The sequence below is a fragment of the Gymnogyps californianus genome, chromosome 6, assembly GCF_018139145.2.
Source record: "Gymnogyps californianus isolate 813 chromosome 6, ASM1813914v2, whole genome shotgun sequence".
In the NCBI taxonomy this organism is placed as follows: Eukaryota; Metazoa; Chordata; class Aves; order Accipitriformes; family Cathartidae; genus Gymnogyps; species Gymnogyps californianus.
This window is the reverse complement of record NC_059476.1, coordinates 15460039-15529286: the sequence shown is the minus strand read 5'-3', so window position 1 is coordinate 15529286 and position 69248 is coordinate 15460039. Positions and strand designations below refer to the sequence as shown.

At 51.0% G+C, this 69248-nt stretch overlaps 3 protein-coding genes across 7 annotated transcripts; 1 reads left to right on the top strand and 2 right to left on the bottom strand.

Moving 5' to 3' along the window:
- Window positions 1-21734: 21734 nt before the first annotated feature.
- Window positions 21735-34591, bottom strand: C6H10orf95 (chromosome 6 C10orf95 homolog). Of its 3 annotated transcripts, none has more exons than XM_050899187.1 (2): window positions 34444-34591; window positions 21735-23351 (listed from the first exon to the last, which is right to left on the bottom strand). In XM_050899187.1, exon 2 carries the CDS (start codon window positions 23286-23288, stop codon window positions 22614-22616), a length of 675 nt encoding a protein of 224 aa, XP_050755144.1. In that variant the 5' UTR covers window positions 23289-23351; window positions 34444-34591; the 3' UTR covers window positions 21735-22613. The 3 variants fall into 3 exon arrangements, with proteins under 3 accessions (XP_050755144.1, XP_050755145.1, XP_050755146.1); XM_050899188.1 differs by lacking the exon at window positions 34444-34591 and adding an exon at window positions 32281-32442; XM_050899189.1 differs by lacking the exon at window positions 34444-34591 and adding an exon at window positions 24050-24070.
- A 1429-nt stretch (window positions 34592-36020) lies between these two features.
- Window positions 36021-50327, top strand: MFSD13A (major facilitator superfamily domain containing 13A). 2 transcript variants are annotated; one of them, XM_050898826.1, is made up of 9 exons: window positions 36021-36078; window positions 42393-42661; window positions 43128-43204; window positions 44020-44469; window positions 45375-45492; window positions 46504-46600; window positions 47348-47519; window positions 48107-48300; window positions 48517-50327. In XM_050898826.1, exons 2-9 carry the CDS (start codon window positions 42497-42499, stop codon window positions 48768-48770), a joined length of 1527 nt encoding a protein of 508 aa, XP_050754783.1. In that variant the 5' UTR covers window positions 36021-36078; window positions 42393-42496; the 3' UTR covers window positions 48771-50327. The 2 variants fall into 2 exon arrangements, with proteins under 2 accessions (XP_050754783.1, XP_050754782.1); XM_050898825.1 differs by having other exon boundaries at window positions 43128-43207.
- A 739-nt stretch (window positions 50328-51066) lies between these two features.
- On the bottom strand, window positions 51067-68518 carry ACTR1A (actin related protein 1A). Of its 2 annotated transcripts, XM_050898743.1 has the most exons (11): window positions 68451-68518; window positions 62555-62619; window positions 61580-61655; window positions 60693-60818; window positions 59771-59895; window positions 59235-59451; window positions 55994-56086; window positions 55095-55269; window positions 54139-54200; window positions 53723-53763; window positions 51067-53331 (listed from the first exon to the last, which is right to left on the bottom strand). In XM_050898743.1, exons 1-11 carry the CDS (start codon window positions 68496-68498, stop codon window positions 53229-53231), a joined length of 1131 nt encoding a protein of 376 aa, XP_050754700.1. In that variant the 5' UTR covers window positions 68499-68518; the 3' UTR covers window positions 51067-53228. The 2 variants fall into 2 exon arrangements, with proteins under 2 accessions (XP_050754700.1, XP_050754701.1); XM_050898744.1 differs by lacking the exons at window positions 61580-61655; window positions 68451-68518 and having other exon boundaries at window positions 62555-62603.
- Between the last annotated feature and the right edge of the window lie 730 nt (window positions 68519-69248).

The following is a 69248-nucleotide window of genomic DNA, read 5'->3' as shown; positions in this document are numbered from 1 at the left end:
CCCAAACTCCACTTCACACAGGCAGTTCTCATAACAAGCTGATAACTAGCCTAACAAGCCAGGACCAGGGCCTTGCACCATCTTCTGTCTGGGTTGAAAACAAACTAATATTAAAGTTTTAGTATGTTTCTCTTATCAGTGCAGCAGGCATCCACTTCAGCTGCAGCAGCAGTTGAGTAGCTGGCTGCAGTTCTGCCTCCTGGCCCTCTGAGACCTAAATTTGGAAGAACTGTCAATGGTCTTGCAGGAAGTCATTTCTCCACAAGGACCTTTAGGTATATTGTCTCAGGAAATTAAAAAAAATCAATTCTTCTTAGATTATTCCTCACCTGCTTCTCTTTACTGTTCAATTCCTACATTCATTATCCCCAGCTTGGCTAAAGAGGAGAGATAATTGGTGTCCTGTCCCGCCCCCCCCCCCCCCATGTTTTCATCACTCTGAGCATTACTAAAACAGGCTCCCTCCACTACAGCATCCTGCTCCCAACCAAACCTGGTTCTATCTAATTTCAGAGTTACACTGGAGAGCCACCCTGGGACACCCATAGGTGTTTTTCTCTGTAGCTTTTCTGCCACTTAATGAACTGTTGGCTCTGGCATCTACATGAACAGTCTGTGCTGATCCACAGGTCAAACCCTGAGCTAAGACAAACTGGTACAGTTTCAAAATAAGCCTTGGGAAATATGAGTGACCTTCTAAAACCCCTGTTGACAATTTAATCCTTAGAAACTCCATTTCTAGGTACACGATTAGTATTTTCAACAGGCTAGCTGAGTTTGATTATCTGAATATCATCTCTGATAATGAAATCGTTTGGAGCTCAGCTATGCCTTTAAATTTATATTGTGTGACAGCCCCATTTTATAATTAACTTGTAATTATTAACATTTTAATTATCTTGTTTATAGAAAAGTCATAGAGGCTTTTTACTCTAAAAATCTTTGTTTTCATGTAATAGCCTTGAAGAAATTGAGGATTTTTTTAATATACAAAGCATGATACAGCATGAACTCATTGAGAAAGCATTTCCTTTGTTAAAACTATGAGATGGTAGAGTTGAGTCTGTCATGGTTTAGGCCCAGCTGGCAACTAAGCACCACGCAGCCGCTCGCTCACTCCTCTCCATCCCCTGGTGGGATAGGGAGGAGAATCGGGAAAAAATGGTAAAAACTTATGGGCTGAGATAAGGACAGTTTAATAGGACAACACAAGGAGAGAAATAATAACAACAATAATACTAATAAAAGAGTATACGAAGAGAGTGATGCACAATGCAATTGGTCACCACCTGGAACCCGATGCCCAACATGTTCCCAAGCCGCGATCCCTCCTACCCTCCCGGCCAGCTCCTCCAGTTTATATCCTGAGCATGACATCATATGGTATCAAATATCCCCTTGGCTAGTTTGGGTCAGCTATCCTGGCTGTGTCCCCTCCCAGCTTCTTGTGAAAACTAACTCTATCCCAGCCAAATCCAGGACAGAGTCATACAAAGCATGAAACATTTACAGCTTCCTTAAATGGGCCACAAAAATGTAAGAAATGGTTATAACTTAGTAGGTATTCTTACATTTCCCTCAGCTGGGCCAAAGGCATTCCCTTTAATTCCTTCTTAGGGAAGAGTTTAACTTGTAAACATAAGACTCTAATCAATTCAATCAGTTTCATCCATGTTCCTTATCAGCCACAGCCACGCAAGACAGTTCATTGCTCTCTGCCCTCTGCTAAAGGCTGCCACTGCCTCAGCTCTCCTGTCCTAGTACTGTAAGTGCACCTTCACCCATTTCCATCAAAGTAGCTTTTCCTGGCTTATTAGACTTTTTGCTAACCCAGATTGTTTTGACTGAAATGAGTGTGTGTGTGTAGAAACAAAGATCTTTATGCATTTTCCCACCAATAGATCCAGCTCATATGTGCTTTAATTTAACCAAGTTTCTGTAAGTTAATTCACCTTTGCGCCTCAGTTGGGTTGATCCTGGCAGAAATATTTATTGCAAACGGTTTGTGTGTGTTCCTTCTACCTATCAGCCAAGCCCTTCGAGAGGAACAGGGTGTACATTTGCAGTATGTGCTTGCTCTTCCCGTATTTGTGCCCTCAGAGTGAGCAGCTGTGGCCCTTCAAAGGCAAGGAAGCAAAACCATTTTCTTGTCAGGCAAGGAAGGCATTTTTCACTCTCATACACTCGAGAAAGCTTGATTGCTTCATTATTATTGATAACTGTTTTGTTGTTGTTTCTTATGTAGCACTGCAAACAAGGCTGGTTGTGTTAGGCACTGGCCAAACACAGCAGCCTTTCGCTTTTCTTTTAATTTGAGGACTGGAAAAGCATCCCTCAGCAAATGGCTTTGGTGGCAGTTTGATCCCTGAAAGGGGGCTCTGCTGCAACAACATCCCACCTGGAACACTTCCAGCCTCCTCCTCACCATGCTGGGCTCAGCACCGTACCACCAGACATCCATACAGCCCTGTGGCAAGCAGCCTGCAAACTGAAAATAACCCAGAGGCAACAAGAAGAAAGTTTATATATTTCAACAGAACCAGTTCCCTGCCCTGCTGCACTACAGGGCTGCATACATGTGGGTGTGAGAGGGAGGGCACAAACCAGCTGTGAGGGAAGGGATGGGATGGGATTTGCTTTTTCCCCAGCAGCAATAGCACTAAACCCCAGCCTTCTGCAAAACCAAGACAAATTGAAAAGATTTAATTACCATACCCCACATTCTGAAAAGAAAGCAGGTACTATTCTAGAAGGCATTTTTATTTACTCTTGATATCTATAACAGGAGCTAATGTTTAGGATCAGAAACCAGGCAGACTGAAATGAGAAATAAGAAACAGGAAAAGAGTGCCAGTGGTTAACAAGTAGAACAAATTATCAGGGGAAGTTTTGGTTTTCTCATTTCCTGATGTCTTCAGATCTGTCTTTTTGGAAAAAAATATGTACTTTAGCATAAATCAGTGGGCTAATGTCAAGAGAAACATGAAGAAATTGTACGGCCTGTGAAAGATGGGAGGTCAGTCTATGGGGTCTAATGGTCTCTGCCTGTTCTGCAGAGCTGAACTCCAGGATAAGAAATAAAGGGTTTCTTTTGCATCCACATGCAAATGCGTCCTGCACCCGCAGAGCAGAGTACCCACAGGCAGCTGGTATTCAGTCCCACATGGGGTGTTCCACTGCTGACCACCGCATCCACACACAGCACTTCACTGCATGTTCAAAGCCACATGCCAGCTCGTTTCACATCCAATTCCCAGCCCTTCTGCTTTTCTCATTCCAGGACATGAAACAAATTCAGGTTCTTCTCCCTCCTGCTCCACACGAGCAATCATCCCAGACAAAACAGATCCCGAGTGTCCTACATACCCCATTATCCCTTTTACTACAATACAACTTTTCTGTAGTTTCTTCTGTAGTTTGACGGTCAGATTAGACAAGGAACCCACAAGCACTTGTCACTTTTTAGGGTCCCACTTAGACCACCACACAAAGCCAAGAATGTTTCCTTTGGCAGAAAAATACTAACTTTGCCTCTTATTTCTTACTAATATCAGTAAGAAGCTCTTACAGAGCAAAACCTGACTAGCAATTTTCCCCCACTATTCTCTGATCGCTCAGCTGGTGGGACAAGGTAACCAACAGGCAGCAGGTACAGGCAGCTTGGGAAAGGTCTGAACAGCCTTTCGACAAATGTTTTTTCTGAATTCCAGCATGCCTAACATACATATTCCTTTACAGCCCCACATAGCAATCTTTCCAGCAGTACCTTTGGGTACCCTGTTCCAGCGGTTAAGCCTGAGTTACACACTGAAATTATTACTGTTAACAGCCTCTTTTGGATCACAGTGATCTTTCAAGATGTCTTAGCAAAATACTCTCATCACAAACATTGTTAGAACTCCATCCACTTCAAATACTGCACACAAACTTAGGCAATAAATCCAAGTTTTTACCTAGCAAAATCAAATGCCTTCTGTATGAAAAAGGATAATCACATCTCATACTGCTCCCATTACTATTATATCAGCTAGCCCATCTCACAGGCAGTTTAGCTTTGGGGGGTGTGCACAGATTCCCTTCTGCCCACCAACACCAGCATTGCCAAGTAAATATGGTCACCATGTCACAGGAAAACAGAGGTCAAGTACTTCTATAAAGCCGCATCACAATTCATCTACCAAGCAGTAAAAAAAATACCAGTCTTAAACATCTGCTCCCACCTGACACAGCTACGCTCTCCCTGGACTCTCCCAGCACGAGCAACTCAAGCAGTCACACCTGCAGTGACCCACCAACACTTGGTTGCATGGGGTTCAGGGTGCTTCCTCTTACACTTCCTCCATCACTCCACTTTCATGAGGGCTCTGTAACAATCAAAAAGGATGGGTTTATTCTCATCAGAAGATTGATACGAATTAAACACTGCTAAGAGAAAGCAATTAAGCTCAGAAGAGTCTTTGCAAACATAGCAACACTCAAGATCTATTTTCATGTGAGAGGAAAATTATGCTAACCCTAAGGATTCAATGTACAACAAATGGTTTCTGAAGTGACTGGCCTGCTTTTCCCAGGTACCATTTACTGAAGTGTAGATCAGAGATTACAAGTCCTTAATCTGGACTGAAACTGAAAGCTTCAAGTTTTCAAAGAGGCAATAAATATGATAATCCAGTCTGATATAGCATCAAGCAAATCTGATTTAGGATTCCTTGTGTACTCATCAGTGAGCTTGTGCTGACAGTACAATGAAATTGAAAATATTCTTTTATTGGAGGAACACAAACACTTGCTAGTGCTGTGAAAACTGTAGGGTTTAACTCACAAAAGTATTAATGAATCCTCCCAAAGACATCATGAGCCTAGCACAGGCAGGTTGATTTTTACCTAATCTCCCAAGCAAGTGCTTTTTCTTCCCTTACCTTAATGCTCTATCAGTGCCCTGAGCAGTATCTGCAGACATTCCCTCATCCCCAGCTATTCGTGCAGTTCTTTCCCCCCACTCCATTTATATCAGGCTTCTGGGGACAAAACCATTGATTTTCCTTTTTTCCCCCCCTGGCCAACCAGGTTATTACAAGGTAGGACGAGGCAGGATTCAAAGCCTGATGAGCTCATATGGAGACCATCTCTGACAAATACCTTCCTCCCATGTCACTGACACCTTTGAGGACAGAGGTTTTAACTTCATCCTCCCCCTCCAGGGTACAAACGTGCAGAGTACATCAGTTCACGCTGTTGCTGCTGTATACTTGAGGACAACCCAAGTCTCTCATGAGGCACCTGAAGACTTATCCATGTGCTACGTGAAAGAAGCCAGCCATACTCCCCAAACAGTGTTCGTTAGTTCGCAGAGGGGGATCTGGTCAGAAAGGCAGTGCTGTTCTCCCTGGGTTTGGTGCCTCCAGCAGGTCTCAGAAGTGTTTTACAGCGCAGACCTCAGCTTCAAAATGAGCTGGTTTATTACAGCAAGGCAAACTGAGGAAAGGAAAGCAGGCTAAATTTGCTGCTGTTCTTACCATATGATACAGTACCCTGGCCAGGACACTTGACAGGAGACAAGAAGCAAGACCTTGAACAGCCCTGCTTAAAGGAGGGAAGGCTGTGAGATGCTTTCAGTACTTACCACGCAGCTGAGGGCAAGAGCAGGCACCAAGGGGAGCATTTTCATCCTCTGCTCTCAGCAGCGCAGAGCGGGGAGACGACCCAGAGACAGTGTTCAGTCAGCTAAAAGCAAACATCTCACATACCTTGAGGTGCATTAACAAAACCACCAGGATTTCTATGGTCTGCTCCTGGCCAGGGACAGCACTTGATGGGGGCACAGGGCTCCCCTGAAGATGGGGTGAGGCTGCATGGTCTCAAGCTTGCTAATGCAGGCTTTCATGCAGGATCTGGAGATGACTTCTCATAGGGTGCTCAAACTGCAGCCAGACTTTCATCTTGCATAGAAGACACCCAGAATGCCAGGGCAGGTCCATCTACAAGAGTGTGGGCACACTGAAAGGTTATTGAGAGCAAAATGCAGAACTGCACCAAAGTGGGAGCTCCTGGAAGGTCTCAGTACAGCAAATTAACATGAAGGCTTGCAAATGAGGTGGAGGGGGCCACAGCTGGCCCCAAAGCAGCAGGGACTTCCTGCAGGGGAACAGAAAGACCAGAAACAGGTAAAAAAAAAAAAATACAGCAGTGGACATAAGTGGTCATGTGAACATTGCTCCAAAATTACTTGAGATAGATGACTCTGAGTAAGCACACCTTAATTTTCCACCTTTTCAGTGCTGCCAGGTTCCCTAGAAATCCATGTTAGGAGGGAACCCAGTGGATCACCCAGACCTGAGGCAGGATCAGCCATGCCTGCACCATCCCCAGCCACTGCTTACCTACAATAAACAAGCCAAGGAGCCCACTGCTTCTGGCAAGGACGCAGCTTTCCTGGGAGCAAGGGCTCTGCTGGAGCAGCTTCCAAGGGCTAAGGGAACTGGGCAAGCTCAGCACACACCCCTCAGCAACAAGCCCAAGCACAACTTGCTTCTTTTCACCTTGTAAGTTTGCCTAGGCAGCAGCAGAGCTTGGGAAAAGTGCAATTAAAATGAAGAGACATCACCACCCTAGCCATGTAGTGGGTAATTGCTAGCTCTTCAAAGAGAGTCACTTCCCTCTATCAGGTCACTAAGTCTAGCAGAAATTAATCAGCATTTCCAGGCCAGGCTGTGCAGTTTGAGGCACTTCTGACAGCAATAATGTGAGTGTGCAGCCCTCTAGTGCCCGCTCCCAGCCACGTTTCGGCATGGCCACGTTACTAACCCCAGTGGCCATGTCCCTGCAGAGCCGCCACAGCTTTCTGCCTCTCTGCCACGAGGAGGACCTGTCACTCCTGAAACCACACCTGATGGGCAGCAGGTCACTGGATTTGCACCCTGAGGCCCACGGCATCTTTTTTTATTTTTAAATTCTAACTTTGTGTCTTTCAGCTGCACCCTTCACATGCAGGGTCTGCCCAGGAGCTCTCTTCTGCACCTTCTGCTGTTCCAGCTCCATCCAGCCACAAACCTTCCCTCAGCATGCAGGGCTGATACACCTGTGTTTGTATTGAAGGGTAACATCTCCATCAGCCCACAATTTTTTCTGATTCCTCTAACTTAGCCATGAATGCTGAACATTTCCCCTTCGCCTGGGGCATCAGCTCTGGCTTGGGATGCGAAGAAGCCCAGGCTTCTTTAAGGTCTCTGCTCCAGCTTCGCTGCTGCTGCACTTCAACACCCTGTGCGTGATCCAGCTGCTCCTGTCCTCTCTGGCAGGTGTAACCTCACTAACCCCAAAGGGGCCCAAAGCTGGGTTGGCAGCCAGGGTGGCATCACAGCTGTAGCCCCTGTGCCAGGTCAGCCCTTTGCCACCCACTCAGCACATGCAGCAGCTGCTGCCACCTCTGCCTAGGGTCCCAGCTGGTTTTTAGGAGTCTTTTCCCCTTATGTCCCCACTTACCTCCACCTTCTGCTCCTGGCAACTTTCTGAAGACCCCAGAGCACACCTCCGGGAGGGACTCAGCTTTCCCCAGAGCCACACCAGGGATCCAGCAGCAAGCTGCTAGGTTTGCCTGCCATGACCTTTATTTGCTGACTACAGGTGCCTGCAGTCTGCCCTTCCCATCTCCCACTGGCAGATCCTAACGAGGCCCAGACTCCATCCCAAATGCTCTCCAGGTGCTAAATGAATCCAGCGTTACCTTCCCCTTCTGCTGCAGCCCTGGGGGCACAGCACACAGGTCTCAGCACTGGGCAGCTTGGTTTAAGGCCACATCCGTGGGGAGAGTGGTTGCCCCGGCTGCCGCAGCTGGAAGGTAACACAGCTCTTTGCGGACGCAAAAACCTCTCCTCACATGTCATTTATCGCAGATGGAAGTAACCTTTCCTTGTGTGTGATGCTGAGGGCTCAGTTTTGCTGCCTGAGCACCTACCTAGCACCAGAGGGCACCTGAGACAGCCCGGGGGGCTGGCAGAGACATCAGAGCACCTGAGCAGACCTGTGTCCAGGCCAGGTGGAGCACCCCAGGTCGTCTCCAAGGGCTCTGCACCCCTGTGCTCAGGCAGCTGTAGCAGCCTGGTCCTTGCTATAGCAAACCCATATCCAGACCAATCCTTTCCTACTCGCATGTCTAGAGAAGAGCATTTGTTTCCAAGTGTCACCTCTTTCCCGCCAGCCAGGACATCTGCCTGGCAAACCGCACTTTGGGAGCCCCACTGGGCTGGCCTGTGGGGACCAGAGCACTGCTGCTGCTGGCTGCGATGGGTTTAGCCACCCATATTTGTTGGGCTGAGGTAGAAATGGGTGCCCTGTCCCAGGACACAGACCCATCCATGCAGAGCCAGCCCTTGCACCCATCCCGAGGGCATCCGGGCTGCTGAGCCGGGTCTGCTCCCAATCAGGTGCTCTCCTGGCAGCGTTCACTTGCCCGGAAAGCTTAAAAAGGCCCAAGTTTGGTGTGTTTTCCTTCCCCACACAGATGATTCACTGCACTTTCCTCTGTAAACAGTGGGTGGATCCCAACTGGATTTCCGGGAGCGACAGGCACCAATTCCTGGCTTGAGGAGCCGCAGCTCTGCACCTCCTTCTCCACGTCCTCCCAACTTGTCCTGCAGCAAACCACAAGTGCAGGAGCAAACCTGTGGTCCACACACCTGCACAATGCTTATGGGGTGTGGAGGGGAAAGAAAGCCCCAGCGTGCCCCAAGCTGGGTCGCTGGATGCAGGCGAGCTGCCGTGCATTGTGCATCCTTTGCTGCCGTGCACCCCTCGCTGCCGTGCACCCCTCGCTGCCGTGCACCCCTCGCTGCCCACTCTGCAGGCTCCTTTCCCCACCCCAGCAGGAGAGCAGCCCACCCGGGGAGGAGCCCGGCATCACAGCAGGCTCATCACATCTGCCTCGCGCTGTCTGCGAAAAGCTTGATGCTAGCTAAGAGCTAACTGGCTCTCGCCTCCCACTGTGCCCTAGTTACAAGATGAGGGCATCGTTTGCAAAGAGCAGTGCTGGCTAAGCCCAAAATCTTTATTTTTTTTCCAAGGGATTAATTGCAAGGCCAGCTGAGAGGAATTACTTAGAGATGAGCTGACATTTCCCTTGCTGTTCCTCATCAGGCATTTGTGGGCATGGAGCAGTGTGGGAACCAGCATGATGCCTGCCCCGCACCAGGCAAAAGCTTCCCATCACATGTAACGTGGTCCCTAATCCAAAATCCTTCTGCAAAGCTCCATCTCTCAGATGAGACCTGGGGCAAGCAGGAGCATCCCTGTCAGGAGGGCTGGCAGGGACTGGGATCACCCCCCCAATGTCCCAGCATGGGGACAATCGGGGGGGAAGGGTGCCCCTGCACCCCTGTGCCCCAGCCCCGGGCGATGCCAGGATTTTAGCCGCTAGAGGGAGGAGCGGGAGGTCGGATGCCACCGAGATGGTGCACAGAGCTCCGGCACTGTGTGATGCATCCCAGATCTGGACACGGGCACTGATCTCACCTTGAGATGCCTGAGCCCAGCCCTGGACTGGGACCCATCCTGGGACCCATCCTGCTCTAGCCACGCACAGCACCTGACCCTGGCAAGGCTCTTTTCAGGCAGGAACATGGTTTTGCCCATCAGGGGGATTTAAACCTTGGGGAAATGTCAGCCCTGGGTGCAGAGCGTAGGGAGAAGCCCCCCAAGACGTTTCTGAGGGGGAATAAATGCCAAGCCTTTAGATGCCCTTTTGCGGCGCTTTCATTCCTGGAGAAGCCGTTTCCACCCTGTGACCTTCGGGGTGGCTCCTCTGCCCCTGCCAGCCACCACTGTTGGTGGCACACTCCAGCTCTACTGCCTTTCCTCCAACCCCTCCACCACCCCTGCCAAAAACACGGGCTTCTGCGGGTGCTGGGGCGGCGTTCGGGGTACTCCCAGCCCTGCATCCTCCTTGCAAGCCGCTCCTCCGCTAGCCTAAATCCCTGGAGCAGCATCCGCTGGGCTGGGGCCAGCACCTGCAGACTGTCACCCCAAATCCTGCCCTGTTTGCTAATGCAAAGCTCGGAGGGGGACCACCTCCAGCCTGCCCACTTTTGGGAGATGCTGAAAGGCAGCACCCCACTTTCCCGTTTCTGGTAAAAGGCTCGGCTTCCCCGCAGGCCCGCTCGCCTTTGCTCTCGCTTCTGCTTCACCAGTGCAGCTTTCCCTGCTGGGAAGCCTTCCTGCCTTCCAATGGAAATCCGCCGGAGCCGGATTTCCACCCAGCCGCTGGCCGAGCGTGACTGGCCAGGGAGGCTCTGTCCTAGGGGGAAAGGATGCGGCCATTCCTGTAAGCCACCCATGACGCCCTGCACAGAGGTAGCAGGAGGGGGACTCGACTGGAACTTACCCAGATGCAAATGCCTTTGGAGGAGTGACTCAGCCCTGCGGTTTTCCTCCCTTCCCCGCCAGCAGATTTGGCTCCCAAAGAGCTTCAGGGCTGCTGGCAGGCAGGGCTGTGCCGGCAGCAGAACGAGGGGGCACCCCTGCCTCCCTGTGCCCCCCTCTCCTCAGCCCTGCTCCATCTCCCGGGCTCCTTCAGCCCCACCCATCCATTTTGCTCCCTCTGCAAAGCTATGGAGAGGGCTGCCAGCAGCCATGGACCAGGGCTGGAGGGGAAACAGGAACCTTGAGGGGAAAAACAACCTGAGAGACTCCCTTCCCCCCTGGCCACGCTTCCTCCAGGGCCACCAGCACGGAGGGGACTGGTTTGTGCTGCTGGAGCACGCTTAGTGGAGAGCTGCGTGGGGTACGTGCTGCCTTCAGCATCTCTTCAGGAGCAGAAGGAGTTGCTCCAGAGGGGTAAATGCCACCTCTGGTGGTCACACCGGCCGAACTCCCATGCATGTCCCCCATTCATTTCCATTTCTCCCCTGTCCTGGTAACTTATGAAATCTCACCCAATTTCTATCCACGTGGCCAGAGGGCAGAAGGTCTCAAAGGATGTGAAAATCTGACATGGGATAAAAATAGCCAGGCAGGTGGAAGGGGAGCCCGAGCTCAGAGACACAGTCTGAGCGAAACCCTGGCTGCGTACAGAAAGCTCTGCAGGGGAGAGAGGCAGAGCAAGTCCCTGCGGCGGGAAAATACCTACTGCTGGCCATGCCTTTGCAGGGGGAGGTTTCTTGCAAGACATCACTGATGGTTATAACCACGGCTGAGCTCCTCTGCAGCCGTGCAAATGCTCGGTGCAGGGCTTGGTGGGCAGGAGTCCTTTGCACCGGCATCCCCAGGGCTGCAGGGTCTGAATGCATCTGTCAACGCTGCAGAAACAGCCCATCCTGCAGGACGCTTCGGTGTGATGCGGCTGCGCGCGGGTCCCTCCAGGCTCTCCGTGCACAAGCGGGGCTGGCATCCCGAACGGAGGGGCCGAGAGCAGGCTGAGCACCAGCCAAGCCGCCTGTCCTGCTACCCCAGCTCTGAGGCCACTGGTGCAGCCTCTTGAACCCAGTTTCAAGGGATCAGGCTCCATGGACAAGCCAAGGCTGCTCGGCTCTTTCAGCGAGGGCATCTCTGGCCTTGTGCTGTCATGGTTTCACAGCGGAAAAAGCACCTGCTGAGCCCAAACTGCCCCAAACACCACATCTTTCATCCCAAGGGCAAGGCTGAAAGATGTGGTTTCCCCCATGTATTACATTTCTCGGCAGAGGAACAGGGGCTTGCAGGCAGTTTGCTGGCTCAGAGGAGAGAGAAAAGGAAAGAAGCACAAGAGCCAGACACTGAATCACACAAAGCCTGATGTTTCTAGGTTTAGGTCTGGAGATGGACTGAGCCTCAGCTAAAGATGAAGCATGGGATTAGCTCTGTATTAGACACCTGCGAGTCTACGTCGGAGAGAAACTTTGCCTGGGGAGGGGCCGCTGGTGCTGGCTGGGCACAACCCTGGATCTGGGCTCTCCTTTGGGCTTCTCTAGTGTCTACTAAAGGGCTGAGCAGCCACTGTTGCCTCGCAGTACCTCCAGCCGCAGCCCCCCTGCTGTGCACAGCCTGGGGCTGCATCCCAGAACAGCCTCCCGGGAAGGGACTGCATCTCCAGGGAAGAGAGTGCATCTCACCCGGGGTGGAGCTAAGGAAGCCTTTGTCCCCCTCCGGCCCCAGAGGCTGTGGCCGGCCACTGGGACAGTCCCACAGGCTGCAGCCATTTCACTGGTCCCCTTTCCAGGTGTCCTCCCTGGGGCACTGGGCAGCTGCATCAGCTTTTGCCCAAAACCCTGTAGTACTGTGGGGCTCAGGCACTCGGAAACTGCACATCAGCCCTTCCCTTAAGGCCACTTGCTGCTTCAAGCTGTACCACTGTGAGGTCTTTTAACTGCCGGCTAACTTCTGAGCCCTAAAATGCACCTTGGTCCTGCCGGCTAGCTTTCTCTGCAGTTGCGGGAGCTGGAAGGTGTTGGTTTTTTTAACTGGCTTTCTTTGGATGGGCAGGAAAATCCAGCTTCTCTTCCTCTGCCCCCTCCCCAGAGCTGGAAGGTGGGGATTTTCTTCCCCCAGGGTGAAGCCCCAGACTTGTGGCGGGCTGTCCCCCCTGTTTCCCCTCCCACGGGACCCCCTGAGGGCGAACCCCCCGCGCCCACCCGCGTTCCCGGCCCAGCGAGGCTGCAGGAAGCTCCCGCTTCCCCCCCAATAAACACTGAGCTGCCACGCTTCCGCAGGGAGCCGGGCCAGGCAGCTCCTCGCTCGCGCCCGCTGCCCTCAGCCGAGCGGAAAACCAGGGGGAATCTGGAGAAACGCAGCCCAAGGACAGTGTCGAGTCTTGGCTGCTCTAATGTCACAGGGAAGGGACGGGTCCCAGGTGCTGCAGGGTGAGCCCCAGGGTCTGCTCCCGCTTGCCCACCTCTGCCCAGGAGACCCACAAAAACTGGGAGCCGGGTGGTCACCCCAATTCCAAGCACATTCCTCCTCCTCTTCCTCTCCCTCTTCCTCCCCCTCCTCTTTCGTGCAGGGTCAGAGCTGCCCTGCTACCTTGCTCACAGCCCATCCCCCTGGCATCAGGCCTGCAGTGGCTTCCCTGTTTGCCCCACTTGTGCCTCTCTCCTGCCTGCTTCTCCCCCCATTCTTTGGTGGCTTTCCGACTCAGGAGCGCACCGGACCCTTCCCAGCAGGCAGAGGCGTGTGGAGCCACGCTGGCCAGGGCATGCTGGTGGGTGGGGGACCCGTGTGCCAAGGGGGACGGTGCGAGGCAGTGGCCGGGGTCAGCCATGGTACCGGGAAGGGGGAAAACCCTTCTGGGGGCAAGCCTTGTCCCGGGGAAGGTATCAGGAGCAGCGGTCAGAGGGATGTCTGATGCCATTACCTTAACGTGCTTCTAACCCTAGCAAGGAGGAGTAACGCAGCCAGCGCTGGGGAGGGCAGGGATGTGGCCAGACCCTGTCCCCGATGGCCGTGATGCTGCAGCGCTGCTCTGGGAAGGGCTGAGCAGCCAGCTGGGGCAGCAGCTAGCGAGGAAGGAGTGAGGAGACACCCAGCCCTCCGGTGTGGGACCGGGAGCTGCTGGGGCAATGGCTGTGGGGAGGGAGCGGTGGCTGCTAGTAAGCCATGTCACACCCAGGTGGGACCCGGTGCGGGCGGGAGGGCAGCTCAGCCTTGAGAAATAGAAGATATTTCAGCTCACTGATTCACATGCCAAAGTTCCCATCCGGCCCCGCCGTGATGGAGATGCGGGGCAGAGAGCGGCAGCCATGCCAGGCTGGGGCATGCAGCCAAGCCCACGCCTGGCCACCCGAAAATACACCCTGAGGCCCTGACATGGTGATGCCAGCTGTTTTTAGGGGCTTGCGCGGATAAATCTGTGGCTCCAGCTTGGTCACCTCTGCGGCGCAGCCTTCCAGGTGCTTCCCACCCCAGAAACGCACGGCAGCCCCCAAAAGACAAAACCACTCTGTAAATGTTATCTAAACCTGCGGGGCGGCTCTCGAGCCCAGGCAGGTGCGGTGCAGGCAGACAGGCGTGCCGAGGCATCTCGCCATCCCCCTATCAATTTATTTGCCAGTTTATTTATCGATTTGTTCACCGTGGCGCAGGAGGAGCAGCGGCGCTCACCCCACCATCAGCTCAGCACCGCAGCCTGCGCCGGGGCCCCAGACTCTCGTTTCCAAACCGCCGACAGAGGGGAACCCCAGGGGACCTGACGTCATTTCTGAGCAAAAACAATGGTCAGGCGTTCGGCAGCACCGGGGGGAAAGGATGGGAAGAGGACGCTGGCCAATGGGACCTTACGGAAAGGAGTCCCACCGGGCACATGCGCTCACCCCACCAGAGCCGGCAGGAACTGGCGGGGGGTACCTGCCCGGCCATAATGTCCCAGGGGACATCAGCTATCAATGTCCCAGGGGAGGGCAACCAGCCCCCCGTGGTGCCGATGGGCATGCTGCTGGATTGAACACTGGATTGCCGGGCCCATGGCAGCACCTTCCGCTGGCAGGGCTCTGTGGGCTGAGGACAGACATCGCTCGCCACAGGTGTCAGCGATGTGGAGGTGACCCCAACCCCGGTGCTGGCACCACTTGCAGAGGCACTACATTAAAGGAGGAGGTGGATGGGCTTTGGCAGGGTGAGGCCAGGATGTGTCTGGGTGCCAGGGAGGGATTTTCACTCCCAAAGGGGAAAGCTGAGCCGGTCGGGCAGCTACCCTTGAGCTTGTGCCAGGGAGCTTGCGCTTAGGCACCCCCTCCGCTCAGCCAGGGAGGAAAATCCCGCCAACCTAGGAGGGTCATGGGGTGCCGGGCAGCTGAGCACGAGCACAGGGTGCTTCTGGCCATGCCGCAGCTTCCCAGGAAAGCAGCCCCCTCTCCCGCATCCACCCCTTCCCGGGAAGCAGAGGCTGCTGGGGGCCGCAGCCCTGGCACGGGGATGCCGGTCGCTCCCTCCCACAGCTTCCCCTTTTCTCAGAAAGCCTGGAAACCAAAGGTGAAAGAAGTGGGTGGAAACTCTGCACGCTGCCGTCCAGGAAGAGAAGTGAGTAAGTCGGCTGCAATATTTAACAGTGCCGCCGGCTCCGCCGCTCACAGACCTGCCTCGACGGGAGCCGGAGCTGCCGGGTGAGTGCCAGGATCACGCCGCTGCCGCGGGAGGGTCTGCGCCGGAGCCGGGGGGGGGACCAGTGTGGCTAGGTGCGGGGTGATTTCTTTGCTGCTGCTCTCCCCAAGGAGCCACAGCCTGGGTGCTGCGGAGGGCGGCTCTCCCCACGCCGAGCAGCGGGGGCACGGTGACGTCTTGCGGCCGATGGCAAGGCACTCACTCCCGGCTGCGGGAAGCTGGAGAGGAGGTGCCGGACCCCGCATGTGGGGCACGAGCATCTTTACTTCTATCCCTGGCTTTTTTTGTAATCTACAAAACTGGACCCGTTCTGCTAATATTTTAAAGGGCAGGGGGTGGGAAGCATGTAACTGTTCCTGCAGACTTCCCAGGAAGACAAAGTGAAACCCCCTGGATTAATGCCCCAGCCACCATGTCAGCGTGGCACCGGTGGCTGTGCGGCACCCACACGACTGCGCTGCTTGGCCACGGGCACGTCCTGGCTAATCAGTAACTCCTGGGTAATTAGCTGGCAACACCAAAAGGAGGGCGCTGCTGCTTTTTTTAACACGTAAAGCAATAAATCGTTAACCGCCGAGCAGTGGCGGTACCTGGGGGGTCCTGGCAAGGCAGCCACGTCCCCTCCCGGAGCAGCCGCTTGTGCTTCATCACCCTGGGAGCGAGGGAGAGGGGAGCCCTCCAGCCTGCCCCGTGTCCCCCACAGGAGAGAGGGAGGGCGAAAACCAGAAAGGGCTAAATGCGACCGGCAGCTCAGGGCTGAACTGGTCCGGCACTGCTCTCCGGGTGGCGGGGTTGGCCGTGCGTGAGCGTCTGGTTCCCCACGTCCTCCCATCACCTCCAACACAGCTTGCCATGGGGAAGTGTGCCCGTGTGGCTGTCTCTGCTGTGCTCCGAGGGCCGGGCCAGGCTGCTCAGCTGGGGTATTTCGTCTTTGCTGATAGTATTTCCCCTACTCATTGCAGAGAAAGGAAACAGGAGGTTTGCAGGGAAGGCAAAGTGTACCTCACACAGCCCCACGGAGAGGTGGGTGCTGGACATACGGGGCTGGGGGGCTGCCTCTCTGGGGTGGCTCTCGTAGCACCTTGATGCACCCATGGGTGCTGCTGTGGGTTCCCTCCAGGGCCTGGCTGCCCCTGGCTCCCAGCTGCCATTTCTAATCACTGCTGCCCTGGGGCCTCAGAGCCTCCTGCCCCAGGAGCAGGGGCTGCAGGTTAACTCAGTGCAACACAGAAAACTCCACAGCAGCAGCAGCAGGATCCCGCTGGGCACCCGCCTGCCTGGGGTGTCTCTCAATTCACCAGCATTTTCGGGCTGAGGTCAGGAGCCTTGAGGAGCTCTCGACATTTTGGCTCCTGCGCTGGAGCCCATCTTCTCCCCGGTACCCGCTCCTGGGCATGTCTGTCAGCTCCAAGAAGCTGTCACCCAGCTGCTAAGATCAATGTCAGGGTCTCAAATCCAGACCTCTCCCAGCGGCAGGACAAGCTTGGGACAGCCAGCACCAGAAGGGGACGTGTACCACAACTGGCATGGGGACCCTGCATGCCCCAAGCCAGGCAGAGAGGAGGATTTAAGCAGTGCAGGGTGCCAAGGGCCCTGGAGTCAGGGGAGGCAGGTTGCAGCGGGGCCATGAAACCCCCACCTGCACAGCAGGCAGCTGGGCTGATGCAATCCTCCCCAGGGCTGAGCTGGGGTAATGGGCTCCCAGCACGTGCTGCTCACCCCATAGCTCAGTGCTGCATCCTGATATGTCCTCAAGAAAATGTGGGGTCGAGTCAGGGCAGGGCACCTCCACGCCAACAAAATACCCGGCACCCAGATGGCTCCCGCATCTCCATTCATCCCTGCCCTCCCTGGCATTACCCAGCACCCTGCTCCAGTGCAGACCAGGGGCCAGGGATACCCCCAAAGACACAGGGCCAAATCCAGCCCTGGCCCTGCCTGGGTGCAGGAATGTGGGGCAAAGCTGGAGATGGGGACGCCAAGGAGCAAAGGCAGAGCCCAGAGGAGATGCTCTAGGCACACGCAGCACACAGGAACCTGCACGAGCATCCTGAAAACACCACAGAAGCACGCGCTCTCACAAGAAGGGATGGGTCTGGAAGCAGGAGGTTGAGTAGAGCTGTCCCTTTGCCCACTGTGCAGGAGCAGGAGCCCAGCACCGCTGCAGGGAGGTCACAGCCTCCTACACCCTGCAGCTGCCTGCGGTGCTGTGCCCCAAGGAGAGCCCACATCACTCTCCGCTCCTGGGGCCCCTTGGTCCCAGGGGTGCTGTGGATGCCATGTCATGCAGACATTGCTTCCAGGAACAGCCAGGAGTGAAAGAAAAGAGTTGGAGCTTGTCTGAGTTTGCATTTCAACCCCTCCTTTCCCAGCTTGGCCCCCATGGGCTTCCCATCGCACCCAGGTCAAACTGTCTCTGGTGCCTTTTGGAGATGGGGTGCCCCAGCCCCAGCATCCACAGGCAGGACGCTGAAAGTAGCTTGCTGGAGCTGTCCCTGTCCCTTCCCGGGGAGGGCAGGGGCACAGGGCATGGCACGACGCATGCCAGGCAGCTGATGAGCTGTCCCACGCAGCCTCAGCACCCATGTCACCTCCCTGGGGCCACGGAGCAAGGGAAGGGGACAGCTCCCGGAGCACCATGAGGGAGGGCTTGTTGGGGTTGACCCCATCCTGCTTGCCTGCCTGCCTGCTTGAAACCCTTCCCCTTTCTTTGCAAACCAGCCCACGGAGGAAGATGGGGAGGAAGGCTTTTCCCTCGCCTCCACCTTTCGGTTCCTGAAAGCGGTGGTTGCTCAGAGCGGCCAAGGGCTGATGGCGGGTGGCAGGCACTTTGAACAGCAGCAATCCTTCAACCCTTTTGGGGTAAATGCCTCAGAGAGGAGTTTTACAGCTTCAAAAATGAAGCACAAAGGCTTTCCATGTGTTTAAATAGACAGGGACTGCAGGGCAACCACCCCATGGTGTGAGCTGGCCCAGGAGCCGCCCCAAAGCACCCCATCCCTACCAGGCATCACAGGCTGGCAGGTCTGCTCCCACCTGGCTGTAGCATCTCCGGCAGGCTGCCCTCCTGCCCCGCTGCCTTGCACAGGCGCCTGCCTGCAGAGTGGGAGGAGGAGGAAGAGGGGGGACATCACCCCACTTTTCTGAGCTCGGGGGGCTCAGAGCTATTGAAACCTCTCTGCCACGCCATGGTGGTCTGAAAAACAGCACAGTGCACAGCCGGGTCCCTGAGCCGCCTCTTTGACCCTGACCACCCGTGGCAGGGTGGGGGGACCCTAGTGTAAGGCTCTGCTTTACCCCGTCTCCCTCCACTGCTGCCCCTCCAGGTAGCCCCTGCAGTACTGCTGCGTGTGGTCCCCGGGATGTGCCAGGGCTGGGACCCACAGCCTGGCACCCCACGGCTTTTGCAACGGGGCTTGGCTCCTTTGGGACACTCGTCACGACAGTGAGTTCACGCTGCCCCAGCTGAACTCAGATTCCCCACAGATGGATTAAAATAGAGCCCCGGGCCAGCTGTTGAGCAATCTTGGAGTTAGCTCCTCGCGCCAACAGTTGCTCGGTGCTTCCCCCATCGAAATCTTTGCCCGTGCTCCAAAGCAGTGTGTGTCATTTCCCGTCTCTTCTGCTGATCCATCAGACCCGAGGGCTCCCCTTCTGCACTGCCAGCATACAGGCAAAGGGCTGTAACCCTCTCCCAGTGGTTACTCCTGCCCGAGCCACCCTGAGCCACTGTCGTCACAACTGTGTCAAACTAACGCCAAGCCAAAAAAAACCCTCTCCCTGCCTTTCAGCTATCAGTTCAGTCCCTCGGTTTGAAAATTAACATCTCCTGCTGAGGGCTGAGGCTGCCCAAATCTGCCAGCGGTGTCAGCACCTTCATGGCTGCTCACGGGGGTCCCCACGTGTCCCCCGAGTCTGCCCCTCCATGAACGTGAGCTTTGTAGCCCAAACTGGAGGGTGGGGGCAGCGGGCAGCAAAGGGCATGTGCATAGTTGTGGGATGCACCAGCATGTCCCAGCCTGGCCCAGACCAAGACCAATCCCTCCCTGGATCCGCTCTCTGAGCTGCCTGGAAAAGGCCTTTCAGTGCTTCATTTTAAGCTGCAGAATTACCTTCTGTCCCTTCCCAGTCCCAAACGGGGAGGCTCCCGTGCCTCGTGGTCCACCTGCGGTACCACCTGCTGCACAAACCATTTCCATCCATCAGCTGGCATGTCCCAGTTCCAGGGGTTCCCGCAAGCACTGGTTTCAGTATGAGCGGAGCAGAGGGCCGGTGCCCGGGAGTGCTGGGCTGCTCCTGCAGCGCTGAGCGTCCCCCCACTGCCCCCGGCATGGCTGCGCCCCGTTTTCAGATGCACACGCAGAGGAACAGTTTAGACTGAGGGATGTGTTACCACCCACGCACAGGGCAAACACACAGGTGGGATTCCCAATGCACCTGCGAATACCAGCCCCATCTGGAAGAAACGGTATTTCTCTTACAGCTCCAGCAGGTTTACAGAACCCAGGGCTGACCTGAAGTTTTGCAGCCGCTCCGAACAACAGGACGACACATGGAAGCAGTGGAAAAAAATAGCAGCCAACTTGAGCAAAGTTTCCAAAGAAAGCCACAGCTGCGTGTGCCGCTTCTGGGGGAGGGCGTGAGGTGCCAGAGTCCTCTCCTTGCAGCAGCTCCCAGTTGCAAAATCTGTGTCAGCGACATGATGAGCTCTCTGCTATTTTTTCCCCCCTTGCAGATGGAGACGCAGCCGGCTCAGGCCAGGGGAAGCTGACTCGCACTGGCTGCTTGGCTCTGAGAACTGAATTCCATAGGCGTTAAAGCCTCCAAAAATGCCCTATGGATTCAGTTCTGCAGCTGGGCAGCAAATGAGCCTCAAACCTTCAGGAAGAGAATGCAACTGTGCATTCCTGCCAGGAATGTGCAAATCTTTGCTCCTGCACAGAGACCAGAGTAGAGATGGAGGTGAGTTATGGCCACCATGGGAAACCCTGCGTTCAGAGAGCCGCTCAAGGCAGTGGCCGTTTGTAGCAGGCTTTCCCTCAAGGGAAAAAAAAGCCCAACTACAAAATGCCTTCTTCCGTCTGGAAGTGAAATGGCACTTGAGAAAATAAATACGTTGCTGCCTCCTGATGTACTGCATGCGATTGTAAGCCTCCGCTAAAAATACACGTTGTCAGAACAACAGCCTGGGTGTGCCCAGCAATCTCCTGTTCAGAGTCCAGGCAGCGAAACCAAACAAAACTTTGGAGAAGATAAACAGGACAGGAAAAGTTGAGGGTTGTGTCCGCGCTCTCCCCGCAGGCCCCGGGGATGTCCCCAGCAGGGACAGGTATTTGGAGAAAGTTTTTGTGGACGCAACAGGCTCTCTTTCCACCCATCCATCATATACCTCTGGGAGACCTTAGCCTTCTGCCTTGAGTTTTGGGGACATTTTCCACTACAACACAGTGCAAAGCAGCCACTGGGAATTTATTGGCTGGAGGAGTGACATTTAGGATAAATTATTATGTAAGTCCTGGTAATTTACATAGCATCTGATCATCACCATAGAGCAAACCCCATGCTCCCCCTCACCTTGCCTAGAAGAGCTGGTTTTCACCTGCTCCAGGATCTCACTTAAAGCAGCCCCTTCCCAACACCCTTCCCACAGCAGGCAGCACCCAGCTCTGGCAGCCCAGCTCTGCACCAGCTATAGGGGATGGGGAGGAAGCTCCTTCCAGCACCTCATCAGGGTGCTGCGCTGCCCACATAAGGATCCAATGTGTGAACTCTGGGTTCACTGCTTAAGCCACTACCCGTAGGAGCAGCTGCTGCTGGAAGGACAGGGAGCGCAACGCCAGCGCTGCAGCAAGGCTGCTGCAAACTGGGACAGCGCACATCTAACTGCACATCTCTACCTGGGCAGGATGCCCTGCTTAGCCAAGAAAGAGTAAAAAAAAAAAAAAAGATAGGAATTGCTGCATTTCTTCTATACCAGGTAACCAAAGGCACATCTGATTAGCCACCAGTCATTAGTGGAGACCTTTTCTGGCCCATTCAGTAAGTCCCACAGCCACCACTTGCAACACAGCCAAGGAGCATCAGCTTGGTCTGAGGTTTCTGCAGCAGTTTTTCTGGTTCAGCCCTCTTGCAGCTTTATATGGCAACAGACTTAACCCATTTCCAAGAAGCTGACTGGGGAAGGGGAAATCAGATAGTTGCTGAGACATTCTGGCAATTGCTTAAACAAACAAAAATTGTTGCATTAATTAAAAAAAATCCACTTGCCTTGACTTCATAGCGATTCAGAGCCACCAAGGGCCTCCAAGTTCACCCTCACAGGCTCTCTCCTTTGCTATGCAGATGGGGAGCGCTCAGTTCCCTCCTGCATTAGAAGGCCTTTCTCCCATGTGGCATGTCAGGGGGAGGCTACAGGGGAACAGAGCAGGTCCCCTATTTCTCCTGTACACTCAGAAAGTCCCTGCTGGCCCCCAGAGAGGAAGCTGTCAGGCAACAAACTGGGGCAAGGCAGGGTACTGCCAAGCAGAGCAGGCAGAATAACCCACCACAGCTGGGCAAGAGCCATGTCAGAAGTCACCCCTAACTTTGCAAAGAAGGTGTCAGATCAGGTTGCAAGTTGTTCACAGAAGAGACTCCTGTCAGGTAGCTAAAAACCAGAAATAAGCATTTGCATTTGGGGTTTTTTATTGTTTATTTATAATAATTTAAAAGGTACAGAAGTTTGCAAGCAAGTTAGACCCAGCCCCTCACAACCCTCCAGGTTTCCAGCACAACTCTGAAGGCCACCCTTCCAAGAGACCAAGCTGTGGAAGTGCTGTGGTTCACACAACTCCAGTAACCTCGCTGGAGAGCCAGCACCTCCAACCAGAGCCAAATCAGACCCAGAGCAGGGCCTCAAGCAGCCATTTCAACAAGGACACGTGGCCAGGAGAACTGAGCACCAGGTTACCAAGTGTAAGAGGATGGGGACACCAGGATCTTCCGCCAGCGTGTAGGGAAGTGCTGCGTACAGGCATCACATGGTGATTAAGCACAATGGTATGGTCATAAACAGCAGTGACAAGATATGCAGACAATTGCTCTTTACAGTGTTCAAGAACCCCTCTCTCCCCTGGGACCTGCACTGCCCCCAGCCTGGAGGAAATCCCACTTTGATCTCCTTAACTGAGTGCCAGGAAGGGAGCCAGCTTCCAGGACCTTCCCTTGGACAGGGTAGGAAGAGGCTCATCTTCTAATCAAGGGCTGCTGTCTGGAAATCCCCCCACCAGACCGTGACCACTCAACCAAACCAGTGGACATCAAACGTTCCTTTCAAAACCAGGATCAAAGAGCTGATCCGACAGATAGTCACGTGCCACGTTTCTTCACAGGATGGGCATTGTGCATCAAACAGGGTAAAGCTGCCATAAGCTTGTGGAGGATGGGGAGCAATTAAAAGCCAACAGGAGTGGTGGAATCCATTGCTTGTGCTACTTGCCAGCTGCACCAAGAACAGCTGCCAAGCAGCTCCCATGAGGGCTCTGGAGCATCTGTCCATCAAGTGACTGACTACATCAATGTCTCAGTTTCTTTTTCTTCTTACGGTTCCGGTCCTCACTGCTGTCATCTGCTTCGCTGGCACTGGGGGTCACAGCCCGCTGGATGACTTTTTTTTCCACTGCATATTCCTGCTCTCCTGCCTTGGGGTCTCCCTTGACCAAGAACTCCCCTTTCCGGTAGGTTATGGAGACACTGGTCCGTGGGTAGGTGCCATAAACCCTCCGGAGATCATCCTTCACAAATTCTGGGAGGTCTTTCCTTGGTCCAAACACCTTTCCAAGCCTCCCCCATTGAAGCTCCCCTCTCATCGTGAAGCCTTCTGGCCATGTGTCTCGATACTGATCTGACCTCTGGTAGGCAGCGTAGGGATTGTAGTTTGCATAGGGATTGTAGAGAGGGATGGGGACCACAGGAGGGTAGTGCCAGGTGTAGTATGGACGGAAGTAGGGATTGGAGGCACTGTAGAGATGATGATACTCCACCTGACCTCCCACGTAGTCAGGGTAGCTGTTCCGGTCCACCACAAAGGTGATGGGTCGGCTGTAGAAGTTGTGCATGTGGATAGGAGGGAACATCACAGAGCTGGTCATGTCTTGTGCTCTCCCAGTCTGCAGCGGTGGGTAGGTATAGGCAGAAGGTGGAATCACAGTTGGGTAATACTCCCGCGGCACAAAGCCAGACTGGTACATGGTACAGGAGCTGGGGTTTTACACAGGGGACATTTCTCCAGAGCGGTTGCTGAGTCTCAAAAGCTATGAGGACAGGAAGGGAAGAGAAACAATTTACATTGATTATATACACTCCAGAACCAGGCTGAATAAGGAGATACGCCTAGCACTGTAAGCATACCAACTAATTAATAAAAGGAGGTCCCTGCATCTGCAGCTTGCAGGGACAGTAACATGCCAAGGACAAGCAGAGCCACATTGCCAGCAACTGCCTGTAAGCTGCTCAGCAAAACTCATCATTTAACCCACCCAGATCTTGGGGTTACAAGGATGGGAACAAGCTGGCATAAAAAAAAAAACCACTGAGGGCAGATAGATGTTCTCACATCCTCGTGACATGGCTCTGCACTGCTGGGAGGCAGCAAGACAGACCTGCAAGAAGCTAGAGACCCTTGAGCAGGCATAAAAATGAGGAAGGCAAGGACAAGTGAAAGAAGCCCAAACATAAAGAAAGCAGGCAAAGAGAGGAAAGAGGACACAGCCCAGCCCTGCTGCCATCCTGCCCAGACAAGGAGATCTTAAACAAATAAAAAAAAAAATCTTCAACTGTCCCCATCCTCCCAAAGCCCTGCTTCTACTCTGATAAGCAAACAAGAGCTGTGCCTACTGTTTGTTTCTAGAGCAAAATCCAAGCGCATCTACATTTCCTCTGACAAGTTCTCATGTAAAGGCATCTCATTTTGGTCTCACTAGTTATCATTCACATTTAAGTGTGCACTTACCTTGAGCAACTCTGACCCACGACTGAATTTGTTCCTAGCCTGCCCTCAGACAATCCAAGCACCCTCCAGAGCATTAAGCAATGTCCTCCCATGACTCATTATCCTCTCCCCAAGAGCAGGAAGGGAAGCTGTACATAGCATGGGGTTTTTAAAAAAAAAGTTTGCTACCAGAAACAGGAAAGACCATGCACAGAACTAAAGGCAGCAAGTTGTTGTTTTTTTCCACAGAGTTCAGATCCTGTAGGCTTTTTGCTTCAGCCTTAAGTACAGAGTTGCCTCTCACACAGGCGTTGACCAAGAAGGTAAGATGAAACTCATCCCTCAGTTCAGTGCTTTCCTCCAGCCTAACAGGAAATCTGGCAGTCCCCTAAGAACCTGCCTGCCACAAGCAATGCTGGGTACTACACAATGGAAGTTTTTCTTTTTTCAACCAGCACAAGTTGTTCCTGTCCCTTGAGGTTCGTAATCTGCACTAGCTCAAGCCTGCTTTTGCCATGGGTGCAGAGCTAGACGTCTACCCCCTGCACAGGGGAACAGCACTTGAGTATTGACAAGACCAGGCAGTACCCTTAAACAAGACTTGCAGCCTGGGAGCCAAAGCCCATCATAACCATCACCTCCTCAGATAGGAGGAAAGAAAAAAATTCACAACCAACTTCATTTAAAGCCATTACAAAAAAGGCTCAAATGGCTTCAAGCAAAATAAAGAAAGCAAGCTTGAATAGGTTTGACTGAGGTCTCCCCAACTCACTAGCAAGCGTTGGGGAGGAGGAGAGCAAGCACTGATGTTTCCTGCATTTAGCCCAGCTTACAACAGAGCATAGCTCAGGCACTCACCAGGCAAGGACAGGGCTGGGTGCCTCTCCATGCCTGAGGGCTCCTGAACGTCTCTTCCCGAGTTTGCCTGACCAGACTGAAGAACTTTAGAGCTGAGCTTCCTGCAGCAAGGAGCTCCACTGCACCCTGTTCGAGCACACTTCATTAGACCTTTATTGAAGGACACTCTTAGCTAGTTCCCAAACACCCTGCCTGCCTAACTTGCTCAGAACCACCACAAAAATCCAGAGGGGTATTGTATGTCAATGGCAGCATGAGGTGGGTAAACGGAATAAATGGTCTCTTCTTAAAAACCAGTCTCAGTGCCTTTTTTAATCCAGTTCAGCCCTCCATCCTTATTGAGATTCAGGATCATTTCCATGGATCCTTTGTTTCAGAGCAAGTGGTCTGCACAGAGAGCACGCAGCTATTGCATCCGTTGAGTGAAACAAAGCAAGCCCAGCTTACCCCTCCTGCTGGATCAGTGTGCTGCTTCATGCCAGTTTAGGACAGCCCTGGAGAAGCTGTTATCTCATCTAGTTGATGACCAGCTCTTGCTCAAAAGTTACAGATGGCCCACCTACCATCCGCTGTAGCGCCCTGCATTTTGGCTGGCAGCATCAGTGCTCCCAGGTCTTCCCTGCAGCCGCAGGAGAAGGGCTGACAGGCTGTCTAAATCACTTAGGTTTTAGCACCAGGGCAGCCAGAGCACAGCTATTAATGCTTTAATTTTGCACTAGAAAAAGATAAGGGGAACAAGCTGGTGGCTCAGCCAGGCAGGATGGCCCACAAGAGGAAGCAAACTGAAGAGATAAGAGGGGGAATGAGATGAGGATTAAGCAGGGCTGGGAGCACTCCAGGGCAGCGTTGTCACAAGCCCAACCACAAAAGTGAAGACACTTCCCTGGAAGCAGATCACCCAGGAGGAGGGTGTTGACACAGTCTAGACAATACTTCACAGCCCCAGAGGAAGTTTGCAAACCCATCAGGGCAGGCCTTGGCTCGGTGGCTGGGGCTTTGGCTGGCTTTGCCTTCCCTGGGCTCCACGGCACAGCTGCCTGGCACTGCCCTGTCCCTGCCTGCTCCCCAGTGCAGAGCTCTCCCCCTGTGCCTGAGCAGCAGAGCTCTCGGGATTGCCCCGACACAGGCTTACCTTTGCAAGCACAGGGGGCCAAATTCCAGCTCCTGCCTTGCAGGGCATGGCACTGCTCTGAATCGTGAATCATTAGGTGTGTTGCAACAAGGTTTTGGTATGCAGGAGGCACAAGGCTCCTGCTCTGCCCCTCCAGAGCTGCAGCCTTTGCTCCCAGGGGCTGACAACATGGTTTGCCCCACCATTGCACCAGTATCTGTTGTTCATATTGACCTTCAGGCTGCTTCAGCTTCCAGAGGCACTTTTTGGGAGACCACAGCTGGAGCAAAGGATTCTGCAGGACTGAGCTAGGGTGTGACAAATCCACGTGTATGGGAGGAGAAAAGGCTTTGAGAGAGCCAGTACCAGCTTGCCTGACCCTGTCCCACACTTACGGGGAAGTGAGAGCTGGTAGTGCTTCAGGGAAAACAGGGTTTGCCAGGAAGGTGATCTTTTGTTAGACCATCTGATGGCTGGAAGGCATCAAAAGTCAGATGCTTAGGGAAAAAAACAAAACCAAACCAAAACCACAACTCCCAAACACCAACATTACCTGGTGGTACCCCTTAAGAAAAGGGTGCAACCCCCAGTCTCTTCTCCCCTTCTTCACCTGCTCCTACTTCCCTCATTTCTCCAGTGCCAGCAGCCAGAGGCTGTCCTGGCTTTGGAAGTAAATATCCAACAGCCTCCAGCTCCTGAAAAGCAGGGGAGAGAGCTGGAGGCTGTCGGATATAGGACGAGAAGGGGAGAAGGGATCCTGGCTGACCTGTTTCTTCAGGCTACCATCCACTTTCTTCCCTTGCTCCAATTTCAAGCTCTACTATGCCTTGAGAAAAAAATCACCACATCCATTGCTGGCACCTGGATGTCCTGAGCAGGAAAGTGCAGAACAGTCCTTAAAGCTCAAGCTGAGCTCTGCTCAATGCCTCCTTGCTCGTGAGAGCCACTAACAGCCATAAATACACACCAGCTCCTTGGTGGTACAGACTGAAAGGGTGGATGGGGAGGCACCATGCTGTGCCTGGGAGCCAAGCCTCCCCAGGCAGGGCACTGGCAGCTGTGGTTGCCAGCAGGGAGCAACAAGGGACCAACCCAGTAAGAAAGGCCATAGCAAGCAACAAGGCAGCCTCTCCCTTCAAGCCTTTCCAGCAGTTTTGACTTTGCTGCAAAAGGGTTCAACCCCACTTGGCTGGAGCTGAATGAGAAGCTAGGCACAAAAAAAAGACGAGAGAAAACTCCCCAGAAGGTCACAGCCAGCTGAAAGGAGATCGTCATCTCTGCTTGGTGAGAACATGATACTTCAGACTCTTCCCAGGCTTGCCAGAGCTGACTCCAGCAATTCCCTCACCCACCACCCAGCCATCTGGCAGGGCCTCTCCCTCCTCACACATCTTGGTGCAGGTTGAGGAGACCGACACCACAGCTCCCAAAATGCTTGATCTGCCAAGCAAAGCGTACTTCAGTGCCAGCCAACCCAGGCAGAGTTGCTATGGCACTATCAAGCAATGTTTGCAATACAAAGCCAGAGAGTACACTTGATAGTTCAAGTACAGAGAAGGTTTTGTTTCACCACTCTTACGCAGTTACTACAGGTGATGAATCCACCACTAGTTAATACAGAAATGCCTAAGGCTGGTAGGGCTCTTCTAGTATCTAAAGCAGCAGAAATTACTTCCTAGCATTACAGAAGAGCATGGTTTTGCTTGACACATCTCAGGGCGTTAGAGCTTTACCGTCACCCAAGCTAGCTTTGAATTTGGGGAGCTTTCTGTTTAGGTAGTCCTGGAGCACAAAAACCACTGTGAGCTGCAGAAAACGGGAAAGTGTAAACATTCAAGTCCATGCCAGACAGCACATTCTCTAAGAGAGAGATTAAACTGAGCCTGACTGTAACATGGGCACAGACCAACATACAAGGTGTGCCACAGTATCCAATGTGTAAAACTTCATACAAGTATCTCATATATCTGGGGAGACTGGTTTCACCAAGACCAACAGTTCAAAGATTGTCACCAAGTCTTCTGTCCACCTGAAGCAGCAACCAAAGTTAGCTGGGTCCTCAGGTCAGGCTGGCAGTTTGAACAGGTTTAGATGCTTCTTTGGGGAGCATACTGAAAGCCAACACAACCGTAGAGACAGTCAGACCACAGGAGGGGACATGGCCATCTATTTTACTCTAAGTCTCAACCAAGACTATTCTTGCCTCATGCCATTGCCCTGTGATCAGCTCCCAAAAAAAGAGAATGGGGAGATCCCATTAAGTTACCTTTTCCTCTCCACTGTTCCAGCACCCAAACTTTCAGACTGTTCTTTCTGGCTTTCTTCCTGCCCTGTTCTTCTCCCTACCCCACAGAAGCCACAGATCTGTTGCCATTGCTCTGTAGCAACTCCCGAGGGTACAGGGATGAATACTGCAAAAGCAACATTTTCCCCTAACCAAGGGGATGAAGAAGTCATGAGTTATTTCCAGTTAGTCTCCCCATTTTGAGCAGACTCTGCAAAATTGTTGCCATCTGACAAAGCTTTGGCAAATGCTTCCCTTGGAGGAAAAAAAAACCAAAACAAAACCAAAACAAAACTTCAAGGACTGTTCTGGAAGTGAGAGGTTAAAACCAAACCTACTTAAACCTAAGGTTAGTCCTCCACAGCTCTGAAGTCAGAGTCCCACACACTTATCTAGCATCCTAGTAGCTGGAGACAGCGCATGGGAAAGCATTACAACAAAGAAGTTTCTTATTTTTCTTTGTCACTTCCACCCCCCCTATTGCCAACATAAGATCATGCTCTGAGTTCTTTGAAGAAAGACTCACCCAGGAGAAGATTCCCAAGTACTTCTTGGGGAAGTGGGAGAGCAGCACAGAAAGCCATGCAGCACAACACTATAGCTTTGCTCTTCCATCACCAGTACTGATCCGTAGGACAGAGGCACTTGGCTGCCTTCCTAAAAGGGATACTCTCGCTCAGCCAGAGGCGCCTGGCAGCAACACAGGAATTCAAGGAAAGTGCAATAGCTCGTTACAAGCTGGATCCTTTCAGCCCTTAATTTTCACCTAGGGGAGCAGATTTCCACACTAATGCTGCTTAATCATGGAAGCACTTTTGGGTTTTACACCACCCCCCCACAAGGTAAAACAGCACCACAGGTTTTTGCTGTGCTCTCCAAGAGAAAAGCAAGCCCACGCTGTCCCAGCAAAGCACTCCAAGGAGTGTTAAATGCTTCCACAAGAGGTTACTACATCATGCCTAGTACAACAAGGTGCCACAAGGCAGTAGCCGATTAACAGCAGTACAAACCAGGGCTGCAGGGAAAAGGTCTTGCCTCCCATTTGTCAGGCAAAGCCCACCACAACCTGCGGTGAGGGTTGATTTCTTGGAAGAAATAAGCTCTTGCAGCATCTGGAAAGGGAGAAAGATGCTGTGTGATGGGCCGAGATGAAGCAGGGCCATCTCTGTCCCTCGCCTGCTCACACACTGCACCCCTGTGGCCTCTCCGGCAGCACAGAGTACAGCCTGGATGAGGGCAGCAGCCTGCCAGCTCCCACTCGGGCAGCACAGCGGGCCAGCTCAGGAGGAGCTCTCTGCTTTAGACTTGCACCCCGAGTGCCACCGTGGTCACAGGTTTCTGCATGCAATTCATTTTCCGTAAAGCCACGGTGCACATAGCAATAACCTGCTTCCTGCAGGCAGAGCTGGCACTGCGTACCGGGAGCTGGGCAGCTATTACACACCAGTGTCTCCTTACACTGATCCTCTCAAATATTTCTAGACGGAAAGTTTGGTGAGGCAGGAGAACACACAGCCTCTGCTTCTCAGAAAAGGGGTGAGGCTATTTGCCATGCTCCCTTATGCTGTCTAGTGGTAACATGTAAAGGAAAGTAACTGATACTGAAATCAGCCGAAAACAGCCCATGAGAAAGAAAAGGGCTTTGCAGAGAAGAGCAGGTACTTTGAATGAAAGCTTAATGACTCCTCAAAGAGCAGTAATGCTACAAGGTGGAAGGGGTTTGAGAGAGATTAGAAGAAACAGGAGAAACCAACCAATCCAGACAGTTTTGTATGTTTTTACTAAAAGGTAAATACAAAAGCTATTTTGGTGGGATCAAAGAAAGCAGCATGGGGCAGCAGACCAGTGGAGGTGGCTGTGGGCCCCCCTGCTTGCACCCGGGGTGCAGAACTGGAGAGGAGCAGCAGCTGAGGGGTGACACCCTCACCTTGGCAGCAGGACAGGGTTCCAGACTGGACCAATTCCTTCACCCACTCATCTCTGAAGCTAACAAAAATTTAGCTTTGCTAGCACAGCTGAGGCGCTTGGAGCAACCCTGAGCAGCAGGGCACTGTTAATGTAGGCTTTGTAGAGTGCAAAAAATGCTAGTCTACAAGGCTCTTCAGCCAGGAAGAAGCATATTTGCTCCTCTGGCACACTGAGTGGTACAACTGGCGCCGGAGGAAGGCCTGCAAGCAGCCTCATCCCCTTCCCCTCCCCACACCACTCACCCAGTCCAAGGAACTCCCCCAGCAATGCTGGGGATCTGACCCTGCTTTCCCCCACACCACAGGAGGGACCTTTCCCTCAGGAACTACTTCACTGTCCAAGTTCTTACAGCTGCCAGAGCCAGCTGAAAAGATACCATGAGCACAGCTGATACCAGAGCTCCTTTTGGGATGGACAGCCTAGAGGACCTCAGACACACCACCTCCCTCTCCAAGGGGGAGCAAGCTGCCACCCTGCTGAGAGGGCATTCATGCAAAACATACTTGCTCTTGGGGAGCATTGCTCAAGGCAATTCGTGCACTTGATGCTCCCCTCCAAAAGCTGGGCTCAGAACCACTCCCAGCTCTTGCACCATGAACGATCCCTTCAGCTCAGCCAAGAGGGAGGATTTAACTTCTGAAGCTAGAAGACCCCAGTCCTCACTCTGCTCCCTCTGAACTCTGCTGTTACTAGTGCACCATGAAGAAAAGAGCTCCAACTGGCACTGGTAACTGCGGAAATAGCAGTCAGTCACACCTTATATAGGCCCTTTGAAGAGGGAGTAGATCTGTTTCAGCTATTCAAAGCAGCATTCCCAGAAAGCACTGAAATCTAGTATGGGTCTGGCATTTACTTCTGAGGTCTGGGCAAAGCCCAGACTCTGTATGAGGTTAAAACACCAGGAAAAGCCCTAGTCATTGCAGAGCAAGTCTTTACTTGACTCCGATGATCTAAAAACCACCCCCTTGCATAACTCTGCTCAAATAGCAGTCAAAATGCAACTCGTTGCTGACAGAGAGGTTTGGAGGAGCCACTCCTCCTACTCTCACTGCAGCTGCTGGATAACACAGCAAGTCTGAAACAGCTGCGCTGCCAAGAATAAAACATGGTGAGTGTTACCACAGGGTCACTGCATCAGCAGGCAACTCTGGAAACCACCCCTGCCTGCTGCCAAGGCAATCCTGACACCGTCAACCCCTTCAGCCTCTCCCCGGGTAGAGATGTCTGCTGCACCAAGGTCTAGATTTTGGACACACTCCAAGATTTCTCCTTTCGGCATAGTGTAACTTCTGTGTTATTAAAGCTCCCACCACCACCAGTTTCATCTTCCTAGTAACCACTGCAGGCACCCTTTGCATCACAGGTCTTCCTCACCTGAGGTTCAAATCTCTGTGCCCCATGTCTCAGGATCCCAGTCAGCCCTACCAAAAGCCACCACCTTTTTCCTCACCTAAACCCTCTCCCAGACACAGCTCTGTATCTAGACACTACTTTTTTCTTTAATCGAGCATATTTTAATCTGCACTTCATAGTGTTCAGTCCCAATGACCCCCTCCATTTTCAAACACAGCCTGCACAAACAGACCCCCTCCTCCTTTCACTCAAGAGTTCATCTGATATCCATCATCTCCATCCACACACTCTCTTCTAAGAGAAGATCTCCATATCAGTTAGCTCAGGCTTCCAAATTAGGAGATCCTGGACAAGCCCTCAGCTGTCAACTCTTCCCAGCTGTTCCCCTTCAGATTGCAGTCTTGAGACAACCAACACAGGAGACTAACTTCTATCAATAAATCACACCAATAGGTCAACTGAATGATCAATAACCTCATTAACACACCACCAGTATCTCATGGTTATTTATATCATTTTGCTCACAACTACAGAGCTACTAATCAAGTCTTATGAACCACACACAACTGCTATTGAGTTACAGGTGCATCACCCTTCCCTCCCACACCACTCAGTACTAGGGTGCAAGTCCACCCCTCTTTGCTCTGCTCTCCCACACCAAGTCTTTCCAACATAGACCTGATGGAGAATCCCGCAGGTTGTCCAAAGAGCATCACTCCAGCATCCCAGTGGGTTTGGGTCCTCAGGCTTCACTACCATCCGTAGATGTCTGCACTCCTGCAGTCAGCTGCTCCCACCTTCATTCTTTTGTCTCATTTTATACCTTACTCTCTCATTTCAGGATCCACTCTTTTGCCACGCTCGTGCCTCCCTTCCTCCAGTCTCCTCCTAAACAGACAATCCACCCCTAATTACTTCTTCCCCATTGGTCTCAGTTTTGCTACATCCAGTCTGGCATTTCCACTATCGTTACCTAGGCAATCTCAGCCTTACATGGTATTATTGATACGGTGCGGGTGGCCTTGCAAGGTTCTATCCTGCAAGAGTTGCTTCAGACACCCCTATCATTATCTGGTTCCATATATCCAAATATATATTGTTTACTTTACACACTCCAAGACAAATCATTCTACTTTAGCCTTGATTCCTCTGCCTAGCTCCAGTTACCTACAGGCATTTTCTTATCTTGCACACAGCCAGTTTGCATAGCAGAGCAACATGTTTTGCACACTGTTTTTGTGTTTTCACAGCATCCCGCTCACTCAGCTGCTCTATTACAAGTCTTTGCCCTTGAAGTGTTCTTGGGAGAGTCTCCTGGTGTCCTGCAAAGGCCTTAGCTGGTTACACAGCCTGGTTCTCCAGAGGGACTTCATGCCCACAGTGGGTTTCCTCTGTTGACACACACTAGCATCCAATGTCACAGCAAACCATTTGCATTTTAACTCCTTGTGTTTTAAATACACTTGGATCCCATTCCTGTGCATCCTGCATTGAGGATGTATGTTCAGAAGTGAGAAAGGCATAACTTCTTATGCACTTGTACTAAATCTTCCCATGGGATCAACACCCCAGATGGTGGGACAGGGCAGGAAACATTATCCAGACTTCAGGGTTGTATTACATATCATCCCTTTAGTGTATAGAAATGCCTTCTGTTACAACAGCAACACACACTGTATGTCTAGCTTAAGTTCAAACATCTGAGCTAGAATTACCCATGGGAATACTGCTCTTATTGCATCCCCCAAGGCAAACAGCTCAGCATCTGCTGATGTACGACTCCGTAATAAGTTTTAAAAAAAAAAAAATCCAACTACCTTCTGTTGTGGTCTTTAGACAATACAGAACATAGCTCACAAGTAACATTATTGATTTTTTAATGGGAATCAAAAGGCAATCTTGTGTTTCCAAGAACACAATCACACAGAGAAGCCCTTCTACGTCATTTTTTCCAAACTAAAGTGTTTAAAGCCTATCATCACACAACAATAACAATTTACATTAGTATCTTTCACAAGCAGGAGATGCTAGGTAAGTTACAGGCTACAGTACTGGCATGAATCAATACCCCACCGAGTTATGCTACTATATGTGGACTTGCATCTACTAGATAAAACAGCAGATATGCCAGGGTGAGAGAGGCATTGCCTCCAGATGGATTTAAGCATTTGTGTGTTCAAAAAGCCAAGCAAAGTGCAGAACACCTCAGTTATATGCTACTACTACAAACATTTAAGCTAGCACTAGTACTGTTTTGCCATTGTAACTGGTAAAACATTGCAACATAGACCAGTCTTTAGTCATAAGTGCAGAAAACAGACAGACATTTGGTTGGTATGCGGGTACTCACATCTGAGATAAATCAGCCAAGATGATGCCTTCACTTAACTGAGGAGCAAGAAACAGTAGGATACACAACCTGATCTTAAGAAAGCAGCTTGCTTTCTACAGTCTCTTTTCACTGACATACCTTAATGACACAGAGCCAGGAGATGCACTAAGATACCACATGCACACCTTGCAGAAGCTTTCCTGTAGTAACCAGGGCTGCAATACCTGTCTGAACATGCCCTCGTAGCTAAGGAAAGCAACAGGAAACTCATTCCTTCAGCAATTACATTACATGCTCAGACAGGGAGCTTTAAGCCTAGCTACCTATAGACAAGAGTACTAAAGCTAATGCAATGTTCATGTCTCAGCTAGTGAGATGCCTTACAGAAAAAAAAAAAAACCCAGAACTCAGACATAAAAACTCTGGCATAGCAAGGACAGAGGACACATGTAAAGGAACAGCTAAAGTCAGCATATGAAGCCAGCATGGAAAACTTCAAAAGCACTCACCAAAACTGCAGGATCTCTCTTAAAGCAGCAAAACAGTACTACCAACACTCAAAGAAGAACTGCAAATTTTAAAGTAACAGCCTGAATAGCATAGAAAAGAGTTCACCACTGAGTACTTTAGTAACAAACCCTACTTCTTCTTTGTTTTATACCCCCCAAGCTTTTCACTCACACTCAGCTACATACAACTCAGCTGGTATTTGTACTCACTGCTCATTCAGTAGGTTGTAATTAAGTAAGAAACCATACAAATGGCTCCCATCAGCACTACCTTATTGTAAGCACCTGCACTGTCGTGGACCTTTACAGATGCAAATCCCAACACAGGTTTAAAAAGGGGTGACTCGTTCTGCAAGGTCAGCTCATCATTGCTCAGCACAACTGCTGCAGCAGAGCACACTCCTTAAGGATGCCTAGTGCCTTGCTGTGCTGCAGGTGATCTCAATAGCTGAAGCTAAATACCTACAAATCACTCTAATTACAAGACCTGTTGGCTGTAATTAATTGCCTGGCTTCTATGAATTTACAAAAATAACCTGTTTAGGAAGCTGCTAGTAAGCCTAATACAGAAAAACATTGGGAAGGAATAGGATGCAATGATCCTTTTCTGAACATAGCAATTTGCTTTCGCCTCAGTTTTCCCTGGTGAAATTTGTGAAGTTGGATGGGAGCAACTGTTGCAGTGAGAGGTGGAAGGTGATGTGTATGCCGAAAACAGGAGTTGCTTCTGTGAGAGAAAGCTCCAAAGAGAGATCTTAAATAGTGAAAGACAATGTCAGTCTCTACTTCCTGAAATATATGGGACATAATGTAAATGAATCTTGGGAGAGAAGTGTAAGTAGCTGATGACTACGACCAGAGACAAGTAGGGCATTTGATAGATTACGGGGAAGGCCACCTGCCCCTGAGCAGCCATGTTCATTGTTTTGTTTCCACTTTGTCATTTTGTACCTTGGCACAACGCTCTTTTGAGGCTCCCTTGGAGCAGTTCGAGGTGTTTAAGGTGAAAAAGTACCACGAGTCCAGCTGTCTTCACCAGGAGGCATCTTGTGCTTCCCAGCCCCGTTTCTCCTCCAGCCCCACGATGCCGGGGAGAAGGGTGGAAGGCCCCAGGGCAGCCTGCCCAGTGGAGGGCACTCCAGGGGACGAGGCCTGGGCCCACCGCGCCTTCACTGCCCCCCTTGGCACCGGTGGCAGGGCCCCTGCCCGTCCCTGCCTGCCCGGCCCTGCCTGCCCGAGGAGCCGCACGCAGTGTTCCCGCCGCCGGGTCCCCCCGGCCCGGCAACGTTGCCATGGCGACGGGCGCCCCGCGAGCTGGATGGATCATAGAGGAGCCCGCCTGCTCCGGCTAGAAAGGCCCCAGGGAGCCCTTCCCGGCTGCGGCTCCTCTTCGCTGGGGGCGGAGCTAATGCAAATAAAGGCGGCCGAGGAAGCCGGCGTGGCTTTCTGCCGCTTCCCAGCGAGGTGACCTCACACGAGATGGCGGCCGGGAGGGGGCGGCTTCGCTTGCCAGGACGCAAGATGGTCTCGGGCCGGAGCCGGCCGCGGGGCGGGGTCGGGAGGCCGCTAGGCGCGCATGCGCGGGCGTGAGGTTCGGCGGCGGAACGGCGGGGGCAGCGCCGGTAACGGACGCAGGTAGGAGGCGCTGAGGGAATGGCTGTAGGCAGGGGTGCGGCGCGGTGCCTCCCTCGCCCCAGTGCTGGCCTGGGTTTGTCTCCCCGCCTGCAGCGGAGCCGCCTGGGTGGGGAAGACCCCCCCCTTAATGCAGTGGCGTAGTCCGGGTGGGGTGGGGGGGTTCCCCCTCCTCCCTGCATTGGTAGAGCCCTGGGGTGTGCCTCCCCCCATTACTCTGGACGGTCCCACGTGGGCCTGGGGGGTGCCCTCTCTCTTTTTGCTGTCGGTGCCCGTGGGCAGGGGCCTCAGTCCGTCTGTCCCCCGCTCTAGAGCCGGTCGGGGTCTCGCTCCCGCCCCCTCGCAGGGTCCCGGCAAGGAGAGGTGGCCCTGGCATTGCCCCACCCTGCCTGGAGGTGTGGAGCGAGGCTCTGGCCATCATATCCCTGTCACACCTTCCCCTCACCTGACAGTACAACCCCAAACGGGCCCTCCCCCGCCATGGCGCCTGAGTGGGAGCCCACCACGAAACGATGGCTATGCCCCTGCACGGCCGCCACTTCCTCTCGCAGGGCTGTTAGGCCTCCCCTCAGCACAGGGGGACCGTGCAGGTGGTGGGGCTGGATGGCTCTGGGGCGCTGGCAGCAGCACTGCTGCTCGGGCTCGTCCTCTCAGCGGACAAAGAAACGGCGTCCCTGTCTCTGGCCCCGCTTTGCAGGTATTGCCTGGCTCCCTGTGTTCCTTTCCCTCACGCGGGACATCAGGTACTTTAGTTGGTGAGCTAGTGCCGTGTTTTTCAGGCCTAAATGCCACAGAGGTCGCTGGTGGCCTTGGAGGCTGGGCTTCCATCAGCCCTTCAGTTAGGGGCGTGTGGCTGGTGGCCAAAGTCGGGGTGTTAGGGGGGTGACTGCAGCTTTGAAAGGTTTGCACAGGTGAAAAGTCTCCCTGACAAGAAGATGGAGATAGTGTAGCAGAAACTCCCAGTCACTGCTTCTTGGGCAGAGTGTTAAAAAGTGCTTCTCACCTTGTGCTTCCTATTGAGTCTCAACAAGAACAGGCTCTATCTGTGTAGTAATCGCCTCTTCTGGCTTCTGTGATTCCACTCTTGGGAGCTGTTTTCAGTAAGGGTTTCATATTTATTTCCAAATCTGTAATTTGAGGCCAGAGTTACCTGGCAGTGGTCCCCATACCAGTGCTGTCAAGTCCACTACAGGATTAGAGCTTATATTGACAGTAACATCATGGGGAACCAGTTTCTATACATCTAACACACTTTCCTTACACTGTAAAACAATGAATTGTTCAGTGAAGGGGTGCCAGGTGCTGCTAAGTTAAATGCCTTACTAGGTTCCAAGACTATGAGATCTACCCGGTTACCTCTATTAACGAACCTTGTAATCTCATTAGGGAATGAGATCTGATTTAATGAGATTGCTCTGCTGGAACACAGTTCCACAGAAACTACCAGCTGGTTCAAGATGCTAATTGTCATCTGTGTGGCAATTCTGTTTATGTGTATGCACTCTGCAGGAGTGACGGCAGCACCTGATGGAAGCACATGATTGCTGTAATAAGAAGGGTGTTACCAAACCTCTCATGATATGGAGGCATCTGTGATTGTTGAAGTGGTAAACAGTACTGGGAAACGCCCGCATAGCGTCTTCGAAGTGGCACGTTTCCTTGCCTGACGTAGGTGGTATCAGGTTTTCAAAGGCTTTATTGCTTTACTGTTCAGATACCAGGGTGCTGGGAGTCTGCTGTTGGGGAGTTTGTTAATGTTTCACATAGGACTGTATTTAGTGTTCCCTCGAGACTCTCTATTAGCAAGTGAATTATCTGAGGAAACGTGGCGTTAGGATTTCAGTAGTAGTATGGTGGAGCAATTGAGTCTTGGAGATTTATCCATCTCTAAGAGGGTGCACGGGATCAAAGTTTGGTCAGAGGAGCCTAAATTTTGTGGAGTGTGTGTCTAGGTAGGAGCTTTCCTGGGATAGGAATAGGATTTTGAGACTTTTTTTGGTTTAAGTGGAGGCTCTTTCAGTATAGTTAAGTTAGTGAAATAGCTCCATGGAGGGATTTTCCTTCTTACTGAACAGAGTCCTGCCAGAATCTAAGTAGCTCCATGGGGCGAGGACCCACTGAGGTGTCTGTGCTTTGGAGGCCTCCTGGGGTACCATGCGCAGGGTGGGAAGGAGTGTGCAGAACCTGATCTGTGCTCACAAAACAGACTTGTCATCAATGGATAAGCCTGACCAGATTAAGACATCCATGTCTGTTTCCTCTGGCTGAGAGTGTCACTTACAGAGTCCGGGAGGAATTGGCATGCCCAGCACCAGGCGCTTAGCTGGGATGGGTCACAGGGCAGCAGCTCTTTCACGGGCACAGCTCCAGCCTGGCTTCCCTGTGGATGGGGCTGGACTGCCAGCAGCCCAGTCCTGTCTGGCCGTGACGAATGTCTAGAAATAGGGTCCCCTTTTGGGTGGCTTATCCAGCTGGTGGATTTATTGTGTAGTGGATGCAGAGACACCGAGCTGTTACATTTGTCTGGCCCTCTGCTTTAGCTAGTAAGCCACCCAAAATCCAGAATATGCAACAGAGGCAATGTAGTGACGGCTGGAGCAAGCACAGACACATCCTGAAGAATTATTTGGGATATTCCAGCCTGCATTACCCACATAGTGGAGAATGAATGGGAGAGTCATCCTGTTACTGCGGTCAGGTCTGCAGATGACTATTTCAGGTTCCTGAGTGGCAACTTCAGCATATAGGAATCATCTGGCCCTGCTTAAAAGACTGGCTTGGGCCAAGATTCACATATATGACTCTGCTGCCAACTCAGTACAACTGACTTCAGCTGTGGAAGACTGGAGCTCAGTCTTGTTGTAAGGCCAAAGGGTTGCTGAATCGCCATGGGATACAATGACTCGTGAATCCAGCTGTGAGCTGGCTAGGAAGTTAGAGCAGATGTGTGAGCCCCAAACTGTGGTGTGTTTCCAGCTGACATACGCCAGCACTCTCAAACAAAAGCAATGCTTTCCTGGTAGCCAGTATTCAAACATCCTTCTCAAAGAGATAAGATCTGCAAACATCACTGGCAGGAGTGATGCCAGATGTCAGATGCAGAGGTGGAAGTTTCTGAAATAAAGGCTAGTTGTTTTCTAATTTATGAGCTTGTTGCTTTATGACTGTGCGTTAGAAGTTCAGCATGAATGAATGATAGCTATTCCCTCCTGCAGCTCCTTTTCCCATTACTACTTAAAGCCTAATGTTGAAAAGTTCTGACATACTCCATGAGTAATTCTCCATCCCAAGGAAAAGGTTATGAAAATACCAGCGTGGCAAGCTTAAATAACACAGTGCTTTGGATGTAGAAGCAAAATCTACTTTTTACGGACAACTATGATTTTTTTTTTCTTTTCATCTGCACATTTGCAGATGAGGGGGGGAAAAAAATATATAAAATGACCTAACAACTATTCCAGCAAAGCGAAATCACTTACAAATGTCAGCTGGCTGGAGGGGTTGCACATCTGTGAGGGAGTGATGAGGGAGAAGAAGGAGAGGAAGTGGAACTTCACCTTCTTTAAACAGTGCCGTAGCATATAAATGACAAAATGAGCTGTCTCTGAAAACTTCAGCAGCTGTGGTTTGTGCAACATGTGCTTAGCGAAGCGTCGTTTGGATGGGTATGCATGTAAAGTGCAGTGCTAAGGACCAAGCCTAGAGCGGGCTTTGCTTTCAAACAGGCTTTGGGTAGCAAAGTCAAGTCCAGGTTAAGAACTGCCCTAGCGGGTCAGACCATTGGTCTGTCTTACCCCATATTCTGCCCCACGGCGGCAGCAGGAGATGCTATTTAGGGGGAGAGCACATGAGCCTGGCTACTGTCTGTGGCCTTTCCACTTGTCCACGCCCAGCTTGCGCAGCCCTCGGATTAGGGGTGCTAGAGGAGATTTCCCTGCCTGTTCCCTTTAGTAGCTCTTTGTGTACAGTTGTTTTCCATGAATTTGTCTAATCCTTTGAACCTGCTGTCCACCTCTGCAACCTCCTTTGGCAGCAAATGTCAGATGTTTGCTACCTGCCAGGTAAAGAAGTATTTTTCTGTGCTTTAAACTGATTTCCTGCCAGTTACAGCAAGTGCTCCCAGTTCTTGTGTCCTGGCACACAACAGTTCCACCTTCACCTTATCCACTGTGCACAGGACTGTAAACCTCGATCATGTCCCCCTTCAGCCTTTCCTCTCTGCCTGAAGAGTCCCAGCTGTTTAGTCTTCCCTTAGCAGGCAGCTGCCTCGATCCCTCGATTGCTTTAGTTGCCCTTCTTTGATCTCCCTCGTCTTTATGTCTCGGGAAGTTTGTAGTGAGGTTAGATGTGCATGCAGTGGTCAAGGTCTGGATACACTGATGTTCCATACAGTGCAAAATGATGCTGTCCACTTGTTCTCCATCCTGTTCATGAGGGTGCCCAGCACTCTGGTGGCTTCATAGGCCCTTGAGCCAGTCCTCCGCAGAAGGCTCTTGGTGAGGAGAGACAGAGGACTCATCGGTGGGTCAGTTGGCTTAGTTCTCCCTTCTTCTTAACCTTTATCTTTACACATCACAAATTCTTGATTCCTTTTCAATTCATGACCATACAAAATGCAATTTCCCCTTGAGGCTTGTCTGTCTTTAATTACACCTATAAAAGTTCATTGTCTGGCTGAATTCCCCTCCAAGCAGTGTCTTCCTTTTATCTGGCAGTGGGTTTTGGCGTGGTGGGGATGCAGAATGGTGGCTCAGCTCCACAAGGGCTCTGCAGTTGGATCCAGCTGAGGTCTAGCGCTTTGGCTGGGAGTGGAGCCGATGTGCAGTTTCAATCTAGTGACGTAATTGATTGGAACAAATGCTGTTCCTGCTCCTTCTGAGCTAGTTATGAGGAATTCCTTGGGCTACGCAGAGCGGATGGTTATTTTTGCTTTTCTAATCTTGCCTAGAAGTGGTCAGACTCATGGCTTCTGGGAAATGCTGAATGGGACTGGCATTTCGTCAGATTTCATACCCAGCCGTTTATTCTTCCTCTTGATCTTCTGCTTGGACTTGCTGCAGCTGATGTTGCAAGCCCAAGAAGGCTGGCTTGGTGCGTAGTTTCCCGTTTCTGATGTGCTTATTCTTATCCTGCATTGTGAAGTCCCCACGACGTGTCTGAGTTGGGTAAGTGCAGACCCTGGAGGGCTGAAACAGAAGTGACTTCCAGACCTTTATCTTGCTTTTCACAGTGTTAAGATAGCGACCTTGTTGTCACCCATCATGCATATGCTGTGAACAGGGCTTCTTATGATGGCATGGGCTGGAGAAGCTGACTTACACTGATTTAAGAACCCTTCACATCTCACCAGATACACGAGTGCCTCTGAAGGCGTGCCTTGTGTTTTGCCTTTGGTCTGTAGCGACTTGAGTGTGAGAGGAGGCTCAGTCTGAAAAGCATGAGAGTACATCATGGGAGGACAATGGTCGCACCTCCTGGCTGTGAGCTCCAGTCAATGCCTGTGTGAGGTGTCCTCCCCTCACACCTCAGCCCGTTGTGAACATACAGCAACTTGTTCTGGTATAAGGCTGCTGTTTCCACTTATTTTATTTCTGTATATACTGCTGTCCAGCCAAAGCGTCTTTATTTCAGACACTGATCTTAAAATTCAGGCCACTCCAAGATGAGTTGGACAGCTGCTAAGCGACTTCTGGTTGCCTTTATCGCATGATGGCAGCATGTCTGCTGCATGCTGTCATGTTCTGGTCGTGTCTCTTCGTGCCACAAAGCAGCAACACTGCTTGCCATAAATAACTCCTGTCTAAGCCAGCCCAGGTGCAGTCAGCTGTGACTGCCTGGGGCAAGCAGTGTGCACGTGTGAGATTACATCACAGCTGTTGTCATTTTTATTTGGCTAAAAATTTACACCAGGACCTAAAAATGTCAGTGACTAGGTCTGTTTTCTGAAGGCCGCTTTGTTGTTTGCAGCTATCTAGCTTGATTCCTCCTGTGACCTTGCCTTTAAAGAGCTGGAAAGAGCTAATCGGCTACTTGCTGGATAACAAAGAACATTACAGGGTAAAGGATGGGGCAGCCTGCTCAGGAGGAGACAGTTGTACCCTCAGGAGCCTGCAGCCTGGCCTCAGCTTAATGAAACAGCTTTAGTGCAGCAGACAGCTTTTAGTCTTTTAAATCCCCTCCAATCCACTTTTGAACAGCTCCTCAGAGCAATATGAATTCTGATCTCTGCAGACAAAGATTTACCAATTAATGTGATTCAACTTTTAGTTCATTTAAGAAATTGAACCTGGTTTCATTTTTTTTTCTCTCTCCTGCAGGAGCAACAATGGATTGGCCCCAACAAAGATGTAGCAGGTGTTGGGAGAAGACATCCCATCTGAAATGGAGGTGATCGAGGGAGCTGAATGCTGACTGCACCAACATGGGGTTGCGACTGTTGGCTTGTCTTTTTCATTTGCCCACTGCAGTGATCTACGGATCCCTGTCGCTGTTTATTTCCATTTTGCACAACGTATTCCTCCTGTACTACGTGGACACCTTTGTATCTGTTTACAAGATTGATAAACTGTCCTTTTGGATAGGAGAGGTTAGTCTTTTCCATATGCTTCTGCCCTCTTAAGTAAGAAATTCTGAAACTAAGACCGCTCCTTGCTAGAAGTGTGAAGAGCGTTAGTTGTAATAGCAGTGTTCCCCTTTGGAGAGGGAGCAAGGGAGCCTTCTGAGTGCTAATTTGGGCTTTTCAGTTTTTCCCACTTATAAAGACAGAACAAGCTGGGATAGAAAACCCAGACACTTTGTTCTTAAGACTGCCTTTCCTCTGGGGATGTCAGGGTGTTTCACAAGCAGGGAAAACCACTGGCCTTGCTGTGTTAATCTGGCAGTTGCCCCAGACAGGGGAATCGTACAGCAGTGATGGGGCAGGGAAGGTGCGCTGGGATGGTTCCTGCTGGTTGTTCACCATGCCAGCTCAGCACTGCTTGCTTCAGTAACAGAACTGAGTCTTTGTGGGAGCTGTCCTGTGGTTTGTTTCACCGTCCTGTTTTCTTTCCTAGACAGTTTTTCTGATCTGGAACAGCCTCAATGACCCTCTGTTTGGCTGGCTGAGCGACCGAGTGTTCCTTAGCACACAGCAGTAAGTTAAGTTCCACTTCTAGCAGAGGCTGGGAAGTTGTTTAGTCTCTGAGGGAGATGATGTGAAAATGGCAGCTTTAAAATGATGGTGTGGGAATGGTTTCTGGGGCATGGAACTCTTAAATACCTCCTTTTCCTGGCATCTTTGAAGTTCAATGCTCCTTGCATGTTATTTCAGTACCTGGCTGTATAGAGGAAGCCACACACCTATTGGGTAGCTGTGACCCTAACCCTTAACAATCATGTGAGCGGTACAGAAGGTAAACTAATGGGCATCTAAAATCTCAAGCCCCTGCTATATGAGCAAGCCTCTTAGTGGGGTTTTGGAGAGTGTCTGTACATGGTTTGGGACACACAAGGGGGGAAAGGACAGTTATTTCCACCTGGAATGCCTCAGACCAGTTGTTCCCAAACTCCCTGGATCATGGATCACTGTTGGCCATTAGCATTTCTCATGTATTTATGTCAAGCTTTTAATGAAAATCATGGTGTGGCTTCCTGCAACTAGTAAAAACTTCAAGTGCTCATTGAAATAATTTACATTGTGCGAAGTGCAGACAGTGCAGCACTATTGGGGAGAATCTTGCTCTGGAGAAAGAAAAAATCCCTTTCTTTCATGCTTTTTGGCCTTATTAAACCCATCTTTTCAGTGTATTCACATATTAGCTGAGAAGGTATGTGATGTGGGTGCTTGTTACATGAGCAAAAGCTGTATTTGTGTCTATGCCACTTACATGACTTCCTTGGAGAGGGAGAATACATGGTCATGCAGGGTTTCGTCCAGTTGTCTAAAGTTTTTGTCTTCTGTTGCAGGCCAGGAGCAGAGATTTCCTCCCCAGAAGTAGTTCTGAAGAGGCTCAGAGCGCTAAGCCACAATGGCCCCCTCTTTGCAATCTCTTTCCTGGCTTTCTGGGTTGCCTGGGCTCATCCTGGTTTGCAGTTCCTTCTTTGCCTTTGCATGTACGACAGCTTTCTCACCATGGTCGACCTCCATCACAACGCCTTGCTCGCAGACCTGGCTGTTTCAGCAAAAGACAGGACTAGCCTGAACTTCTACTGCTCCCTCTTCAGTGCCATAGGCTCCCTCTCTGTCTTCATGTCCTATGCAGTGTGGAACAAAGAGGACTTCTTTTCCTTTCGCATATTTTGCGTCGTGCTGGCCCTCTGCTCCATCGTTGGTTTTACCCTGTCCACACAGCTGCTCCGCCAGCGGTTTGAGGCTGATGGGAAAGTGAAATGGGACCAGGAATCAACCCTAAAAGAGTAAGTCTCACCAATTCTGCAGCAGGGACAAAGGCCTGGCATAGATCTGTAGAGTTCTGTTATGCACTGCAGCAAACTAAATGTCTGGGAAGATCCAGGATGAGGCAAACTTTTGTTAATCTGTGGTTCTTGTCTGTTGATACAGTTTTCAGAATCACCTCTGTCACGCTGGCTCCTAAGGCCCTCTGAAAATAGGACAAAACTATCTCGTGACACCCCTGGCCCAAACTGGAGGCAGAGCACTGACCTGCTGTATGGTCATCCAGTGTTTGGAACATGAAATGAGTTAATATCTAGAGCACCCAGTGAGGCCTGTGAGTGGCAAAATGTCAGAAGCAGCTTACCATGAAAGCATTCCTGCTTGAGCATGAGACCACCTTGCTGCCCATTTCCTATGGAGTTGGACAAGCGAATGTCTCTTACCCTTTCGCTTGCTTTAGCTACCTGATAGTGGCTGGGCTGTTGGTAGGCCATGATGCAGCTGATTTTCCCCGTTCAGCTCCCTTGCTTTTCCTTGGGCTGCCTCACTTGTTGTCTCTTGTTATCAGCTGCCAGCATTATGCTGTAGTAACACAGCAGATCCGGATGAGATCTGCCAGGTGAGCTAACCGCAGGGATCTGGAAGAGGAGCATATGCATAGTGGAATGGCTAATAAGAGGAGAATGCTTTTATGGACAGAAATCTGAAACAAATGTTCTTTGGGAGACCTGTTGCCTGTGGTTCTTGCTAGCAATAAGCAAACGTTGTTGTAGACTCTACTGTTCTGATTTGGTCCAGGGAGAGGGAAGGTTGGGATGGGAGCTGAGGAGAGACAGCTCTGCATCTACACAGGGAGAGCTGGGGACTCTCCCCTGCTTATTGTGAGGGATTTACAGTTGCTCTTTTTTTCCTCCTCTCGCTTTAGGCTGTACATTGAGAAACTCTCCGTCCCCCAGGAAAAGAGGATCACCCTGGCAGAGTATCTCCAGCAGCTCTCCCGGCATCACAACTTCCTCTGGTTTGTCTGCATGAACCTCGTTCAGGTAGGCGCAGCAGTGACATGTTGCGATTCAGAGGATGAATGCTGGCTCTGGCTGTTTGAGATGGTGATTCAGCAGTATGTGAGTTCCGCAGGAAGGACAGAGGTGTTTCCAGTGCCCACTTGCTCTTGGAGCCTCCTGCACATGCTGGCTGATTCAGCAGCTGGTAGCCACTCTCCCTGCTTGTGACCCGAGGATACTTCCTGAGCAAGCTGTGGGGTGCTCCTTCCTCTCTCCACAGCATGGGCTGGGTTACGGGGGCTGGCTGAGCTCTGTGCAGCCCATCTGGGGTGCAGAAGCACAAGGCCTGGCTCATGGGGGGGATGAGTTCAGGAGTGCAGTTTGCTGGCGTGGCTGTCAGCACAGTCTCCTCCTCCTTTCTGCTTTCCTGAGGCTCACATCACTGTTCTCGCTGTCCAGCTGGATCCACCTCCCAGCTGGCTTTTCCCATTTCTGTTCTTCATGCTCTTCAGTGATTACTACCAAATGCCGGCAGCCTGCCCAGCTTTGTGTGCTGCAGTCACAGCTCCCATCTCCCTGGGGATCCCTCAGTTCCCCTCAGGCAGGCTCTTGATGCTAGTCTGCATCTTTGTGTTCAGGCCTCACTGCCGCCTTATCCTTGTCCTCCTGACAGCTGCCTCCTCCCTCCTGCTGTGCCACTGTCTCCCCCAAACCCTTGTGGTCACTGCTGTCACCTCCTTGCCCTGCCTGCCCCAGCAGCGCTGTGTGCTGAGCAGGCGCCCTGCGAGCAGTGCCCCAGCAGCTGGGAAGCAGTACTGACCCCAGGCACGCAGCGGGCATGGCTGGTGGCACTGCAGCTTTGCAGTCTCAAAGCCTACAGTGCCATAAACTCCACAGCCAAGCTCTTGTTCTGCTGAAGTACTCCAGGCCCATCCTGCATGGTCCCTTGGCACAGGGCTCCTAGGATAACAGAGCCCGGAGGGCTGTTAGCTTTTTCTGTTCTCTCTTACTGCTGTTCCTTCTGACCAGCTCGTCTGAATGCTGCCTTCACAGGTTTTTCACTGCCACTTTAACAGCAACTTCTTCCCTCTGTTCCTGGAGCACCTGCTGTCAGACCAGATCTCTGTCTCTACTGGATCCTTCCTGCTCGGTGAGTCTCAGGTGGGACTGGAGGGAGCAGCTGGGTTAGGATCTGGCCCGAGTCTGGATTTGCTCTTCCCAAACCCCATCTGGGGAGAGGTGTGCTCACACGCCGGTCTTTGGGCTGTGAGATTCACACATACATACATCCCACATGTATTTTGCAACCTCTGCGTCTTCCTTCCTGGGCACAGAAATAACTTGGAGCCTTTTCTAGTGGTGATGAGCCAAATGTGCTGGACTCTGGCCTAGACACCACAGAGGTATTGCTCTGAGCATTAGTGGCTGCAGATAGTGTCCCCAGGATGCAGCAGGGAACACAGCCCTGACTTTAATCCCTTTCTCTCTGTGGCATATGGACAGTTTCCAGGCTGCCACAGATATGTGGGCAGTGGTCCTAGAGTTACCCTGGGAGGGTTCTGTGTGGGCCAGGTCTGGTCATGCTGTCCTGTCCCTCTCATTTCTGTTCAGGGCTGAGTCCCAGCCCTTGCGTGACACTGGGCAAGTTTTTTCTTCCTTCCTGCCCACGAGGTGGATGGAAGAAGGCCTCCCTCTGTAGGAAGAGTGTGTGCTGTGCCACAAAGCCACTGAGTAAATCTGCTGCAGCCTTCTGTATGTGCATGGGGGCTATTCTGTACTGCGTGTCCTACAGCCCTGCTGGCAATAGCCAGCCTTGTTCTCTCTCTCGGTATCGGTCCTGGGGGCATGGTGGATACTGAAACTCCCTCAAGCTGTTTGTGCCTCTGTCTCTGCTCAGGTGTTTCCTACATTGCCCCCCATCTCAACAACCTCTACTTCCTGTCCCTCTGCCGCCGCTGTGGGGTTTACGCTGTGGTGCGAGGACTCTTCTTCCTGAAGCTGGCTCTCGGTGTTGTCATGCTCCTGGCAGGACCTGATCAGGTGTATCTGCTTTGCATCTTCATTGCCAGGTAGGCTGGCAGCACATGCTTCCTCTGCCACCTGGGAAGGGAAATGACTTGTCTCAGTGTTAGAGGGAGGAGTGGGAGGCAGGGAACAGTAGCCAGGGTCACACAGAAGCCATGTGGCTCCCAGCTCTGACAGCATCCAAGCGTGGGACAGGTCACTGCAGAATCCATTGGCTGTGTCTGCAGCGGAGTGAGGGTGGCAGCGATGTTCAGGAGGACAGAGACCCGGCAGGGCTGGTGGCAGTGTGCAGCAGCCTCTCCTGGCTGCTGAGCTGAGCTCCTCTTCTCCTCTGCAGCCTGCCTGGGGTGATAGCCCTCAGTGTGTGCTGCAGCTGCCTGTTAGCCACTGGCCCAGCGTGTCCTGTCCCCAGGCCTGTCTGTGTGGCAGGTCAGGACTGATCCAAGGCATCGCTGCAGGGTACACAAGGCTTATCGCTAGCAGTGTTCCCCTCCTGTAACCAGGGCTTCTGAAATTCTTACTTTAAGTGTAGGGGAACCTTTCTCACTCTCTCTCCATTTTCTCTGATCTCCCACCTACTCCCATCATTTCTTGATGCCCCTATTCAGTGCTTTTGCCTGTTGTTCTGCAGCAACCGGGTGTTCACAGAAGGGACCTGTAAGTTGCTCAACCTGGTGGTGACTGACTTGGTGGATGAGGATCTAGTCCTGAACCGTAGGAAGCAGGCAGCCTCAGCGCTGCTCTTTGGGATGGTGGCTCTGGTCACCAAGCCGGGCCAGACCTTCGCCCCTCTGATTGGCACCTGGCTGCTCTGCGCGTACACAGGTAAGGATGCTCCTGGGGAAAGCAGCGGGGCAGGAGAGGGCAGACCTGTCAGTTCCGTGTCCTCTGCCATGTCCTGTGCCCTGGGTGAGTGCAGAGGGCTCTTCCACTTGCTAAGCTGTGCCTGGTCTCTGCATCTCTGAGGCCAGTCACTCAGAGAGAATGGACAAGGGCCCATCCCCACTGTCCCCAGTCTCACAAACTCTTCTCTGACACCAGGCTACGACATCTTCCAGCGCAACCCCTTGAGCAACGTGGTGAGTGCCCAGCCGAAGCTGGAGTCTGCCGCAGCCTTGGAGCCAACTCTTCGCCAGGGCTGCTTTTACCTCCTCGTCTTTGTACCCATCACATGCGCGCTGCTGCAGCTCCTCAGCTGGTCGCAGTTCAGCTTGCACGGGAAGCGTCTGCAGATGGTGAAGGCTCAGCGCCAAAGCCTGATGCAAGGCCGAGCACCAGAGGTCAAAACGATCTAGGGGTGCCTGAGCCCCCGGGGTGTTGCTGGTTCTAGGCTGGTGCAGGACTGCAGGCTGAGCGCAGGGTTGGCGGGCTGAGAAACCCTGAAGTTTACGGTTCAACTGTGAAATGCTGTAACGCCGATGTTTACTCATTCCAGGAGGAGGTCACTGGGGAAGGCAGAGAAGTTCAGCGTGTGGGCCTGGGATAGATGGCTTGGCCACAGGAGCAAGACCACTTTATCCTAGCCTGTCCCAGGGAGCAGAGGGCTGCTCATCCCAGGGGGAAGGTGCTGGGTTACAGTGTATGCTAGACAGACACATCCCTGGTACAGTCCTCTGCCCTGGGCATGGCCCTGGGGAACCACAGCCTCTCTGGCTGAGCAGGAGGAGACTGCACAGGGACTCCCTCCTTGCTAGAGCCCTGCAGCTTTGGGGAGTGGAGTGGGAGGCTCCTAAGTGACCAAGGTGGTGATTGCAGGACAGCAGGAGCAGGGATGAGAGGACCCTGAAGGCCTTTCCCAGTAGCTGGTACAACCCCTCCCACATACAGTGCTGCAGCTCTTGGACCAAATCCGCTCTTAGGCATTTCTTGTTCCCAGGACAATATCCTGCACAGCTGGGGTCTGCCGGCTGTGCTTGTTCTGTACTGAGGCTCTGTCCTCCGCAGCCTTGCAGAGGGAGTTGTTGCTGGGCTGGGAAAGGTGCTGGGCTTGAACTGGGCTCAGAGCCTTGAGCTGGAACATCTCATCTGGCATCCTGTTGCCTGTGTTTAGCCCTCCTCTCCCCTCCACAGCCCCTTCCAGTCAGCGCTGTCACACAGCTGTGCTGTGAGCCCCCTCCCATGCTGGCTGGGGCTGTGGGGCCGAGGTCAGGGAACCAACCCCTAACCGAGCAGCTGGAAGTGCCTCCCTGCCCAGGGCTGTCCCAGGTGACCCAGTGAGGCAGCCTGGTGCCTTCCCCTCTTGCAGGAGGAGAGCACAGCCTGGAGGAGTCACCAGGTCTTGCTTTTGTGCCTTCGATTCCTCTTCGGAGCCTGTCTGATAATGCTGGGCAGTCACAGGGTTGAGATTTTACCTCTGTGGGGAGAGGCGGATGCCTCAGCTCCTCTCCACTTGAAATGGTGCCCCAGAGTTGGATCATCTCATCTGGCTGCTGAGCCATGGACCCAAGGAGAAGAGCGGGTGGTTTGGACTCCCTGGTTCTGGCTGGGAGCAGATGGGGCAGGTAGTCACCAAAGGGATCCCTGAGGTGAGGGAGTGTCTCCCCAATGCCCGCAGTGTGTTTGGGGGGCAGGCAGAGCTCTGCCCTGTGCATGCCTGCAGGAGGAGGGGGTGCGCAGGCAGCATCTGAAGGCTGCTACGTGCTGTTTGTTTAGTGCCAGGCTCCCTCTGGGGTCTCAGCCCACAAACCTGCCATCTTGCCTCAGGACACAGCTGCCTTCTGTCTTGGACCAAGATGTTCCTGCCACAAGGCTTCTGTAGCTCTTGATGGTTCAATCATAAGTTATTTGTGCGACTTCTAACAAAGTTTGAGAATGAGTCTTCATTTCATAAATTAAAGATGATCTTTTCTGTATTGCTTGGTGATTTTTTTTCTAGCAGGTGGATCTAACCTGGCTGGGTTCATGCAGTGCTGCAGGGGTACAACTGTGGTTGTATGGGAGAAAAGGGGACCGCTCCTCTCCAGCAAAACTGGGTGCTGGGGCCTAGGCCTGTTTCTGCAGGGGGCAGAGAGGATCAGCGGGCTGGTGTATCCCCTGCCTTTCTGGGGGAGGCGAGTCACCCCTGCTGCTTTGGCAGGCCCCAGGGACTGCACTGTCCTGTTCCTTCACCAGCTGCTTCTGGGGACAGTTGCTGGCCTGGGCACTGTGCCACCTTCCCATGTCCCCAGGCCTGCCCTGGGAGCAAAGCTTGCCTCATCAGTTCTCAGCAAGTGCCTGGGCTGGCACCAGCCCTTCTCATGACAACAGCAGCATTGCTCCCATCGCCCTTGCTCAGCCAGGGCTGGCCTCGCTGCCTGCACCAGCCCTCACTCACAGCTTCTGTACACCTCCACTGCCCCGACCTGTCTGCAGTGAGAAACATAGTACATAATGGTTGCTGAGAAGAGCAGCTTTGGACACCACCAGTGCACACCACAGCTGCAGCCCACGAATCTCCTCCCTCAGCTCAAAAGCCAGGCCAGGAATGCAATCCTGGAGCAGAGGTGGTGTCTCCTTGCAGAGATTGGCCACAACAGTTCTGCACAGGCAGGAGAACACAAGTTACCTCCTTAAAAATGCAAATGTGGGAAGATGAGGCCAGGAGGCTTGAAGGTTGTATATGAATGATTTTATTGAAGTATGCTGGGCGCTACCAGGCAACATGTGCAAGGGAACAGTCAGGCAGATCAAATGAATGCTAGATCAGAGACGGCACCTTTCTGTCTGGTCACTGCAGGTTACAAAATGGAGCACTGCTGCTTCTGCAAGGGCAGCAGAGGGGCTGGGAGGCAGAGGAAGAGATCGCTGGCACTGCCTGGGGGGCACGTGGTAACTGAACCGAGGGGTTTGCCGCTTCCCCTCTGCATGCTGCAGCAAACCAGCAAGAATGCAACTGATTTTCCAGCAGAAGGCGGCTGAGCACTGACAGCTCTTTTCTACCTGACAGGTTCTTGCTTAAAAAACAGTCTGCTCTGATGCAGGTAGGTGAACAAGCAGCCTGGCCTCAGCTGGGAAAAGACCACCACACCTGCCTGCCTACAGCCTCTCGGAGCCCAGTGGCAAGCCCTGAGAACATGGTTCCTGCAGGGGCAACACACTGCTGCTTACATTCATCTCAGCTGGGGCAATGCACCAGGTTTTGCCACGCCTCTGCAGCAGCCCTCCAGCTCTTACCCCACCTCTGCGCTTGAGAGCGACCCCAAGGCAATGTGTGGCAATGAACAGAAAGGAGCGGAACAGGAACTGCCACCGAGCAACTCCAGCTCCGCTGCTGCTGCCAGGTACTGCAGAAAATTAACAAGGGAGGGGGAAGAAAAAAAAAAAAAAAAGAGCACCAAATAATGCATAAGAAAAAACCTAAAGGGGAAACAGTGGCACACCCCAACACAAGCGGGTCCGTAGGCCTGCCCATGGCTGTAAAAGCAGTAGAAGCAAAGCAGCCACCAGGCGAGCAGGAAGGCATATGCACAGCAGAACAGAGCCATCGCAACAGCTTCCTGCTCACAAACCTGCTGCTCGTGCCAACGCCCTGGTACAGTTTGTTGTCCTCTCATTCAGCGTATTCACAGAGAACAGCAAGACTCCCTAAAGAGCAGTTACTGGGTGGTGTCGCAGGGCTGGCCGGCTATTCTGCTAAGCATGTGTGCTGTAAACAGTGTTACCATCGAACAATGGACAGCTGGGTAACAGGTGTTCAAAGAAGACCCAAAGCGTAATTCCCAGGTGCTGTGGTCAGTATTTGAGATACCCTCAGACATTTCAATAAATAAAACAATTCTTACATTACAATGCACCTTTCCAATTATTATTTTGACCCAGAATGGATAAAGTACACAGGAGTTATGCCTGGCTGCAAATACATGCTCCCTTTGCCCTGACATGGCAGGAAAGAGGGAAACAGCCTCAATTCTTACAGAGAAAGAACATGAGAACTCAGCACTGTAAACCTTGGCAGGTTGAGGGGGAACACACAAGTGCCTTCACCCCCATTCTGGGGCACTTGCTTGCAGAGGAGAAAACGTATTTAAAACAAGGTACAAGAGAATAACCGCCTAGTACAATGACAGCTGATTAGATTTGCTTTGTTCTACTCCATGCAATACAAACTAAGTCCTATCACCAACCGCTCCAGCTGTGGTGCAGACCCACACATCAGGCTAAGTTACGCACGCGTACACACACTCACACACCAAAAACAGTGGGGGCAAATGGGCTTAACTGTTGAGAATGTGCTTTCTCTTAATAAAAACATTATTAAAAACAACTTCAAAAACCTACTGATGGTAAAGACACTGCTGAAGAAGAAAGTAGCTATGGGGCCTCAGCCATGTGTTTCCAGACAATCCAGGCATTGCAGTCGGGGTGACTAGAGCCTGCGTGAGCAGTCTGCAGTGGTTGGCTCCCTTCTGGCTTGCTCGGCAGTTTCTATAAGCTGTTCCCTTTGTTTTTGCTTGCTTGTTTGTTTTACAGTGACAAATGTGATTGCGACACAGAAATTAAGGGACTGAAATGAAAAAGGAATGGGCCATTCTGGAGAAATTCAGATTGGTATTTTCTCCTTTCCATTTAAAAAAAAAAACCAACAAAAATAATAATAAAAAAAAGAAGTTAGTAGTACTACTACAACCCTCCTGCTGCTGTTGTCTTTGCTCAGTGACATCGGGGCATGCTGGTGCACACACACACACACAGGCAGCTCTCAGACACTCGGACTCAGAAAAGCGAGTTTAGAACTGAAGTGGGTCTTCGGAGGAGACTGAGGACAGGTCCCAGGGCTAGAAGCTTTTTCGCTGGATGGCACGAGCTCCGTCTTCTTCATATTCCTTTTTTGAAACCCACATTTTCTTAAAGGTGTCCAGTGAGGCCAGGATAGAGCCACTGGGGAGAGACAAGCATGTTATGGGTTATAGGAAAACGCTGGGGACACTCTCATCATATCTCTGCAGAAATGAGCTGTTTCTATTGTGTGACACTTCCCCACATCAGAAAGGTGCTGAGGCTCCCAATTATCTACAACAGAAACGCTCTCCGGACAGTCACTTCCCCTCCTGTTAGCCTCAAACGTGCCGGCAGTACAGAGCCTGGCACAAGCCTCCCCCTCTCAAACCACCTTCTGACTGCTGCTCCAGTAACACGCTGAGCATCGTGCAGCTGAACAACAAAACCCTCCTGACACACAGCACCAGAAGGGACAACAGCGTGAGTGCCAGCAGGCTGCGCCTCCCCAGCCCTCATCCCACAGCAAGAGGTATCACTGTGCAGTACATACCCAATCCATGTGGAATACAATCTCTCCTGAGGAGCTGATATCTGGGAGAATGAGAGAATTGGTTAGTACCTTCCCAAGCTCCAGTCTGCTCCTCCTGGCACACTGCCCCTGTTTCACTAGGGCTAACAGCTGACAAACACGGGTATGATCTCTCCCACCAGGAAGACACCCAGCAGCACCCCACAAAACAGCCACTGTGGTCCAGGATCCTGGACAGGGGTCATGTTGTCAGAGCAGCCACCTTCTCAGTGATGAAACCAAATAGGTTTTCATCACAACAGCAAATACTCTTGGGCTGTCTCAGGAAAATCGTTTCTGGTTTGAAGCAAATGGCAGATGCATTCTCAGCATGGTTCTTCAAAGGCCACAGAATAACATGTGTAGTAAGTGATAAACACAAAAGAGATTGCTCCTACCCTTATTTTGACATCCTTCGGAGCTAGTTTCTTCACTTCACTCAACAGCCTGTCACCAAAGCCTACACAAGACAGAAAATGTGTAGTGTGAGCCCCTCAGCAAAATCCCAAGTTCCATCTACTAACAATGCGGACATGTCCTATGCAGTCCTATTCAAATATCCCACTCCAGATGTCACAGAGAGACCAGTTTGGAGAGGCACAGAACACAGCCAGTGAGATAACGGGATTGTGTCTCCCTCAGGCAGACCTCAAACACTGGCACAATGGGCTCTGTCCCTCAGCAGCAACTTGAGATGAACAAACAAGATTTTTAGCTAGGACCACAGAGGAGCCAGTTCTCTCCTCCTTCCCTGGGCATTTCTCCTGTGTCCAGCCCATTTGTATAGGGGGTCAGGGTTTGAATGGGAAGACCAGGACCTATCTGGAGATGTCCACCTGTGGATAACAGGCTGATGGGTTCTGGCAGAGGGTATCTTTAAGCTGATGGGGGCCAGCTGAGCCCTGAGGGGGTGGGTAGAAAGTTTTCTGCACACATGTAGCTGACATTTCATGCAGTACCAGGACTGTTGGACACTCTCAGGTACCAAAGACCTAAAGAACCTCAGGAGATGCAAGAGCCTTTTAGGTATCCAGTCTCAACTATCCCAAACTAGAGCAGCAGAAATGAGCAGAGCTATTCAGTCCTGACACAGGCAGAGTGATAGTAGGAAAAAGATAAAAGCCCCCCAAGTCCAGGAATTGATACGTAAGGGCACAGAGGTGTCTTGCATACCCAGAAGGGTATGACTAGGACTCAAAAAATTAGACAGTAACCCTCCGTGAGGGAGCGCAGTTCCCACAGCCCTCATCTCACAGGACAAGTTGGGTGATCTAGGTTACCTTCCCAGTTTCACACAAGAAGGAAGCAAGGGATCAGGTATGTCACAGCCCACTGAAAGAGGAGAGGCAGGAACCTTTGAAAAGCGTGGAGCCTCCAGACAGCACGATGTTGGAGAACAGTGTTCGCCTCAGGTCCATGTCTGATTTTTGAATGGCAAAAACGAGCACCTCATGGAGTCCTTCACATTCCTCCCCTATCAGGTCTGGCCGAAACAGGAGCTCCGGGGCTCGAAAACGGGCAGAGCCGATCTGCAAGGGGAGAAGTTAGCACAGAGAGGAAGAGAGAGCAGTGTGGCTCTGTTCACTGTCTACAGTTTGGGCCTTAGGTGAAACTTCAGAGTAATGAAGTTTCCTGGACATTCATGCTGCATCACTAGCTCCCAGGCGAACACCAGTTTGGTCTACTGCTCCTAGAAAAGGCACTATTTCCATTTTGCAGATTAAAGAGATGAAGAAACTGGCTCAGCCCCATACAGCAGGTCACTGGCAGAAAAGGGAGCAGATCCACCCCTGGTGCTGGAGGCAAGACCTGTATTTCCTCTCCTTCAACCATTCTATGGTGGGCTCAGTCTTTTGAGGAGTATTCGTAACTCGCTCTTCAAAGCAATTGTTTCTGCACCTCTAGGCAGGACAAAAGCCACATACAAAACCACTGCTGAATTTACAGTGAGCTGATAACTACCCACACTGTTCCTGATCTGCATAAAGATTTGCTAGATCAGAGCCTGCACTCTGAGTCCCCATGGTCATGCTGTATCCTTACCTAGGACTTCCAGTAGTTGTGAGGTTTCTGATAATGTTTTCTTCCCCTAAAAATTCCAGTGCTCACTCAACAGCCTGGAATGAGTTCTGGTCTTTTAAAATTATCCCCTCCCACCTAACACTGCATTAAATTTCCCATCACTAGGCAGAAGCCTATTCTGGAAACCCTGTGCTTCACATTAGGAATCCTCTGAGGGTGGTCCTTACAAACCTCAATAGTGCTTCCATCTGGCAGGTAGTACTGAGCCTTCTCGGTCTCCAGAGTCTCATCCTTCTGGGCGCTTATTGACAGGTAGCAGGCACGCTGGAGAGGAAACAAGAGTCAGGGAGAGGGAAGTGAGAAGGGTAAACCCAAATGCCTCTGATAAAATACTTTTATCACTAACAATCAAAATCCGTGTATCCCTTTGGGGAGACCAATTTCCACAATATTTTCTGCTGGGGAAAAAACCTTTTGGGTTCACATCAGGTAAAATACCTATTCATGCTACAGCTCCATGTGATGATTAGGGACATCAAGGATGCTCACACCCCCTCTAGCTGCTGCTCACATCTCGCTTCCAGCTCTCCCTTACTGCTTAGAAGTTACTTCCCTCTAGCGCAGATGGGGTAACTATACCGTGAGCACTTCCAACCTAGTGTAGGGCAAAGTAAAACACGCACCTGAAACACCTTTAGTGACACTAGCCTTGTACAAAGGTGGGCTCAGGTAACTTTGCAACAGATTAGGAACGTGAAGAAAGTCCACTATTACATTTCAACAGAGTAAACGATAACTAATAGCCAACAGCAAAAATTTCTTAACATGATCTAAGCTGCTCACTTCCCATTGCCCACCGACATTTTAAGTTACAGGAAACAAAATACTTTGACTTTTCAAACTGCTCCAGCACCCCGTATTTTTTATTCCACAGTAAGCTTTGCTACTTCAAATTGTCAGCATTTGGAGATGAAAAAAAAAATATCTAAACAGAATCACAGAAAACGTTTAGGTTGGAAGGGGCCTCTTAAGATCATCTAGTCGAACCCCCTGCTCAGGCAGGGTCAGCTAAAGCAGGCTGCCCAATGCCGTGTTCAGTTGTGTTTCGAGCATCTCCACAGATGGAGAATCTACAAACCTCCCTGGGCAACCTGAGGGTGTTTGACCACCCTCACAGTAAACAAAGAAACAGAGAACAATGTTTGCACTGAAGTAGGTATTAAGGGTTCCCCTTTTAAGGTAATTTCTCCTCTAGACTTTTCAACATCCCCAAATTTCTTTCCTATTTTTTCCCCCTTAAAAAAAAACAAACAGACCAAAAAACCAGCTCAAGTCAGACAGACTGCAACAGATCACAAGCAGCTTTTGGGACTGAGAAATTCCTATGTACAGATCTCAGCTTTGTGCTTGCCACAGTGCATTCAGGCTGCATATCCAAACTTCTCCAGAGGTAAGAAAGCTGCAAACATAAGCAGCCACACTCAACCCCTCAGATTTGCAAATCAAGTCACAAATGGCACCAACGTTAACAGAAATCTCACTGCAAGTTCCAGGCACATATATCCTAGAAATCTGCAACACTTTCCCTAAAGCCAAAGGTGCAGGCTGCAGAGCGAACATCAGGTTCTTTCCTCCCTTCTTCAGCAGTTTCACTGGTGAGGGTAGTCAGTATGCAAAGCAGGACTTGGCTCACTTTCCCCTGCTCTTTGTTTCCCTAAGCGTGTAGTCCAGAGAAGAGACTGCACTGGTGCAAGACACTGTGTTTAACAGTCAGCACAACATCTTTTAATAGTTTCATCACCCAAGATGCAAAGGGAGCCTTGCCCATTTATGAAGAGTACAAGCCTCTTGCTTTGTCCCATAAGGCCACTGCAACTGACGCTTCGTATAAAACAGGCTTCTTCTGAAGCAAAGAGTTCTCCAGCAAGCCTCTGATTGCTAGATCTTCTGGTGCACAGATGCTGCAGTTATCTGCACGTCAGCTTTTTCTCTCATTCAGCAATCAGCACTTGTAAAACCGAGAGTAGCTACTGGGTTAAAACCTACAACCCTATGAAGTCTCCTGCTCTGGGCAACAGGCAGAAGCCATTCAGCTGTACCGTGACATGAAGCACAAGCACCGCTCCCTCAGCACAGCCACACTGAAATACTGCCATGCAGAACAAGCAAACTATTTCCATTATGGTCCTTTGCTGGTAGGTCACAGGCTCAAGAATAGCTCATTAACACTCTCAAGCCCTGGCATAGGCTCCTGACTCAGCCCAGTTACCTGCGGCAATCATAGCTTGTGATGGGGGCCCACAGCATGGCAGCACCTGCCAGGCATCAGCACACAGCAATCACAGTCAGCACTGATCTGAGGACTGACCCCATGTACGGAAGGCATGGATGCGCAGGCAGCCCCGAGTCACACACAGCCTTGCTGAAATCAGACAGCAACCTGTCTGTGTGAGCATGGCCATGCTGCAAAGCTGCTGTGAGCAGTCACCAGCTCTGAGCTACTATTCACTGTCCCACCTCTGTCCTCCTCTCTTGGCACACCAACAAAAGCCAAGGTAACTGCTTTGCTAGGGATCTTAATCATGCCTTTCCAAACTGCTGCATAGCTCTAAGGTCACTAAACACTGCAGACCCTATAAAGAGGGGAAGCTTTTGTAAACGTGACTGCTGCGAGTGAATTCTTTCACAGAAGGGCGGAAGCAACTTGCAATATCCCACTTGTGATCCCTACCCACCATGGATTTTACAGACCCCTGCCCTGAAGGGTAAACAAACACTAATGAAAGATATCATCAGACCCTGAGAAACCGTAGCACAGACAAATGCAAAACAGATTCTGAACCACCAGCCTGTCTTCATCTCCATGTTAACAGCCCCTCAATAGGGATTAGATGCAACCTTGACTATAAGTCTCCCAGAATACAGGATGGCTGAGGTTGCAAGGGATCTCTGGAGGTCATCTTGTCTAACCCCCCTTGTTCAAGCAGCGTCACCTAGAGCAGGTTGCCCAGGATCATGTCCAGATGGCTTTTGAACATCACCAAGGATGGAGACCCCACAACTCTCTGGACAACCTGTGCCACTACTTGGTCACCCTCACAGTAAAAAAGTGTATGTTCAGACAGAACCTCCTGTGCTTCAGTTTGTGCATCTTGTCCTGTCACTGGACATCACTGAAATGAGCCTGGCTCTGTTTTCTTCGCACCCTCCCTTCAGACATTTATATACATTGATGAGATTCTCCCCAACCTTCTCTTCTCGTGGCTCAACAGTCCCAGCTCTCTCAGCCTCTCCTCATATGAGAGATGCTCCAGTCCTTAATCATCTTAGTGGCCCTAGTCTCCCTCAGGTAGACAAAGGAATGAGGTGTGGAGCTAGGTAGGCTGGCAATTCCCACTAGATTTCACAAGTCATGACTCCCCTTGGGCAGAAATCCCTTCTTGGATAAACACAGAAACAGACAGTGCACCACCTCCTTGATGGTCTTGACAATCTCAAACTCGGAGGTTGTGTGGAAGTCATAGCCTTCCTTCCGGAGGTAGAGACGCAGGTAGCGTGAGACGTCACGGCCAGCAATGTCAATCCGCATGATGGAGTGAGGCATGGCAAAGCCTTCATAGATGGGAACCGCATGGGTAACGCCATCCCCGGAGTCCAGCACCACTCCTGTAGTCCTCCCAGTCGCGTAGCTAGCAAAGGGGCAAACAAACAAGTCAGAACAAGCAATTCAAAGTGACCCAAAGCACGCAGCACATCCAGGCTCAATTCGGGGAGCAGAGATTTCACATGAACAGGGGCTAAAAAAACCCCCAAAACCTAGTTCTCATCATAGTTCAGCAAATTCCTGTAGACTCTATTACAGAAATTAAAAATTAGTTTCAGTTCTTGCTTGAAAAGGGACTAAGTCAGACATCAGTGTGGTCTTCCACAGGTTGTTTTTTGGTTTGTGAAAAAATGGATTTCACAGCAACCTTTCACAAGCGCAAATCAAAGACAAAAGACACTTACAGGCTAAGCACAGCTTGCATGGAGATGAATAGTGCTGGCACATTGAAGGTCTCAAAAAACACCTCAGCAGCACGCTCTCTGTTCTTGCGTGGGTTTAGGGGTGCTTCCGTCAGCAGCACAGGATGCTGGTAAAGAAAAGAAGGAGCTGTGCTGCAATAACCAGGAGGCAGCTAGATGTGTGTTCCTGAAAATTTCTGCTAATTTATTCACTTTAGGAACCACTGGTGCAAGAGGACAGGTAGAAGGGAATAATTTCAGCTACTGAGCTGTATTAGACTGTGAATAACCTCTATTAAGTTGGAAGACCAGCAGGGTTCTGGTCCAGTTATGAAGAAGTGTTAGGAAATCTACTCTGTGAGCAACCCTGCCCCGTGAAGGACGAACAAGATGACTCTCAGTGACAAAAGTCAGCCAGATTAGCCAAAATACACAGACCCTAAGAAAGGGTGAAGGCATATCGCCTTAACACAAGCAGGCAGAAATATTCCTACTCCACTTATACAACCTATTGCTCTCAGTCATTTAATAATTTTTCGGTCAGCTCCTTCCAGACCACAGGATTGTGGTTTTCTCCTTCCTCACTTCAAATCATGTCACTGCTGAGTGGATATGCCTGATGTGCAGGCAGAACAGGAAAAGTCAGAAGCACTTGGCCTAGAGCAGAATCATTAGAGAGAGTGTGAATAACAAATGCTGAAAGTCAGATTTTCAGTCAGGCCAGAACATTAGATCTGCGGAGGAATTCTGCTTGGACACTTCTTATGCAGTACCTCCTGAGAGGTGAAAGAGCCTAATTTAACAACAGACACATTTAGAAAGGAGAGCAAAGGAAAAGTCCCAAATCTTTCCCGGAGTTCCGAGGCTCCTGGTGTTATACACACAGTGAATGACGCCTGTGCCATTACATAATAGGGTATCTCACCTCCTCTGAGAATGTCTGAAGCTGGTCTTTTGAATACACATACTGCCAAATGCGCTCCATGTCGTTCCAGTCCTTCACTATGCCATGCTCCATTGGGTATCGGATCGAGAGGAGACCTCTGTGCTCCTGAGCAAACAGAAAGGACAATAGAGCATACCTGTCAGAGACTCAAACAATCACATTTCTGAGCGCTATGACTATGACTTAATGTCAGACTCACTTATTTTTTATTCCGCTAGAATAAAAAGCATATAGGGCAAAAACTGAACAATAATCACAAACATCCCTCCCAGAGAAGTATTCATGAGATTAAAGAAGGCCTTTTTATACCAAGTAGGAAAGTCTGGCATTTGCAGAGCACATTCCATCCTAACACTTTTCAAGCCAACACACAGACACCTATCAAATGGTATCTTTGTTCTACCAGCTCAGTCATGACATAAAACATAACAGGGTGGTATTGGGGAATGTAGTTTGGAGGGCTCACAAGAAATGCGAGACCATATGACTACATGATGACAAAAGCAGGACTGTGGAAAGCAAGCTTCTTGCCCACACCAGGGAGATAAAAGGCAACCAAGTAGGGTCCATTTCTAAAGTTCCCAGTCAAAAAGATGGGGATGTAACCTTACAGACCTAGAAGTAGCCTAGGAAAAAAGGAGAGATATAGAAGGACTTGGGGAAAAGGTCTGTGCAGGTTGGCACAAGAATTTCATGAAGCCTCCCATTCCACCTTGGACACACTTAAAAGTGACAATCTATTCTGCTCTTCAGATCTATACACTGATACCAAAGAACCACAGCCCTTTTATGCATAACTGCTACAGCCCCTCCTTACAGCAGCATACTGAGATATATGGAGAAGTGCAGTATACAGGTTTTCTTACCTCTGCCTTTGGACCAATGAAAATGTCCCCTTCTAAAGCACCAGCCATAACACGAATGTGCTTTGGTCTGCCCACACTAGAACAGAGGCAAGAATATAAATGCTTCTAGAGAGAGAGCTCAGATGCACCCAAGGATTAACTACTTTGTGTTCCTCTCTGTCCTAACCAGTACTTTCTAAAGCGATGGGCGAGTCTGCGGGCACTACCAGGTGCAGACAGACCCAGGTTTGCTCTGAGCTAATCTCAGAATCAGAGGTGAAGGGAACAGATTGTAGACAGTTCTGAATTGGCAGGACATAAGCCAGCTGAGTCTGGGCACACTTTCCCTGATGATTCAGGACTTATTTGTTCCAACAGTGCCTGGGGTGAACACGGCTAGACTGAGCAATGGTCTGAGCTGATAGACCCACATGGTGTTGCCTGACCTCAAGTAGGCTTCTCAGATTAGACATTTATAGTCCCATACCCCGCCTCACAATACAGAACACATTGCTCAGAACACAAACATACTCATGAAAAACCCACCCCACTGAAAATAAAAGCCAGTAGCTATTCAGAGTTCCTGATCCAGCAGTCCTCCTTCCAGTAAAACTCTCAGAAAACTTCCAAGGAAGTTTGGCAGGAATCAAGACATCAGACCACACATCAAAGAAATAGAGAGGTCTTCACACCTCTCATCCCAACTTTGTCTTTTTCCCCACCCTTTTCCTCATGTCTCAAGACTAAAGGATCCTACAGCTTTGGTTGGGTGTTGAGCCTGACAAAGTGATAAGTCATCTTTCATGGTGTGTGTGTCCCCCGGAAAATCTCAAAGTACTTAATAGCAGAGATCTCCTCTCCCTGATGCTTCTGTGCAGCAGGCAGAAAAAGAATAACTAATTTCTCCAATTACAAAATTGGATCATTCTTCCCCTCTACGTATCAAAGAATTGGTACATGGTACTAAGAACTTACCAAGACCAGCAGAATACTTACTAGTTTGGAAAGCAGTATTTCGGTATTTGATCACCTGCAAAACCTGCTTTAATCACACCCGAGCCCTGTGGGAGCAACAGATAAATACGTGAGCTTATCATTCATTCAGTCATCTTTGCAAGTTTTAAAGCAGTAGCAAAGCACATCAGCACTGTCAGATCCTCTCCTTTTTACTAGGAATAGAGCTCCCCAGGGATTGATTCGCTGGGCAGGGTTGGGGACGGGAAGGTGCCAGCAGGCCAGCTTGGCCACTAGAGGGGAGTAACTGGCACCTCGCTGGCAGCAACACATCACACACAGCACAAACATCCAGGAGCATCCTGGTACTGCTCCGCGTACACACCCAAACGCTGCTCTGTACGGACAAGTATTTTTCTACCCAGTGTTATTGCTAGGGGTGCAGGAGGCTAAATCCAAGCTCTGCAGTTTTCTATCGATCTTAAGTACTCTCTGGGTGGAGAAGAGCACTCCAGAAAGCCAAGCAAGAGCAACTGAACTGTGCCAGCCTCATGAGCCACTGCTAAAAGGGGGAGGATGAAGGCTGTAGGCCTCTCAGAAGAAGCAGATTTGGAAAAGATGGAGGGAGGGTGGTAAAGTCAGAGAAGGGAGTACGAAAGGACTGTGTGAAACAGGATAGAGCGGAGACTAGGGAAAAGAAGATCAGGTGGTGAATGAACTAGCTAATGCTAAGGAGGCAGGTGCAGAAATATGGTCAGAAAAGACACTGGAAACAAACCCAGACTGGGGTCTGGAAAGAACAAAGGTGCCAGTCAGACTGCAAGGGGAAGGGCTGGAGGCAGAAAGAGCGGCTGACAGGATAGGGCTTGCTTAGAACGGACAAGGAAGAAGAGATCAAGTATGGCAGTCAGAAAGGCGCAAATCCAAAAAGCCTTCTGCAACATTCAAAGCAGCAAAAGCAGCAAACACAGAGCAGGTAAAACCAGCTGCAGGGAGGCCCTGGCAGGGAGTCAGTGCTGGGCATCTGGCCTCACAGCTCCCATCCCCATCGGTATCATCCAGAAGCATCCTGGGAACCCCATTACCAACTTGGATCCGTGCAGACTCCTTCCCCTCCTCCATTTCCTCTGCCTGCACAAGGGAATGACATCTTGAAACAATGAGCAGCTTGTAGGAACACCCAAGTTTTGCTAAGGAGCGGATTTTCATAGGATCGCCTCAGATAAGCTGTTTCACTGGTAATCCCAGACTACCATGGGAGCAAGCTCTTCTGCAGAAAGAGGAGCAGTTCCGCTCTACCCCGTACTGGGAGCAAAGCATGTGAGTTTCCACTGAAGCCTGTGAAGTGCATGTTCACTCCCAAGGGCTCTGCAGCAGAACTGCTCTGTTTTTGAGGCCAAAAAGACATTTTGGGTGCCCCAGAGCATTTTAAAATGAGTAGCGATGCAGCTCCTCCACCGCTTTCCCCTTCCCACCACCTCTGCGTAGGTCAGCATCACTGCTTTCACTTGGAGGCTGAGGCCAAATGAGTTGCTCAGAGCTCTGCCAGACAAGCTCTGGCTGCAGCGGTTTCTGATGCTGCTGTCCCAGCTGCCTGCCCCATTCCAGTGCCAGAGGTTACCAGCCAGAGCAGGCTCAGCAAAAAGGAATGTGAAGCGGCCCCAGCCTCTCCAGTTCACAGTCCAGCACCTTATTCCCAAGCTACTTTCATTAGCAGTTTCAGCTGAGGTGCCGGGCTTTGCACAGAGCTTGTGTGCTCTGCCACCAGGGCCGGGGCACTCCTGCCTTAAGACGGACAGAGTCAGATTTGCCAGGATGCATCTGCAAGAGATGAGTATCAGGAACACTCTGCAAACCAGACCTAGCTAGTTATAAAAGACATAAAAGACAGATCGCTCGAATCCTTGTCTCCTGACAAACGCCTGCAGCCAGTCTGGCTCAAGGAGCACACCCACGCTGGCACCTGGGCAGGACTACTCCCTCTGGGCAAGAGGGACTCAGCTCCAGTTACTTCCCAAAGTCTGCACTAACAGGTACCAGTGTGACAAAGCGGCCTGTGAAGTGTTAAAAAAGACTTCCCTTTAGACAGACTCTCTTCTGGCTATTCACTTCAAAGTGAAGCAACGAATAAAACAAAACCACTATTTTGATTTTCCTTATCACAGCTTATAAACAACTCTATACCTGGGAAATAATACCATCCTTTGTCAAGCCTTGCAGCAAAAAAGTTGAATCAAATACAGTAACGTAACCACATCAGAATATTGTGCTTCTTGCATATTTTATTCAAAATAATGACTGATCTTGCTGCCAGCACAGTCTGCTGCTGGGAAGTGGTTTCAGGAGAACAATGATGCTCCTATTTTAATGCAGAGATTGAAACTTCCTTATGCCAGGCCAAAAATTACCCAGCATGTCCTGGTGCGATTCCCAGCAAGTTATGCATTTTAAGATTTACATATTGATGTTCAAAGTTAACCGAATGTGCTGCTAGTTCAGAACTCCTAGCTGGAGTCAAAGACGAATGACTGTCTTGAATGTGCTGTTAGGATGGGACTTGAAGACAGCTGTGCTTCCAAGTGCCTGGGAATAAACCAAGCACAGCTGTTTGCTATCTCCACACTACAAAGACCTGACAGCACTCTCTGACCTATTCAATTTTTCTTGAAAACATTTTACTTCTTTGAAGCTGCGTGCACTGAGTAAATCTATTTATTATAGACCAGTTTGAGATTCCTATACAATGAGAAGAAAAGGTTTAAATTTTGAAATAACCCTGGCTGATTCAGAAGGTTTAAAGTAAAGACCTGGTTTTTCATCTTTGTTTCAAAATAAGCAAAAAACGATGCATCCTCCCTTATAATAATCCTCCCTTAATAATCAAGCTCTGATTTATTAAAACTTAAAAAAAAATTTAAAATTAATGTCCTTCCACCAGTAACTATCCTGGCTGAGCTTTCATCCCGTTTGCTTGGTGGGTTTTTTTGTTTGTTTTTTTTGGTTTGGTTTTTTTTTTAATCTGAGCAAAAGGATAAAAGAAGAAAGAAAAACTACATGTCGAATGTAAAGGTCAAGGAAGATAATCTCATGGAAAATCCTTGTTGAGTACCTTGAAGTAACTGAACATGCCTCTTCTGCTAGCTCTGTAGCTAGTCCGTTATTGATTCATTCATCTTGACGCATTTAGGATTCAAATTTAAATGGAAATCACCAGGAGTCAATCTGCCATGTAGCACTTTTTATGGAGAGTGCACATTTCATACTGTTGTAAAACTATTTTATTAGATACACATTTTATGAGATCAAGAACAAACCAAAGACAGAACGGCCCTTACTGACGGCTCAGCTGTTTAAAATGCCACCATTTAGACTACAAAGCCAAATCTGATCCTCTTTTATGTAAACAGAGACAATTCCATGGAGGTCAAGGAATTTGTACTTGCTTAGGCCACAGCTGAACCATGCTGTCTATTTACATGTGCATTATGTTCATCAGGGCTCCCAGACCACTTATTTCAGAGAGAGCTTGTTGGAGCGTAAGATGGGAACACAACTCTTAAAAATTACTTATTAGCCAATGAAGAGTATTAAGGTTGTGCTGAGGTACAGCTCCAACCTCTCACTGCATCGTACAAAACTCTCCCTGCTGAAAACATGCAGCTGAGCGTACTGTTTGGTAAGAGAAAAAACCCTCCTTGGTGAGTTTTTAGCTACATACCTTAATGTTCCTTTGGAACATGCCGAGATAGTAGAGCAGGGCTGGGACTGGGGGGGCTCTGGCTTGTTCACCAGCTCAGTATCTCATTTCCCCCTCCCCACCCTCCTATACACACGCATACATGAGATGGGATAACATTCAGCTTTGAAAAGGTGCTTGCAGCTCTCTGAGGAAAAGCAGTCATGAGGCAGCAGGAACAGTGGTGCCTGCTCTGTGCAGCTCCACTTCCCATCCTGCCTGAACTCAGAAGAGTACCAAAAATGCAGTGTCACCACAAGGCTCCTTGGCCGACAGCCTGCCAGCATTAAAGGCAGATGTCACAACAACAGCTTCATTCTACTTCTTGAACAGGGAGGGGAAGCGGGGGAACCCATTTATCAGAGAGGGAAGAAGAAAAATTAGAAGAAAAATTTTATAAGACCAGCTGATAAAATGAGAAAAGAAACAGTGTCAGTTGCTGGCACATGAGCCCTTCTTCAGGTCTGAAGCAGGGGCAGCAATCATTGCGCTAAATAACTAAAGGACATGCTGAAATTAGATATAGGCTGCTATTATATGACTATAGCACAACAAACTCATCCTCACAGTACCAGAGTGCCTAGAAATAACTTTAATGGTTAGCTAATCACTCGACACCACAGCAGGGTCAGTGCTACTCCAGTCATTTCTAAGGACAATCAGCCTAACTTGTTTTTTAATGTCTCCAATAAAGAAGATAAGATGTTTTTCTCCCAATTCTACTGCTTAATCTCTTTTTCCATTAGATATTTTCCTTCAGTGTCTAACCTAAGTCTCCCTGCTGTGATTCCAGGGGAAGAAACAAAACCAAAACTTTATCAGAGAGCTCAAGTTGTAGAGAGGAAACTGGGATCAATAATAAAGAAGGGGTCAGAATAATAATTGGCTTGATCTGAGAAGACCTATAATCATTCAGCTTATGGGAAAAAAAAAGCAATAGGTTGAGAAGTGCTAGGCTAGCAAGTCCACATGTCATATGGCAAAAAGATTCAGCAGAAATTAAGATTATGGAGGAAGAAGGGAGCACAACACTGACCCTTCGAAACAACAAAATCTGAATCACTGGCAGTAGAGGTCAGAAGGGAGGAGCATGAATTTGTGACTCACTACACTGAAGGAGGCTCCCTCCAACATATGACCTCGCACCCCTTCCTGGATAGTCCTTTCTCTTGGGAGGCCAGCATAGATGGGGCTAATCAGAACTGGACTCAGAAGTACCTCACCAAGGCATGCAATCACTCTCATTCATCTCAAACTAAGCTATTACCCACACAGGTTGAAGGTCTGCTTTGAGCTAATGGAAGCATTATCAGCTAGGAGCAACCATCTGTGACACCACACCCCACTGCCAAATTACAGCTGATGCACCTCATGCTGGGAGCAGTTCCTTAAGGAGCTCTGCCTCCTGCGGCCTTCAGCATGGGAATCCATGCCTTGGGTGCCAGCACTCCCTTGCTGTGACTACTAGGCTGGATGCGCTTCGAGGAGGTGGCTGGTACTGGGGGTGGCCATCCCCCTTCTGCTGGGCCTGTCAGGGAGCTGCCTGTGATGGGGGGGTTGGCTGCAGGGTACCATCTCCAGCATGGTCCAACAGAGAAGAGCAGACACGCCCAGAGCCTGCTGGGAGTCCGGCTGACGCCTCCCCCCAAGGCATGCTGGGACTCCGGCCGAGGCCGGGCACACCAGCCGCCATTGTCCCCCAGGCACAAAGAGGGACAAGGCGGGGCCGCAGCGCCAGGGTGCAGCCCCGCCTGACGGACAGCTCTAGCTGCCAATGAGCACAGGTGCCCTCCGCGACAGCGGGGCGGGAGGCACCCTTACTTCGGCAGGTAACGGCGGGCTGCCCCCACTGACTGACAGCTGCCCCAGCCAATGGGGTCGCCCCGCCCCTCCCAGCCAGCAGGCACCTCGGCGGCGGCGGGGGCCGCTCCCCACCAGCGAGGGACAGCAGCCCTCCGGCGGGTGACAAGCAAGCATCTCAGCCAATCGCAGTGCGCCGAGCCGCGGCAGCCCCGCCCCGGCGGCGGCCTGCGAGGACGCAGCGTACAGCGCTGTACGAAGGCCTGAGGCGGCGGCCAGGCCGGCGGGGGGGGGGGCGGCGGCGGCGGGCGGGGCGCGGCCGTCCCCGATGACAAAGGGATTGCGGCCCGCGGGCCCTTCCCGCCCTCCCAGCTCCCGGGACGCGCGGCCGCCCGCACTCACGTTGTCTATCACGACGGGCTGGTTCGCTATCACGTCGTAGGACTCCATGGCGAGGACCCGCCGCAGCCACCCGTCAGGGAGCAACAGCACAGCCCTCGGCAGCGCATGCGCGGAACGGCGGCGCGGAGCCGCCTGGGTGATGTATTCCTCCGGCGGCGGTGCCTGCTGGGAAGTGTAGTCTGGGCCCCGCGCGGCGCCTGACGGGAAGGCGCGCCGGGAGCGGGGCATGCCGGGAGATGTAGTGCGGGAAAAAAGGAAACGCTGCAAAACTCTCCCCGGCCGCGAAGCTGCCTTTTCGGCGTGAAACCCGAGTGAGGTGGTAGGTCTTGTGTTCCAGGGGTTAACTGTGCACTTCCACCAAAAACCACTGGATTTCAATTGGCTGCTTTCCAGTTTAATAGATTATTTCCCCTAATTTTTCTAATAGGACAAGAGAAAAAACTGATCACATCACCTTCTGCAGAGGGAATCTATCGCTAATGAAAGCGCTTTACTGTCCCATCGTTTCATGGGATCATCTCTACAAACCGCTGGTCATAACGCAGCTGTTCTCTCTGAGTATCACCCAGTTTCTCTGCATTTTTTGAGGCATGGCAACCAGAAAAGAAGAGTCGGTACAAAGAGCGCACGTAACAGGCATCCTAGTATTAAACAATGCGTTCCCTGTTGTCTTCCATTTGCTGCATGTTCTAAAAGCACTTTGAACAATTGATGACTGACAACGACACTAAAATGATATGTTTACTTGAAACTCCGAGCAACAACACTGGGTCTTGAAATGCGTTAAAATGAACTTCA

Bases quoted from the DNA above. Each gene is read 5' to 3' on its own strand.
- C6H10orf95 (XM_050899187.1), bottom strand. From the start codon at position 23,288: ATGTACCAGTCTGGCTTTGTGCCGCGGGAGTATTACCCAACTGTGATT.
- ACTR1A (XM_050898743.1), bottom strand. From the start codon at position 68,498: ATGGAGTCCTACGACGTGATAGCGAACCAGCCCGTCGTGATAGACAAC. The intron at 59,896-60,692 runs GTGAGATACCCT...TTTCTTTACCAG, and splicing joins TTCAGACATTCTCAGAGGAG to CATCCTGTGCTGCTGACGGA. The intron at 55,270-55,993 runs GTTTGTAAGGAC...CTCCCCTTGCAG, and splicing joins CAGATGGAAGCACTATTGAG to ATCGGCTCTGCCCGTTTTCG.
- MFSD13A (XM_050898825.1), top strand. From the start codon at position 42,497: ATGGGGTTGCGACTGTTGGCTTGTCTTTTTCATTTGCCCACTGCAGTG. The intron at 43,208-44,019 runs GTAAGTTAAGTT...CTTCTGTTGCAG, and splicing joins GTGTTCCTTAGCACACAGCA to GCCAGGAGCAGAGATTTCCT. The intron at 45,493-46,503 runs GTAGGCGCAGCA...CTGCCTTCACAG, and splicing joins TCTGCATGAACCTCGTTCAG to GTTTTTCACTGCCACTTTAA.